The sequence below is a fragment of the Lycium barbarum genome, chromosome 4 (assembly GCF_019175385.1).
Source record: "Lycium barbarum isolate Lr01 chromosome 4, ASM1917538v2, whole genome shotgun sequence".
Taxonomy (NCBI): domain Eukaryota; kingdom Viridiplantae; phylum Streptophyta; class Magnoliopsida; order Solanales; family Solanaceae; genus Lycium; species Lycium barbarum.
In genome coordinates, this window is record NC_083340.1 from 70934278 (window position 1) to 71006366 (window position 72089).

At 38.3% G+C, this 72089-nt stretch overlaps 1 protein-coding gene and 1 non-coding gene across 2 annotated transcripts; one reads left to right on the forward strand and one right to left on the reverse strand.

Annotated features, from left to right (window-relative positions):
* Positions 1-25962: 25962 nt before the first annotated feature.
* On the reverse strand, positions 25963-26069 carry LOC132638880 (small nucleolar RNA R71). Its single transcript, XR_009581941.1, has one exon. It is a non-coding gene; the product is annotated as a small nucleolar RNA R71 (small nucleolar RNA).
* A 1461-nt stretch (positions 26070-27530) lies between these two features.
* Positions 27531-49908, forward strand: LOC132636079 (mitogen-activated protein kinase homolog NTF4-like). The gene is made up of 6 exons (XM_060352751.1): positions 27531-28036; positions 28922-29051; positions 29522-29659; positions 35702-36034; positions 36552-36732; positions 49332-49908. Exons 1-6 carry the CDS (start codon positions 27819-27821, stop codon positions 49505-49507), a joined length of 1176 nt encoding a protein of 391 aa, XP_060208734.1. The 5' UTR covers positions 27531-27818; the 3' UTR covers positions 49508-49908.
* The last annotated feature ends 22181 nt before the right edge of the window (positions 49909-72089 follow it).

The following is a 72089-nucleotide window of genomic DNA, read 5'->3' on the forward strand; positions in this document are numbered from 1 at the left end:
TGAACAGAATTATAGTTCGGACAGACAGACGGAATCATAATACGGACAGACGAGCAGAATCTGAATCCATACGGACATACAGAAGCAGAAGCCATACGGACATACAGAAATAGTTGTGACACAGACGGACAAACAATAGTATGACGGACAGAATTATGCATGCAGAGTAGCACAGAGTCATACAAAATCATACAAAGGCGTGTGCTTTATAAATACAGATGGCACACGCATATATTCATACAGATCCCGGCCCTGTCTGGGGGCGCGGTAACAGAACCCGGCCCTCTTAGTACGGGACGCGGTGGACAGACAGAATCAAATCAGATCATATGCCATCCTGGCCGCCATCCCCATACACAGATCATACAGACATACAGATCCCGGCCCGTACGCCGAGGGACGCGGTGAACAATGCAGAGAAAATATGCACGATAACAGAACCTGGCCCGGGTCGCAGTGAAAGAATGCATTGAGACAGACACGAATCGATAAATGGGAAACCACCTACCTACAGACTCAACATACAGACTCGATCAAATTGAAGGGTGCCAAACGGCGAGCCAAAATCAGAATATCCAGATAGTATGCATAGTACGCGCCTATATCCTAGTTGGGAAGGCACGACAGATTATTATCAGAATGGGATTCTCAACTGTTCAGAAATCGTATTGTATAAATTACACAAAAATAGCCATAATATACATAAAACAATAGTTCAGAAGTTTTTGGAGAACATCGGACCAAAACAGATGTATTTTAAAATCGTACCGGGAGTATCGGGCCTTGTGGGCCCACCTCGGACCCACCCGAGACTACATACGTAAATTATTGATAATTGACCTTATGAGGTCACCCATACTCATTCGGAAGTGTTCCGACTCCGTTTGGGGAAATTTTTGTGCAAAATCTCACTTTAAGGACAATTTGTAAGAAAATAGGTTCAATTGAATTGAAGGAATTGGAGCGGTTTTCCGTCTCGAATTCCGGGGAACGGAGTCGGACTTAAGGCTCACGGCCGATCCTACCACATCTAGAACATGCCTAGGAGCGTATAGAAGTGCTTCACATACCTCGATGGCGCCTTATGCTCTCTTGGCGTCAATCCAAATTTCGCCCAAAATCTGGAAATGGTCAAGTTTACCATTTGGTTAGTTCCATTCTTTCAATATTCTAACTTTACACATAATTGCCTACCGAAATTTCGGCAGCATTTCCTCTGTATATACGACATCCCCAAAAGTTAAAACACAGCCAACAACCAACACAACAACCCATAGAATGATATCAAAACAACAACAAACATCAAGACATACATTAAGGCATCATTAGCCAGCTTCCAACATAACGAAACATTTTTCGTTTCAAACTTACATTTCCAAACCAAACTTATTATTTTCGCATCTATTATCCATCAAGATCATTATAGCATACGTCGGAGGCATATCATACCATTTCCACACACTATACACACGATATACAAACATACAAACTTTCCATTAAAGCCACTACTTATCCAATTTTTCCAACCTTCCACATACAAGTTCATCAACACATTTTTACATTCCAAATTCATTATCCTTAATCATATTTTCAAGAAATCACGATAACGCGACATACTTTCCGACGACAACTTAATCAACAATTTCTTCGTTTTAGCTTAACCATTATCCTTCCGTCTACTTCATAAGGCCATAACAACACAATTAACATGCTAACAAGATTTAACTCACCTTCCAACATCAACACACACACACGGCCACACCCCAAAATTCTCAATTTTCCTTAATTCATTCAACTTTCATTTCTAATACAATCCCCACCATCCTACAACTAACTTACACAAGAATTCAAGCCATTAAAAGCATGCAATACATATATATGCATTCGGCCACCACCCAAGTTGTTCAACACACAAAATTTCCATGTTTTTCCTTCATTCACACATACTACAACATACATACATCATTTTTAACACAACAAAAGCATGAAATCCTTACCTTCCTTCAAGTTCTTCACTTGGGGTTGAAGTTGTTTTCTTGCCACAATCTTTATATCAACTTGAAGAGCACCTTGTGCTTAGTACAAATCTCACAAGAGATGAATTTTTGAACCAAGGAATGGGCTCCAATTTTTTTTCTTTCTTTTCTTCCTTTCTTTCTCTCCCACCCGAAACCTCTCTCTCTTTTTTTTTTCTTGTTCTTTCTTTATGTTTCTTGAATGTTCTTGATAATTATCCCACTATAATATACCACATAATTAAATTGTGGGCTTGGGCTATTTTTAACCCACTATGGCCGGTTGGGCCTTCCCAAATGGGCCTTGTCTTATTATTTTTTTTTTTTGAGTCCAAAATTGTTGGTTACATATTGATCCATAAGGCAAATTTCCAAAATTCCGATTTTTGCCCTTGGCCACCTTTCGTAATTCTATACCATTGACTTCATAACTCACACATTCACACCAAGTAGTGTCCAATTGTGGCCTTATTCATCACAAGTCCATTTATCTTGAATTTTTCGAATAAACGAAAATGTCGGATGTAACATTCTCCCCCCCTTTAGAACATTCGTCCTCGAATGTTAAATTGACCTTATGGGGCGCCATACTACTCCGGGAGGGTTCTCTTTATAGTCGTCCTTTGCTGACTTTCCGACATGGCTTCTTTACCAACATTATGAGGTAATTTTTCACATCACAGATTTAGATGCTTTCATAATATATCTTCTCGTACCCCACGCAATCGTCGAACCATAAGCTATATTCTTGTAACTGACGAACGCTTTCCAGACGTCATAGTCCGTATCATTTCTTGTTACACTCCGGAGATTTCTACCACATCGATATAATCCCACTTCATTCCAGACACTTCTTATCAACAGATTCAGGACTATAACCGGACGCGTAAAAGTATATCGGACAGATTCGTAGTCAAAGTCGGGGGCACGGAAGTATGTCAGACAGACCTGAGATCGGAGTCAGACGTATAAAAAGGTATCGGACGGGTTTCGAAATTGGAATCAGGCTTACAGAAATGTATCATACAGAGCCGCACTTAGAATCAGACATGCGGAGATGTATCAGACAGATGCGTGACCAAAATTAGACGTACGGAGGCACACCAGACGGATTTATATCCAGAGTCAGACATACAGAGGTGTGTCAGACAGATTCGTAATCAGGTTTAATCGTACAGAGACATGTCAGACAGGAACGTATTCAGAATCAATCATACAAATCGTCTTGGGTGTCGCTTATCGACTTTTTCAAAGTTTCTGCTTACTCGCTTTACTTATCTCTCTCCTTCCCTACTATCCATACTCTCTTTCCTTTCACAACCATCGCCATACCAGACTAACTTATGATGTAATTGGGCTTTTTCTATCCCCTGACAACATTCGGGTCGTCGCTGACTGTTATCCGGATTCGCTAAGTTTTCCGAGTGGTATCGCACCTTTCCTTTTTGCCCATTTAACCCGCGTCGGTCTGTGTGGTATCTGTAAAGGCGCTAATTACTCCATACATTCTCCTTTCCTTTAGATTACCCCAAGTTTTCATTTATATCGGTCATACCTACACTTGAGCAAAACTTTGCATTACTTCCCAGGGGGTCACCCATCCCAGAATTGCTATGGCCTGAGCACGCTTAACTCCGAAACTTTCATGCATTTCGACACGTTAGGGCTAATATAATTTCGTCGATTGCCCCTCACGACCTTTGTCACGTAATTTTAGAGTACATCGGGGTCTTCGCAGATTTTCTGAAAAATTTTGGTAGCGGGTCCCACCCCCGGCTAAGTCATACCATTACCATATTGCCTTTCTGAATCTCGGTATCTACCAAATTAACATTTATCTTACTATTTCTAATACCCAGAAGTATGAGATCACGTGATTCAACAAAATACAAAATTATCCATACATACATTTCTCAAAAAGGTTTGGCTGGCGTACCTGGGCGTGCACTCGAAGACGCTCCTGGATCCTGCCGGCCGGTTAAAGCAAACACGCGGTTCGAAGGACCGCTGTAACCAGAAGCTGCACCACGTCCTCTGCCACGACCCGCTGGCGCTGGTGCTGGTGCTGGTGCTCCTCGCCCCGCAGGGCGCATGGCTCCTGAAGGAGAAGATGAGCCTGCAACGGACCCAGCAGGCCGGGCTGAACCCGAACTGCCCTTAAGTGGGCACTCTCTGACTCGATGGTCTGGGCTCCCACAAAAATAACAAGCGCCCGTAGCGCGGTAACACTCCCCCGGGTGGGGCCTCCCACAATAAGAACACGGGGGTATGGGTGGCCTCGACTGACCGGGACCTCTGGAGCTCTGTCCTGCGAACTGTGGGGGCGTACTGTAGGCTGGCTGGGACGAATACCTATTTCTCTGCCGCTGGGAAGGCTCGCTCTGAAATCCCTCTGAATACCCAGCCGATCTGGCTCTCTTAGGCTGGCCCCTGTCGTAACCCATATCAGGCCGACGTTCCCTACGTCGGTCCTCCATGCCCTGGGCGTGTGCCTGTACCCGGGCTACATGCATCCCTGGCTGAGCAGCCACAGCCAAACAACCATCAATCAGATAAGAGTCCAGTCCAATCACATACCTGTGCACCCTGTCGGCCATCTCAGCTACTATGGTGGGTGCATACCTAGCCAGTGAGTCGAACTCTAGGCTGTACTCGCGAACACTTCTACCATTCTGTCTCAAGTTCAAGAACCGATCAACCCTAGCTCTTCGTAGCTCTGGTGGTAGAAAATGGTCAAGAAAGGCCTTAGTAAATTCGGCCCATACCGCTGCGGGCGCGTCGGCACCCCTGGAGAGCTGCCAAGACTCATACCAATTTGTTGCCACCTCATACAGTCGATACGAAGCCAACTCCACAGACTCAGTCGGCGAAGCCTTAATCAATCGCAGTGTGCTCTCCATCTTTCTGATGAACTCCTGGGGGTCCTCCTCAGATTTTGTCCCGGAGAATTCTGGAGGACTACATGTCAAAAACTCGCGAGCCCTGGAGCTCTCATACCTGTCCGCACGACCACCCCCAAATCCATGCCTACGAACCTGCTCCGCCATTAGTGTGGTCAATAACTGAACCGCATCTCGCATGGCCCTACTCTCCGCCCCTGCCGGTGGAGCTGGAGGCTCGGGCGCTGGAACCTCAGGAGCTTGCGGTGGAGCCGTCTCCCGATTAGCAGCCCCTGCTGTTCTGATATCCTCTCGCGAAGGGGGTGTAACAGACCCAGACGACGGGGGCACATCCTCAAGTGCAGGCTGAACACTGGCCCTGGTAACCCTCGGGGCCTGGCTGGTCTCTCCTGCCTCAATCCTGGCCTTGCCCTTCTGGGCAGCTGTTGCCTTCTTCGGAGGCATCACTGAAACATAGCAGATCGTTAGGAGAGGTTCATCCTACTAATACAGTTCTATCGCACGATCTAAAGATCCAAAGAAGGGTAACATCCTAAATGCCCTGTAGCTTCCCGTTTATAGATGTGGTGCACAACACATCGATAAACAAGACTCTACTAGACACGGCCTGTAGACATTCCGAGGACTAACCGCTCTGATACCACTTTTGTCACGACCCAAACCCCGTGGGCCGCGACTGGTACTCTAACTGGATACCCATACGTACCTATCTGATCGAATTCGAATCATACAAATTTTTTTTTTCGTTTCAAAACAGAAGTACGGAAATAGGCCGATACAAATACGGCACGCGCGCAACCATACGTATATATACATATATACCTGAACATACAGACATTTACAAGTAAGCCGATAAGGCTAACATACAGACGAAACTCGTAACCCACATATCCATCTACAGGCCTCTACAGACATACAGCATCATATGACGGGACAGGGCCCCGCCGTACCCAGAATATACACACATACGGAGTACACAGAAGACAGAAAATATATACCAAAAGATATGCTCCGGGTCAAAGGAGCTCTTCAAAAAGCAGAGTCGGAAACCTACGCGGGCGGCGTATCACCTGGTGCGTCTGTACCTGCGGGCATGTAGCGCAGCCCCCGAAGAACGGGGGTCAGTACGGATAATGTACCGAGTATGTAAAGCAGAAACGTAACAGATATAAACATAGTCCGAACTAGAGTCACAGAAATATAACGGGCAAAATCATAAGTCAAACTAACGGACAGAGTTATGATCCAGACAGACATATAGAATCGTGTTACACACAAATGAACAGAATTATAGTTCGGACAGACAGACGGAATCATAATACGGACAGACGAGCAGAATCTGAATCCATACGGACATACAGAAGCAGAAGCCATACGGACATACAGAAATAGTTGTGACACAGACGGACAAACAGTAGTATGACGGACAGAATTATGCATGCAGAGTAGCACAGAGTCATACAAAATCATACAAAGGCGTGTGCTTTATAAATACAGATGGCACACGCATATATTCATACAGATCCCGGCCCTGTCTGGGGGCGCGGTAACAGAACCCGGCCCTCTTAGTACGGGACGCGGTGGACAGACAGAATCAAATCAGATCATATGCCATCCTGGCCGCCATCCCCATACACAGATCATACAGACATACAGATCCCGGCCCGTACGCCGAGGGACGCGGTGAACAATGCAGAGAAAATATGCACGATAACAGAACCTGGCCCGGGTCGCAGTGAAAGAATGCATTGAGACAGACACGAATCGATAAATGGGAAACCACCTACCTACAGACTCAACATACAGACTCGATCAAATTGAAGGGTGCCAAACGGCGAGCCAAAATCAGAATATCCAGATAGTATGCATAGTACGCGCCTATATCCTAGTTGGGAAGGCACGACAGATTATTATCAGAATGGGATTCTCAACTGTTCAGAAATCGTATTGTATAAATTACACAAAAATAGCCATAATATACATAAAACAATAGTTCAGAAGTTTTTGGAGAACATCGGACCAAAACAGATGTATTTTAAAATCGTACCGGGAGTATCGGGCCTTGTGGGCCCACCTCGGACCCACCCGAGACTACATACGTAAATTATTGATAATTGACCTTATGAGGTCACCCATACTCATTCGGAAGTGTTCCGACTCCGTTTGGGGAAATTTTTGTGCAAAATCTCACTTTAAGGACAATTTGTAAGAAAATAGGTTCAATTGAATTGAAGGAATTGGAGCGGTTTTCCGTCTCGAATTCCGGGGAACGGAGTCGGACTTAAGGCTCGCGGCCGAGCCTACCACATCCAGAACATGCCTAGGAGCGTATAGAAGTGCTTCACATACCTCGATGGCGCCTTATGCTCTCTTGGCGTCAATCCAAATTTCGCCCAAAATCTGGAAATGGTCAAGTTTACCATTTGGTTAGTTCCATTCTTTCAATATTCTAACTTTACACATAATTGCCTACCGAAATTTCGGCAGCATTTCCTCTGTATATACGACATCCCCAAAAGTTAAAACACAGCCAACAACCAACACAACAACCCAGAGAATGATATCAAAACAACAACAAACATCAAGACATACATTAAGGCATCATTAGCCAGCTTCCAACATAACGAAACATTTTTCGTTTCAAACTTACATTTCCAAACCAAACTTATTATTTTCGCATCTATTATCCATCAAGATCATTATAGCATACGTCAGAGGCATATCATACCATTTCCACACACTATACACACGATATACAAACATACAAACTTTCCATTAAAGCCACTACTTATCCAATTTTTCCAACCTTCCACATACAAGTTCATCAACACATTTTTACATTCCAAATTCATTATCCTTAATCATATTTTCAAGAAATCACGATAACGCGACATACTTTCCGACGACAACTTAATCAACAATTTCTTCGTTTTAGCTTAACCATTATCCTTCCGTCTACTTCATAAGGCCATAACAACACAATTAACATGCTAACAAGATTTAACTCACCTTCCAACATCAACACACACACACGGCCACACCCCAAAATTCTCAATTTTCCTTAATTCATTCAACTTTCATTTCTAATACAATCCCCACCATCCTACAACTAACTTACACAAGAATTCAAGCCATTAAAAGCATGCAATACATATATATGCATTCGGCCACCACCCAAGTTGTTCAACACACAAAATTTCCATGTTTTTCCTTCATTCACACATACTACAACATACATACATCATTTTTAACACAACAAAAGCATGAAATCCTTACCTTCCTTCAAGTTCTTCACTTGGGGTTGAAGTTGTTTTCTTGCCACAATCTTTATATCAACTTGAAGAGCACCTTGTGCTTAGTACAAATCTCACAAGAGATGAATTTTTGAACCAAGGAATGGGCTCCAATTTTTTTTCTTTCTTTTCTTCCTTTCTTTCTCTCCCACCCGAAACCTCTCTCTTTTTTTTTTTTTCTTGTTCTTTCTTTATGTTTCTTGAATGTTCTTGATAATTATCCCACTATAATATACCACATAATTAAATTGTGGGCTTGGGCTATTTTTAACCCACTATGGCCGGTTGGGCCTTCCCAAATGGGCCTTGTCTTATTATTTTTTTTTTTGAGTCCAAAATTGTTGGTTACATATTGATCCATAAGGCAAATTTCCAAAATTCCGATTTTTGCCCTTGGCCACCTTTCGTAATTCTATACCATTGACTTCATAACTCACACATTCACACCAAGTAGTGTCCAATTGTGGCCTTATTCATCACAAGTCCATTTATCTTGAATTTTTCGAATAAACGAAAATGTCGGATGTAACAACGGGATTCTAAAGGCATACAATGCAAGGAAAGAAAGTTGCTAAGGAAAATGAATCATACATTGTGTATCGGATAAGAATAACAAGCAACGATTTGGTGATGGAATAATGAGGGCTTAGGGATAAGCAATAACGTCCTTTAGATGGGTATTGAAGTGTTAAACAAGTGTTAAGAAGGTTCCATAAGGATCGGAGATCAAACGAGTCGACGAAAACAAGTTCCGGAGAACTGGACAACATATGGCCAGACATACTGGACGTATAATATATACGGACCGTATGTCCAGTCCAGAGATCCAGCCCAGAACACCAAGGTTAACTGGACTAAATATACGGTCCCAACATACGGTCAGTAAATATTAAACGGACCGTATGTTGGTCCGCATAAAGATGGTCGGCCAACTTTTGGTATTTTAATATAAGGGACTCTTTCATTTCATTTTTCATTTCATTCACTCTCCACTCTTCAAGAACCATCTATAAGACTCTCCACTCTTCCACTACAAGAGAAATCCAAGGGGAACTAAGATCAACAATACCAAGTTCATGAAAACAAGAGTGTGAAACCCAAGTAAATTTCATCTTCATCAAAGAAAACCAAAAGAGGTGAGATAGGGTTTTGTTACTAGAGGAGAAACTCCACTCAAGACTTGTTCAACCTTCATCCAAGGTAAGTTTCATGACCATTTCATGTTGTTTAAGGTATTGGAAGGTTAAGATACCCGAATTGTAGAAACGCATAGCAAATGGGTCATCTATGAGTGAATAGTGCCATGAGTGAATGGTAATTGGATTGAATCATGAATGATAGTGTGTTGTGAGTACGAATACGTTATAAATGAAATGTAGACCATGTGATAAGTGTGATACATGGGAAAATACGATAGCGAACCAACAACCATAAATGTGGGAAAAATGAAGAGAAATGGTGGATCATGGTTATTATATATGAATGATGATTATTGATTGCTATATTGTGATTGTTGTTGTAAGTGTTGGGAGTTGATATGGAAAATGGGAGAAGTAGTATAAACAAAGGAAGTGCTGCCCAATTTTCTCTAGAAATAATAGTGCGTTCTTATAGTTGGTTAACTAATGTTAGTACGAATCCTCTTTTTGAAGGTAGAGACGTGACATTGAAGGAGAACAAGCGAACGCTAGATTGCTTAAACGAGAAAGGTATGTGAGGCTTAACTCTTCTTTCTAAAGGCATGAATCCTTCAAGCTTTTCACAAATCCTTCAATAAGATGAAGCTTAAGATCCCTTCCATATATTAAATCCTCTATGAGCATGATAGTGATGACAATGAGCTAGAGTATAGAGATTCAAGAAATTGTGGCATGTTGTTCCTACAATGCTAATGATGTTATTACTGTAAACACTCGCCTTATGTTTTATTCCCTTCAAGGAGAGGCATGATACTCATAAATGTCCATAATACAATCGGGGGTTCACGACCTTACGTCACCCCGACATAGTATGGTTGTCTTAAAGCCTAATTAATGCTCTTAATGCTAATGTATGATATGACAATAAGATGATAAGCAATGCTAACTTGTATCACTATGGGATACATGGAACACTAAGAAATGATAACATGATGCTATGGCTTGAGATGTATAATAATGACGTGTTATGATTGATGTTGTGATTATAAGACTTCCACTGCACCTATATGGCCGGGCATGTCACTGCTAATGCAGGCTGCGTATGATTTCACCGCGCCTATATGGCCGGGCAGTCACCGCTAATGCGAGCTTCTATGTTTACACCGAGCCGAGAGGGCCGGGCATGATCACCACTGGTGGGCGGTGTATGAGGGTTACCCGGACGCAGGTGACGATACAGATTATGATGTGATGATGTATATGATGACGTACGTGATGTTGTATGGGATGTGATAACATGTATACTATGATTATGTAAAATGTGAGATATGAAAGTAATACGATTGCCTATGACATTTGTGTAGGTTATATCTTTGTCCCATGACTCATGATCTTTCTATAATGTTTGTTTGTTTCATTCCTGCCTTACATACTCGGTACAATATTCGTACTGACGTCCTTTTTCTTTGGACGTTGTGTTCATGCCCACAAGTAGACAGGGGGGAGATCTTGCTCCGGATTCTTAGAGGCTGCTAGCTGACTGAAAGCCCTCCATTGTCCCGGAGGTGCCTATGATGATTCTTTTGTATACAGTTGTAGATGTCATCTCTTAGAGGCTCGTAGATACTCAATGTGGGTCGTGTGGTTTCATGGCATGGTCATTATGTGTGTATATATATATATATATATATATATATATATATATATATATATATATATATATATATATATATATATGTATATATATATATATATATGTATATAATATTTTGCTAGCCTAAGGGCTCGTATGTATAAAAGCATTTTGTTTCTAAATGAAAATGGATTTTGTTATAGATTGAGCATGAATCGGATAAATGATTGCTAAATAAGCTTAAGAAGTGATGGCACGAGCGGTGCTCGGTGGTTAGCCCCGGGTACCCGTCACGGCCCCTAGTCGGGTCGTGACAGTAGACACCTCAAAAGGTTTAATAGACTCAGGCTCTATCCCGAACTTACTAGCAACAAATGGAGTGATATAGGATAAAGTAGATCCGGGGTCAATAAATGTGTATACATCATAGGAGGAAACTGATATTATAACTGTAACAATGTCAGGAGACGATTCGTGATCCTTTCTACCTGCTAGTGCATAAATACGATACTGAGGACCGCTCGAACTAGATGTTCCACCTCTTCCTCTACCTCGTCCGGCTGAGGTCTGAGAACTTTTCCCTGGAGGGTGTATAGATGAAGAAGAACCAGCTACGGATCCTGTAGGCTGAACAATACCTACACCATCCCTCATCGGGCACTCCCGCATCTTATGGCCTGGCTGGCCACAAGCATAACAGCCATTTGATCCAAATCGACACGGCCCCATGTATGGACTACCGCACTGAGCGCACTGCGGCAAAGGGGGCCTCATCTAGCCTGACTCTGGTCTATGCTAATAACCTGATGCCCTAAAACTCTAGCCCACTCTAGAATAAGAACACCGATCAAACTTCTGACCTGGAAACTGCGAAGGTGCACTCCCTGCTGAGTGAAAGGGATACCGGGAATGCTGCTGCCTCTGTCCTCCCCTAAACTCACCAGCTATCTCTAAAAATCTGGTCCTCTTACCACTGCACTGCGATGTCACGCAACCTATAAGAAGTCAACTCCACGGACTCGACCTCGTCAGCGTGCATAACCCTCAAGGTCCTCTGCATACCATCAATAAAGTCCTGAGGGTCCATATTTTGCTTCAACATTAAGAACTCCGGAGGGTCTAAACCGAGGAAAGTCTTAACCCTCGCACCGCCAGCTCGATCTTCCCGGTCGAAGCTAACTCCCTGCCACTGAGACTAAGCAGCTACCAATCTGGTCAATAATTGTACAGCATCCCGCACATCCTGGCCCGATGCATTTGGCTGAGGAATTGGGGGCACTGGGACAGGTGCTGGAGGCGGGGTATATGAGGTCTGAGACGAGCTCTATCTCTGAGACTCGCTTCGAGCTCTGGTAGCCCACTGTGTGCGGCTAGTGGCCTCACCAGCCACTCTCTTGCCCTTCTGGAGGGCTATAGCCTTCATGGGAGGCATTGCTGAAATCAGAACAAATCATTAGAAGGGCATTTCTTATCTCGCAGCTCTATTGCATGATCTAGAATGGAAAAAACGGCAACATCCTAATTGTCCTGTAGCCTCCTGCTTATAAGTGTGGTGCACAACACACCCATAAACAAGACTCTACTAGACACGGTCTGTAGACAACCCTAGGACGGAACTGCTCTGATACCACTTCTGTCACGACCCATCCGCTGAGTCATGACGAGTGCCTGGCCATTACTAACTAAACACCCCTACTCTCATACCCGTACCTTACTGGACAAGTGAGTGGTCCATAAGACTCATAGCTGAACCATGCTAACTCATATCAGGAAAACTTTAAGGACTATCAATCATCTGTGCATATAAGCATATGTGTATATATACAGAAAATAACAGTGAAAGCCAATAGGCTGCCACATATGCTGTACCACAAAAGGATGGGAGCCGACATGGCTACATCTGTCTACAGACCTCTACTGGAGTACCAAACTGTGGAAAGGACAGGACAGGGCCTCACCGTACCCGTGTACATGTACATCTAAACATAACATACCAAAACAGACAACAGCTCCGGATCGAGTGGGGTGCACTAACAACAGTTGGGAAGAGGCTCTACTGAGCTGGATCGCCTCTCTATCTATCTGTACCTGCGGGCATTAACGCAGCCCCCCGAATAATAGGGGAGTCAGTACGAATAATGTATCGAGTATGTAAGGAATAAGAGTAACATACACATATGAGTCATGAAGAAAATCTGAAACTCGTAAGCTAAACTAACTTACTGAATCCATCTGTAAGTTTGATTATCTGAACATGTCTGTATATCTCTGCCTACTGAAAATGCCTCTGGGGGCGTATGATATGCATAGGTCATAGTGCTAAGGAACGTACGGCCTGATCCATATCCTATATAACAGTGCCGAGGAATGTACGGTCCGATCCATATATCATATCGGCCCCTTCGGGCATAATAGCATAATGGCCCCTTTGGGCGTAATAGCGTAATGGTCCCTTCGGGCATAATAGCGTAATGGCCCCTTCGGGCATCATAATCATCATCACTGTGCACCAGCTGATCAGGTGGTAATTCGTATATAACGCTTCGCCCTTTCCCCATACCCCATATACATATAATATACGCGTATATAACGTCTTCTGGTCACGGGTTAATATGCATATATGTAAATGAATGCAATGCATAAATGTGAACTAACATAACCATGATACACTACTCAGGACCCATGAACAGAAGGGACAATCATAAGAGGGGTACAGGAACATCAAAGACTGAAGTACTCCTAGTGCTTCTAAGAGTAGAGCAATATGAAAGCTCGTTTACTCGTTGTTCGCTTGTATCATATGATCATGTCAAATAAGAAAGAAAGGGAAAGCCTTAACATACCTTTTGGCCTTCTTAACTACTTACACTTATCCCTCCAAGCTCACAATCTACATTCAAGAATATTTATACCATTGTTAGGCTTATCTTTATATACTTGTCTTAAGCCTTCAAATGAAATCTATTTAGAATCTACTGAAATTCGGGCACCATCTCCCCTGTTTATATCCCTAGCCCGAAATAACAATACCAACAACCACCACCACCACCAACAACAACAACAACACTAATATCACAACATCATCATCGATACTATGATGTTCTTCCGATTTTTCAACCAACTACTTTATTATACGACCATTTCATCGCTCTATCTCCGTAAATAAACCTAAAGTAATATCAATAGGGAGAGATTCATACCTTATTCTTACTAGGACAATAATATCTTCAGTGTTCGCCTAAAATCCAAACTGAATCCACCGCAAAACAATACTACAAATCACAACTACGCGCTATCTGAGCCTAAACTAATATTCCGCCACTTGAAAATCACTCAATTTATGACATCCTCACACCCTCATCTATTTTCTGAGTTTTGTTTTTAGAAAAATCTGGTGAAAATGAAGGGTTTTACCGTTTATATAGGGGGTCAAAGTCGGTGGAACCGACTTAATAATTGTCCTTCGCAAACGTGAGGTCCTCTCGCGAATGCGATGGTCTGGAATTTCTATGGCCACCGCGAACGCGAGGCCATCTGGCGAACGTGAAGGGGAATTCTCCCCAGTTCGCCCAATTTTCATCTTCCGCCCATTTGACCTCCAATCCTTCCAATACTTTTCATACATGATCATAAACCCTTATAACCATAAAATAGGCGCATATCATTCCAGTGTTCACAATTAAGCAGTTGACACCTACGGAACTCAACGTCTAAACTACGAGGTGTAACGGCTAGCTCTAAAACGAGGGCTGAGAGAGGTCTATAGTGAGCTCCTGCCTCTATCTAGAGCGAGCTCCCTCTGTCCTCTAACGATTAGCCAAATTCCGCTCTTCTGATTTCATGGTTCTATACTTTGGTTCTGGAGTACGGAATGTTAAACAATTGGAGAATGACACTAGCTCCTATAAAAGATTTATATGGGGTGATCTAACTACTAGACTGGTGATTTTTGTTATAAGAAAACTCCGCTAAAGTAACATGATCTCAACATGTCCTTAAGGATCTAAATAGTTTGCTCCGACTGACTGAAAGTGTGTAGGTGAAAAGTGTTGCTAAACTCAACTTGTGTACCCATGGCCTTTTACACAGACTGCCAAAAGTGAGTTGTAAACTATGTTCCCTCGTAGGAAACGATATAAAAGGGTGTGCACCCCATGCAACCGTTCTATCTCTCGGATGTAAATATATGAAGTTTCTCAAAAGAGTTATAGTCTGGACTGTATGTGTACAAACCTAGTCAAGCTATGAACAATCACCCAACATGCACCAAACTTTGTAAAACTACACGGTGAGCTTACCACGATGTCCATAATAATCCTTTCCCACTTCCACTTGGGTATAGTCATACTCTGAGTTAAACCTCTGAGTTTCTGGTGCTCATACTTAACTTGTTAACAATTCAGCAACGAGTTAAATGATCTACAATGTCCCTCTTCATCTTACTCAACCAGAAGAATCTCTAAAGTCATGCCACACCTTTGTAGCCCAAGGATGTATTGAATATCGTTATCTTTGTGCCTCCTCAACTATGAGTCTCTACAGGTAACTTGTATCACAAACACAAACTCGAACCTTAAGTTGCATTACATCATTTCCACCAATTACTAGCTAGAAGTCGCACCCTTCGAAACCTTGTCTATCACGACGCAATTTGACAAAGCCGTAATGGCACCTAACCCCAAAAAATTAGGCAAACCTAATTGCATACAACTTCTACTTTTGCTATCTAAAAGACATAATTTAATTTTGCAAATAGCAAATTTTCCTAAAGAAATAATTTAAGCAAAAATATTGCAGAAAGACCCAAAAATACCAAAGACTAGTGCTAGAAGTCATGAGAGACTAATATAGAGTAAATACAATAGTCTCATAAATAGATATGTCTGGAATGTAGAATATTAATGTCACAACCCAAAAATCATAAAGCCGTGATGGCACCTATTTTCAACCGATAGGTAAGCCAACCCAACCAATTCCTATACAATAAAGTAAATAAGAGAAAAGCTGAATATCCATAATACTAAGTCTTTATAATCGAAAATATAGAGAGAAAAAAAAAACGAAAAATCCACTCAAGATTGGTGTCATAAGTACAAGTGCCTCTAAATAAGAAAGTACAAGTTTGAATCAAATATTGCATTGTCTGAACACAGAAAGGAAAGACAGAATGATAAAGGATAGACGAAGAAGGAGTGTTGCGGGACAACCAGGCAACTCACCACGGTCTCCTAGATAGAATCGGCTCATACTCACTCCGCTCTGTGATGTCCACTAGTACTCGGGGTCGAATCTGCGCCACTAAAAGTGTAGCAAGTCTAGTTTGAGTACGGAAAGCTCGTGTACTCAACATATCTCATAGACCGATGACGAAAGAAGTAGTGACGAAATACATAGAAGAGTCCCGTTTTATACCTTACCAGATACTTTATCTCATAACCAAACCAATTACCACGTACAAAATATAAAGTCCAGTTAAGCCACGCACTCAAGGAAACAGATAATCAGATAGTCAGAGAATCAAATAAATAGTCCATCAAGTAATCAATTAAGCAAAGATTAATGAAATGCAATGTAATGCAGTATGCTCTGTAAAAACACAGAGCTTCCGAAAATATAGGGAAGATGTGACCCATGGGGGACCTCTTAAGTCCATATACCACCAGGAATATTAGATCTCCCAGATCACATCGGGTACAGACCTTAAGAGGCCAAATCATGCTCCCGACCTTAAGAGGCCAAATACTAATGCAACATGTTGCAAGCTTGCAATCAGATCCAATCATAATCATATGCATGATACAACACATAAGAGTATGAACATCTCGACACCCAGACTTCATAGCCAACAATTCAAGTAAGTTCGTCAATAGTTCAGACCTGATAGCAATATGTTCAGGTAAGTTCATCAACAAATCAAAATTAATAGCCAACAGTTTTAATATGTTTACCAACGTGTTTATAATGAGTGTACGTGGTTTTTGGAATATCAAACATAGTCAACAATCAAGTATAAGAAAGTAGCACATAACAACCAATGCCCATATGCTTTGGCATTCTCGGGTAACGACCCATATCTACGGAGTACATCACTACATATCATATAACAGCGGTACTCATACAATGCCTGTCACATCATGGGTATAAGACCCCCTGTTACACCCTTACCCCTTTATTAATCAATTTTTAATCATTACTTAGCAAAAATTTCCCCCAAGTGAAGTCAAAAATCTTAACATACCCGAATGTCAAGCAATGTGCCATGAACCTCAAGAGATCGCCTTTCCTTTCCTCAAAGCCTCGGATCGATATCAATCTATCAATTACGTAATCTACATGAGTATACAGTCCGTAGACGCCTATATTGCTAAACTTATATCTCAGGTCCCAAAAGTCACCCAAAAAGTCGAACCCGAGCCCCCAAGGGCAAAATTGGAATTTTATTAGAAAGACAGTTTACCCATGACTTAATTAGTATAAACCATAAAATCATCTAAACCCAACCACTAATTGGATCTCAAATCAAAGAAAAACTTAATTTCAACTTTAGGGCCAAAAACCCTAATTTCCCATCCCAAACCCATGGCTTAAATCACTAATTAAAAAGAGGAATTAAGAGATAACATCAAATTTAGGATTAGAATCTTATCCCCAGCTAAAACGAGCCAAATTCCTTTGAAATCACCTTAAACCAAGCTCTAGAATTTGAAATATGAAAATGGAGAAATGTTATCAAAATCGGAGATTTATTTCACTATTCTGCCCGACCCTTCATGGCGATCACGGGCAAACTATTGCAATTGCCATGAGTCTCTCGTGACCAGGCCTAATTTTCCCCTCCGCGATCTGAGTCGAAGCCCGTGAATGCGAAGACCAGCGACCCCGACTGGCCCAACCCTACGTGACCGTAAAGACCACCACGTGATTGCCATAGCCAGCCTCGCCAAGCTACACGATCCCGAAGAAGGATGCCTAGCACTAGAAACGAGCAACTCAAAAATACCCCCCTCGATTTAACACCCGAAACTCATTCGGAACCTCTCGGACACAAACCAAATATGGGTCATAAAACACGTTATGAACCTGCTTGCGCGCTCAAAACATCGAAATGGGGTCTTCTTAACCCGATGTTGACCATGGTCAACTCTAAACCTTAAACTTAACTAGTTTCCAACCAAGGTCCAAAATGCGCCAGAGCCTCTCAGGATCTGAACCAACTACTCGACTAAGTCCTAACTCTCATTCCAAACTTAATGAAATCGAGGAAACTTCGATACAGACCCATTTACCCCCGATGTTGACTATGGTCAAACTTTCTCATTTTCTTAACTTAAGAACTTCCAGATTTGCTAAATCTAATTTGATACTCACTCGATTGCCTCGAGAATTGTGTCACCCATTCCCGCAAGTCATAAAATACCATGATAAAGCTACAGGAATGGTATTTTGGGGAAAAAGAGTCAAAAGCTCAAAATTACCAAACTGGTTGTTACAATTAATAAAGATAGATGAGAGTCCATAGTAGTGCGAACTAGTCTAAGCAGCTCACCACAAAGTATCTATTCAACTCCTACACCCGTTCCTGAGCTTCATAATATAAGGATCAAAATCTACATAGAAAGTATAGAAAGTGTAGCATGAGTACAACAACTTGTATCGAGTAAGTATCCTCATTCCCCCCCCCCCCCCCAACAAGCTAGTGGAAAGGTTTAGTCAGAAAATAATTACTTAAACAACATGTGCAGTTATAATATTATCTTAATTGAAATTAAGCACAAAATAGCGTAATGATTTGTGAAGAGGTAATCATAAACGATATGTAAAAATGCACGAGTAATCAACCTTTACTCAATCCAGGGCTCCAGTGCACACAGTATCTTTTACTAGCACTCCCAATGCTAAATAACATGCGGGCAAACAATCCGAGAGACTTAGGTTATACAATGACTCATGAGGGATGGTTCTTATCTGCACACCATAACTAGAGTACTAAACTATATAATCTTGATACATATATGGTCCCATCTGACTTATTAGATCAAACCACATGTCAAGATATGAATAATATATGCAAATAAGTAGACATGTCTACAATGCATGATTATGTAGTTAAACATGTAATTAAACATGTACATAGCTCATAATGTTAGACTAGCATGATCATGTTGCCTATAACATTATGCCAGCATAATAGAATGCTCAAAGTAATCACAACAAAAGCACGTAAAGCATGTATATCAATATCCACCTAGACCCAACATTCCTATACTTGATATCCGCATATGTTCTCATCACTTCACATATATGGTACCCTCATATACATAGTATTTGACAAACAATATCAATTTGGGAAAATTCTCTCATTGAGGCCAAATCCATAACTTACCTCGGCTTGAAGTTTCCATAACCTTCACGAACTACCTTTCCTCGTTCCAAAGCAACCACACGAGCTCGATCCGTTCAAAATGATATTGTATGAATTAGACGAATCCATCAATACCAATTTCATATTTTTAAGCCAGGACAAAGTCAAAGTCACCACTAAAAAGTTAACGCCAATTCGCATGGTTAAACCCAAAAACAAACTATGAATATATGGTACCCATAACCTATGAGTCCATATATGATACAATACGAGTTCAAATTGATGTTTGAAACCCCAAATTTCACTCTCTTAAACCTAGGGCAAAATCCCAAATTTCTACTCTTTGATTCCATGCTTTAGGTGTTAAATTCAAGGGTACTCACAATATATAATCCAAACGAAGTTAAAATCACTTACCCAAACTTTAAGGTGAAAATCCACCTTTGGATTGTACTAGTTTGAGATCCCAATACCCAAAATAGGGAAATAGATCAAAATCCTGAATATGGAATTTGTGCTTCAGTTGCGCTTCTTTGCGATAGCGATAGCAGCCCTCACTATTGCAAAGATCAACCCAACTAGGCCTCTATTGTGAATGAGACCCCCTCTCACACGACCACGATGCCCAGTGACCCAAACCTGCACAATCACGAAGCATTGCAGCTACACCAAAAACAAGTTACACTATCCAAATGTGATTTCCTTACCCAAAACTCACCCGAGCCACCCAAGTCTGAAACCGAACCATCTCTAAAATTTCCAAAACCCTATATAGACTTATGAGAAGTCTCTAATATGGGAATAGGATTTAAATACTCAAAAGGGGTCGGGATGTTACATCCCCCCTCTTAAACAAATACGCATCCTCAAACGAGTTTAAAATTGTGCCTGAGCCATTAAATAGTAGTGGATATCTACTGTGCATGTATGACTCAGTCTCTTAATCCATTTCCTCTATTGAAATTACCTCTAATGCTCACAGAAGCTATTTTTTTTACCTTAGCTTTTGAATCTGGCTATCTAAAATAACCAACGACTCTTCCTCATAGATCAAGTTCTGATCAAGTTGAACCATATCTAACTTCAACACATGAGACTTGTCCCCAATGTACCTTCACAACGTAGATACATGAAATATAGGGTGAACTAGTGTCATGTCCGATTTCTAATGCTCATATATAACCTTTTGGTACTTCAAACACCATGAAACATGGCCAGCTATGTTCTTCTCATCTACGCCACCAATAATATTGTTTCAGCTCACTGTACATCTTTCTAGCCTCTAGATGGACAGAATACCATGAACAGTGAGCTTCATAAAGTATCAATTTTCTCAAATCACCAACATTAGACACACATATCCGACCCTGGAGCCAAAAAACCCCTATTATCATCAATAGTGACCTTAGTAGCACCATACAATGTCTTTAAGCTCACACAAATGTTGACCCGCATACTAGTAAGCCTTATTCTACTCAATCAAGGACGATTGATGACAACATAAGTTAGAACCTTGCTAGGTAAAAAACATCCAATCTTACAAATTTGTTGGTCAAAGCCTGAATATCCATGACTTTTAGATACATTATGCCTCTTATTTGATACCCTTTTCTTGTGTTTTAAGTTCATTTTGACCACTTTACGCTTAATATGTGTGTTTCCTTTGTAGGATATGATTTTATAGAAAGACGACAATTTGATACAAAAAGAGATGGAAAAATGACTATGAATTCTAATTAGAAGTCATTCACAAGTATTTAGATCAAGGTAAGCACTTGAGGGCCAAGAACTCATGAAAATAAGCTGAAAAAACAATGACGTATCGTGAGATTTGGCAGGGTACGAAAGAACATAGGGTAGGTACACTGAGTGTCGTACCAATGTAAGTATTTACAAAACCTGTAGAATTTCACTCTATGAAGTTTATGCTTAGTACGGTGCATGGGTATGATACCCTGTGCAGTGCACCAGGCATATTTTACTACAATGCGAGTTAGATTTGGACTATACGAAGTAATTCGATCAAAGATCAAATCCTAACACTATAAATACACCTTCTACACATTTTTATGGGAGATTCAAACTCTTGAGAGGAGAACAATGTAAGGATAGCTACAGCAACGTGGAGCAGAGATTCACACAATTTATCTTTTCTTTCTTCTATTTATATAGTTGAACAATTATGAATTGTGTAGTGGCCACAAGCATAAGTAGCTAGTTTCGTATTATTCTAGGGTTACGGGATTATCCACGAATGTTGTTTGTTGAAGCTTTATGTTCGAATACGTTTGATTATCCCTGATTTATATTGGATTAATTAGTTTACTTATGTTATCCTACGCTTAATTATTTGATTTATTGATCACCAATTGAATACTATCTACGAAGAAAGATGTTGCTAACTTTGTTTCTAGTTGTTTGACTTGTCAGCAGGTTAAAGCCGAGCATCAGCAACCCACGGGATTACTACAACAGATTGATATTCCAGAGTGGAAATGGGAAAGAGTTACTATGGATTTTGTGATCGGGCTACCGCGAACCCTTAGAGGTTTTGACTCTGTATGGGTAATTGTAGACCGACTAACAAAATCAGCACACTTCTTGCTAGTAAAGACTACATATGGTGGAGTGAAATATGCACAAATATTTATGAATGAAATTGTCCGACTTCACGGAGTTCCAGTATCCATCATCTCTGATAGAGGATCACAATTTACCTCCCGCTTATGGAAATCTTTTCAAGAAGCATTGGGTACACGAGTAGATCTTAGTACGGCATTTCATCCGCAGACAAATGGGCAGTCTGAACGTACTATACAGATCTTGGAGGATATGTTGAGAGCCTGCGTTCTTGATTTTGGAGGTAGTTGGGATTCTTACCTACCCTTAGCTGAATTTGCCTACAATAACAACTTTCAGTCAAGCATTGAGATGGCTCCATATGAAGCCTTATATGGAAAGCGGTGTCGTTCTCCTATCGGATGGTTTGAAGTGGGAGAGGCTAATGTATTGGGACCAGACTTGGTACAAGAAGCTATCGACAAGGTCCAGTTAATTAGACAGAGGTTGCTCACGGCTCAAAGCAAACAAAAGTCTTATGCGGATAAGAGAAGAAGAGATTTAGTGTTCATAGTTGGGGACAAAGTTTTCTTGCGAGTCTCTCCTATGAAAGGTGTGATGCGATTCGGAAAAAGAGTTAAATTGAGTCCGAGATTTATAGGACCATATGAGATACTTGACCGCGTAGGAGAGGTGGCTTATCGTTTGGCACTTCCTCGTGAGATGTCTTTTATTCATCCAGTGTTTCATGTTTCTATGCTAAGAAAATGCATATCAGACCCTTCTCGTGTGCTGGAAGCACCGACTATAACGCTTGATGAGAACTTGACGTATGAGGAGGAGCCAGTGGCTATTGTTGACAGACAAGTAAGGAAGTTACGATCAAAAGAAATTGTGTCCGTGAAAGTTTTATGGAGAAATCATACTATTGAAGAAGCTACTTGGGAGTCCGAGAACGATATGCGAGCCAAGTATCCCCACTTGTTTCAGTCTATAGGTATGCTCTTATTTTAAATTTCGGGGACCGAATTTCTTAAGGTGAAGAGAATGTAATATCCCATATTTAAGTGTAGGTATTTAATTAATTAAACTTAAAAAAATAATAATAAAGGGCATGTTGGGCGGCAACCCTTAATGAATACAAAAAAAAAGGGGCATCAGAATTAAGGGATTAGGGGTGGGGAAACGTAGCACTATTACCCCTAACAATATTAGAAAAAAAACAAAACCTACACCATTGAAAAAAAAACCCTGGAGGCAAAGTTAGAAATAGAAGCAGAAGCTTCATCTGGTTCAACATTCCCTTCCGCCTTTCTTCAACTTCAGTTATCAATTCAAGGTAAACATATATTTTTGCTCCTATCTCAATTAGTATTTTTATATATACAAGGATTTAGAGATTTGGGTTAAGTTAAATTATGATATTGAGATTGGGAGTATTGTTTAAGTGTATAACCTTAATTATGCATTCTCATGATGAAGCAAATTAGCACGAATGATTGGGAATAAAGAAGTATGGAGGAATAAAATTTACTAGGTCCATCAATAGCTTAAAAGTGATCTTTTGAGCGAAATTGAGATATGGGTAATTGGGATCGTGATGGGTTACCACTAGAATTTATTGGATTTTGGAGTTAGCGGATGATAACAGAGAAACTTATATTGATTTATAGATTCACACACGAATTGAGCAGTTTGGATCGATAAAGAGTCGAGCTTTGGTTAGTTGGCATCGAGATGTGAGTAGTAATCTTACCACAATTTGTATTTTCATAACCTTCATGGTTTATACATGATTTTGAAAATAAAATGTGTTACTGATGCTTTGAAATTGCATGTGGGACAAGTCCTTTACTTGATATAGTACCGAACAGTTTACTTGAGATGGTTACCGGTTATTCTAATTGTTTTCACCGTTACTAGATATGTTTTACCGTTACTTGAGATATGTTACCATTTCTGAAATGAAATTACATGATTTGATAAAAATTGAAATGCCCTGTATTGTTTGAAAATGCTTTCATATGAATATTTATTATTTACAAAGAAAAGTATTAATGGGAGGAGACTTTGAAGGATCCCGTAGCTAACGGCGGGTTCATTAGACCTGGTGCACCTTGTATTTACAGATTACAGTTACAGTCCTCGCTAGTGGGAAGGTAGAACTAGCATACATGCACAGTTTTCCCTCGAGTAGGGACCTACAGTTATATTTGACTCCTTTTACGAAGGGGTCCACATGATATAGATTACATGATCCTTTCTTGGAAACCTCCCAGATATAAGAGTTGATATGACCGTGTTTACCGAGTTTATTATTGAATTGTTAAATGATTTCTGCTTACATGAAAATAGAGAAGATTGGTTATTGCTACCGTTTTTGCAAAAAGGGCATTTATTTCGTAATATTCTATGAATATTATATAAGCATGTTTTCTGACTTGTCCCCAATAAAAACGGTTGTGTTTAAGTGTTATTACTCACTGAGCAAGCGTCTCACTCCTCGCTATTCTTTTTTACAGAGACCGCAGGTGACGTTGGTGAGGATTACGGTAACTAGGGAGCACGAGTTGAAAGTTCCTGGTGAGCCCCGCACTTGTTCGCGTGGGCGAAGAGTTTATTATTTATTATAGTCTTTCTTTTGAACTCTTAGAGTTGCTCCACAGTCATTTGATTTATTCCATGAGTATTCTTTAATCATTATAGACTGGTGACTAGTATTAGACGTTTTTCCCGTATTTCAGAGATGTTTTAGTATCATTACGTTGAAAACGGGTTGATTGCATTTAGTTTGGTTGAGATCGAATGTTTCTGTTGTTGATTTTGAGACAGGAAAATTTTGGATAGTCATAAAAATAGGGGAAACTCTGTCCGATTTTCTGTAAATTCTCGTTAAGGCTTGCTTTGGGAATCCTACCCCATAGCGCCGGTCATGGTCCTAAATTGGGTCGTGACAGCTTAATTAATTGATTTATTGATCACCAATTGAATACTATCTACGAATTTATTCTGTTCACCCGAAATGGGAGGTCTATTTTTCATTATAGGATAAGGTAGGGCTTGTTCAGTGAACCAACGATTGATCTGGCACTAATTAGGGGTTCTGATTAACTTATAGCTAGCAAGTGACTAGCTAGTTGTAGACCTCTACTTAATTTGTCTTTCTTAGTCAAATACCAGAGATGCAACTGTGTTCTTATTACTTGAGATAACCATGAGAACACATGCGTTTTAGTAGTTTGAATAGGCTCGGTTTATAAGGAATGAACTCCGGAGTAAAATCAACCTTATGGCTAGTAAACTAGATTTTCAATGAATAACTAAAGTGATACACAACTGGTTTGGATAAATTACCCGTAGCTCTAGGATATATCTCTCTTCTGAATTCGCAATCATCATATTTATGTTTGCTTGCATTTACGTTTTTACTTTAACAGATAATAATTTGATAAACTTGGTCTTGGTACTTAATCTGATTTGAAATTTAATGATTAAGTCCTCATTGAGGGTGATAATATAATTATCTACATATTACTTGTCGACCATGTGCGCTTGCGTGTCTATTGTGAATCGGTCGGACTTCTAGACTTACTTTTTTTTGTAGATTAAATAGTTTTATTTTTACTTTTCTTTTTCCATTTTATCATTTGTTTGTTTAGTGTGTTATCTCAGGAACTTCCCAAGACGACACAAAAGACAAACAAGATGGTGATAGAGGCGGCTATGCCAAGGGTAGAAAACATGAGCCAAGCCATTGCTAAACCTATTATCACCGAACACTTTGAGCTGAAACTAAACATGGTGCGACTAGTCCAATCTCAGAGCCAGTTTCTGGATAACCTACATGAAGACCACAACAACACATAAATTAATTTTTAGAGGTCACAAACTCTTAGAATTCCACAGGAGTGACTCTAGACTAATCAGGCTGACTTTGTTTCCATTTTCCTTGTTGGGAGAAGCAAAATCATGGTTGAAGAACGAGCCTGCGAATTCCATCTGTACATGAGACGGTCTTGCTCAGAAATTCTTGATAAAGTCCTTTCCATTAGAAGATTAAGTCTCTCAGGAGTAAAATTTTGGGATTTGAGCAAGAGCAAGGGGAGACATTTCATGAAGCCTGGGAGTGATTCAAGAGATTAGTCAAAGAGTGCCCTTATCATAGGCAGTGTAATTAGATCTTAGCACACTTTGTGAAGAGCTTACACAATGAGATTAAGATGCTTCTCGACTTTGCTTGTGGAGGGTAGTGCATGTAGAAATTTTTTATGAGCTTAAGACACTGCTCGACAATGTCACATCAAATAACCAGAAATAGCAAGGTGAGGTAAGTAGAGCTACTATTCCCAAAAAAACAAGTGTCATCGAGGTGGACGCTACTCAGTCCTCCTGCTAAATTTTGTGATACATTTTAAATGCAAGGGTATCTAGAGAGATGGTGAACAAGTGAAAAAACTCTATGTCACACTCGAGTGTTAAAAGTGTGTTGTAAATGAGATGATCACATTCAACAGGCTACAATATCAGGTTCAACACGCTTTGTACCAGCTATGTAGGACCAGATTTCCTTGCTTATACAACTTACATGTAGAATGTCATAATATGTTACAATATTTGTCATCGTATAAGGCTAAGTTGTTATATGCTAAGGTTTTGTGGAAACTACCATCAGTAGCAACAGTGAAACGTAATACAGATGGAGCTAGAAAAGGGAGTCTAGGTAGAAGCTCATATGCTTATTGTATCATAAATCAGCAGGGAGATCTCAATATGCATAGGTAGAGGAAATCCAGATGACAACAAACATGGAGGCAGAAGTTGTTGCAATCAAAAGAGCTCTTCAATATTGCAGAACTAATCAACTCTTTGGAGTATAGAAACTCTTTCTAAAGTATTGCAACAAATTATTCAGAGGCATAAGAAACCACCTTTGGAATTGATTGACATGGTTGAAGACATACAAAAGGATTTGATTGCTTGTCAAGCTCAGATTCAACATATTTTCAGAGAAGGAAACCAATTAGTAGACTGTTTGGCTAACATGGCTTAGGAAATCACGGCTATTATACAGGCAAGGACTTTTGGAGAGTTACCAGCAGCAGGAAGGAGATTGATCAACACTGACAAATTTCAAATTCCATATTTGAGAATCAGGACACAAAAATCACACTGAATGAAGACTTTGTGGATGCTTTGCAAATCTGTTGTAGTTTTTAATTTTTATGTCATATTTTAGCAATTTATATTGGATCGACGTCTAAGAATTTTGTAATAGCTTTTAGTTTGTTGTTTTGCTTTAAATCAATAAAAGAATTTTGTTAGATAATACTAAAAAAAAAAACATTTTTATGGGGCGAAAAAAAAAGGAGGCTCACAGACTCTTAAAGTTACTTGTTTCCTCCCTTTGATAGTTTGACAATAGATGCTCGAGTTTATTGTCGTTAAAAAGGATTTTGTTTGCCGTTCTGTTATGTGTATTGCCTTGAATTTGCCATTAGAAATTTGGTTTCTCGTTAGCATAATATTAGCAATGCTGGTGAATCTTTTGAAGCTGGCAGATGATTCATGCTTTGGACCACTAGGACGTGGCTACTTGAAACTATTTAAGAAATGAAAGGATGAATATTTTAGGTTCTTTAACAGCAGAAAAATAGCTCAGTATATCGAAGAAAATAAAAAAGAAAACAAATTAAACATGTGGGAGTTAGAGAAAAGATAAAATAGGTGTAATTCCATTTCCATCTCATGGTCATCTTTGATTGAGATCTGTTTTGACTTCCATCAACTCCACTTTCCCAACACACACACACACAAAAATTCACATATACATACATACATACATACAAAACAAATAACAAAAGTACTAATAACCCTTCTTTCCAAATTATTGATTCTTGAATTTTCTGACAAAAGAGATATGGATGGTTCAGGGCAGCAACGAGATACGATGATGTCTGATGCAACACCACCACCTGCGCCGCCGCATGCGGTGGGGGGAATAGAGAATATTCCGGCGACGTTGAGTCACGGTGGGAGGTTTATTCAATATAATATATTTGGTAACGTATTTGAAGTAACTGCTAAGTATAAACCTCCTATTATGCCTATTGGTAAAGGTGCTTATGGTATTGTTTGGTGAGTTCTTTTCTTTGCTTACCTAATTTTTTTCTTTTTTTTTATAATCATTTTTTTGGTTGCTTTGATGCTTTTACATTAAAGATTTTGACTTTTGTTTGTTTAGTGAGTTTTTTCATATGCCCTTTTGGTTATTTTTTGCATATACCCTTTTGTTTCTTTTTTCCCAATACTAATTGTTTTGGATCCCTTTGATGCTTTTTTGATTAAAGATTTTGACTTTTGTTTGTTTGGTGAGGTCGTTGTTATGCTGGTTATTTTCTGCATATATGATACCTTTTTTTGTTTTTTCTAATCTTTTTTTTTTGTTGATTAGAGATTTTGATTTTTTGTTGGCTTGATGAGTTTTTTCTTGGGAAAATTACGATCTATGTCTATTTTTGAAAATATTTACGCTATGTAGCCCATACTTTGTGTATAAACACCCGATGTAGCCCATATTTATGTATAAACACCTTTTATACACTATTATACAGTTTATACCAGGTTGATACATTATGTATAACACTTTCCCCCCAGGTATAATGCTGTATAATATTGTATAATGGTGTATATTAGGCTGCGTGGTGTAAATATTTTCAAAAACTGTATATTTTTGAAAATATCCAAGTTTTCTTTATACCCTTTTGGTTAATTTTTGCATATACCCCCTTTTTTTTTCTAGTCATCTTTTTGGTTGCTTTGTTGATTAAAGTTTTTAACTTTTGTTTGTTTGGTGATTTTTTTTCCATTATACCCTTTTGGTTACTTTCTACTAATTTGAAATACCCTTTCCTTTCTCGGCTATTTCTTAATTTTGTACTTGTAAGGTACTTTTTTGGGTTTTCTTGGATATTTTTGTTGATTAAGAATTTTGACTTTTTTTGAATGATTGAATGTGTCTAGTTCTGCTTTGAACTCGGAGACAAATGAGCATGTAGCAATAAAGAAAATTGCTAATGCTTTTGATAACAAGATTGATGCCAAGAGGACTTTGAGAGAGATCAAGCTTCTTCGGCATATGGATCATGAAAACGTCAGTGAGTCATTTCTGTCATTTCGAAAATTCTTTTGAACTGAGTAAGTTTAACTGTTCTAGCTTATTTTTCAGATGAATCTGGAAATTAGAAAGATTAGGTCTTGAATGTAATCACTTGCTCGAATTTAGTTAACTCAATGTATTAACTTAATTAATAATAACAGAATATTACATTGACCTATTGCGGAGAGAATGGGCATATATAATTTGTTTCTTCTCTGAAATGGTAAGATATATAATTTTGTTCTTTGCTTAATGCCATGGTACCTTAACATGTCTGACGGTGTTCATGTATGTAAGTATGGAATTGATTTCATCTAATATATTCAGGACGAATTGTATTTCTCTCTCTTTAAATTGCATCTATTTGGATATAGATGTGTTCAAGATATTTGAGGAGGCTATTTAGAAAGGAAAATGAGTATACCAGTTTTTGCTGTTGGCTAATGTGATATCTGTCATTGCAGATTGTTGCGATTAGAGATATAATTCCACCACCACAGAGAGAAGCCTTTAATGATGTTTATAATGCGTATGAGCTTATGGATACTGATCTCCATCAAATTATTCGCTCGAATCAGGGTTTATCTGAGGAGCACTGCCAGGTTCTAGTTAGAACATTTATTTTCTTCAGACAGCTATTTAGAAACACTAAAGTCTGAGTACCCAATATGTTTCTCAAAGCTTGTTTCTTTTCTTCTTTTTTCCTCCTTTTTCTGGTTAAAAAAAGAGTGGATGAAAAATATAATTCTCATGTTTCGGATCATTTTCGCCATTTTTGTTATTTAAACCACACATCTTGTTTTGTCTCCTTGGAAGAATTGTTTTGACTGGCGTGCAACTAACATCATGTTTGAGCTAGTGAAGCTTGACAATTTTTTTTTTCCTGAGAAGGTAACATATTTGTATATTTATATATATAGAGACTACACAAAACTGTGTAGTCCCCCTAATTACAGATTACAAAAGGGTAAGCATCTGATCCTGTGTCATCTCACAAGGATTCTAATACATCAGAGATTGATTCATTATCTTCTAAACCTATGCCTTTACACCAAAAGTAGAACAGCCCTAAACACTTCATTTTAATCTTCTGGAAATGGTTGGCTTTGTCTTCAAAACATCTTTGGTTTCTCTCTTCCCAAATTGTCCACCAAATGCAAGCTGGAATAATCTTCCATCTCATTTCCTGAATTGCATTACTGCCTTCTCTGTTCGAGCATGCTAGCACATCAACTATCTTACTTGGCATGGTCCAGAGAATCCCCCTATAATTGAGGAACATCCTCCATAGTTGTTCAGTCAGTTTACAGTGCAACAATAGATGATTAATTGTCTCAGGTTCCTCACCACATAGAAAACAACTGGAACAACTGGAACATAGATGATGACCTCTCTTACAAAGATTGTCCAGTGTGAGTGCTTTTCCTCTAGCTAGTAGCCATGTAAAACAAGATACTTTATAGGGAACTTTGACTTTCCATGGCATCTTCCAAGACAAACACCTGATCTGATTGTTGAAAAGGTTGAATTCTTTGTAGGCTGATCTGACTGAGAATTTTCCTTGATTATTTCCTTGCCACTTGATGCTATCCTCGGAAGTTGTGGTTCCTGTGAATAGCTCTAGAGTTTTGAGGAATTCTGTCAGCCTATCTATTTCCCAATCACTCAAGCATCTTCTAAAGATCAATTTTCATCCTTGGCTGCTCCATATCTCCCCAATTGTTGCATGTTGCTGCTGAGATAAAATATGCAGATCTGGAAAGAGTTGTTTCAGAGCTCCTTGACCTAGCCATTTATGCTCCCAAAAAGATATCTTCATGCCATTTCCAACTTTAAAGCTTACCTTGTTCATGAGTTTAGGCCACAGGTTCCTGATTGACTTACACAGACTGACCCCATAAGGACCCTCCACAGTCTTGGTTGTCCATTTACCTTCTATGTCATACTTTTCTTTGATCACCTCTTTCCATAAAGATTCTTCATCACTAGCAAATCTCCATAACCATTTCACCATCAAACTTTGATTCTGGGATTTCACATTTTTTATGCCCAATCCCCCTTCCTTTTAAATGATCTAAAAGGAATTTAAATGATCTAATTTTGGTCAGAGCAACGTGTGGCCACAAATTTGGTTCCTAGCTTTTAAGAACGGGGAAGGAAAATCTCTTGTTGAGAAATGGAGATTCTTTTATGCTGTACACGTTGCACTTCTGTGAAGTAATATGAGATATGGAATCTCGTTTGGCTTCTATTCTCACGAAATAATGCTCATGGAAGGATAGAACTTAAAGTAGCTTTCAGTTGGCTTGAGATAACTTTTAGATTGAGAATTCTGTCTAGCCTGAGATGTTATGCACTTTCTACGAGAAGTGTATGTTTTGTTGTAAGATTTACTTTCCGTGTAGGTTTACCTCAGTGGAATAATGTAGTCAACTTACTGAAAACAACTAAAGAATAAGGCTACTGTTCCATGGATTCTTCCTTTATGTTGATATGCTCATGTTGGACGAGTATATTATTGGTGTATTAACTTAGTAAAATCCTCCAAAGTCCCTTAGAGACCTATTAACGATTCAGTAGACAAGTTTAAGTTACATACTCATGTTAAGTTCTATACAAAGAACTGAACCATTGTAGAATACATGCAACAAAGAATTCTCAAGGTTTAAGATAACCGAATCACGTTAGATTTATTGGACTTCAAGATATAACATTAAATTCCTAGGAGAGGAGCTAGAGGAAACCATCCACAATGAGGTCCATGATGAAAATTTTAGAGACAAGTAGATTTACTGGAAGAGTGCTAAGGCTAGCAATGAGGGTACAAGTCATCACATATCTAAGCTCTCTCCTAAATTAGAGAAGACGAGACAAATTGCAGGAAGAGTCCTCCAAGAATGCACGTTTTTATATTTAGTGAGTGGAAAGCTGAATTAGTGTATGTAAGGTCGAAACATTCCGATTATGCAGTCTGCGGTAGCAGTTGTCCAACATTTAGATATTAGAATGGTTAATTCAGTTTTTTGGTCGAAGTGTTGCATTCTATCCAATCTATCGGAAGTCCCTAGTGCAAGCCCCTTCAGTCTAGTTTGACTCTTTCCAACTAAGTTTGCTCTGTGGTTTTGTCGTACCCAAATTTTGGCAATTACAAATTATGCGTTGGAATAAAACGCTCGTCTACCTCAGACATGTGGCATTTTGGTAAATGGGCTTATGTTAACATTCCATTCCTACGGTATGCCATAGTGCCGGCTTACTAGATTAAACTTGCCAGTCTCATAACAAATGAGAATTAATTTTCTAGACCTAATAATTTCAATTAGCCTATTAGATGTGAACCGCTTATTTCTTTGTTATCAAATGGCTTATTGGGTATGGAGTAATCTGTTTGATTTGAATGGACAATGTCCGGTAGTGTCCAATTCAAGAGGAAAAGGAGGAGTAGAGCTTGGGAAGTGGCCACAGTGGCACTCTTGTGGACCATATGAAAGAAAGAAGCTAAGAGTGTTTGAAGAGATTGCAGATGCATCCATATGAATTTGTGGAGCTTTTGGGTTTTTTTTTTTTTTTTTTTTTTTGTAAAATTCTATAAGGCTCTTGAGAATCTCCTCATAGATTACTGGCTGCTCAATTTAGATAATTATATTTTTATCTGAAACTTTCTAGTCTTTGTTTATACCTTTATATGAGGGTTTCCTTTTTGGTATCAAAAAACATATTAAATAATCAATAAAATAAAAAAATGAGTTAGAAGTATTCATTCAAAGCTTCAAGTTCTAGGGTAGACATATCTACTAATGGAGCTAAAATACAAAAACATTACAGGAATTCCTAACTTTTTGCAGTCATTTCCAAGACCATTTTTACTTTACTGCTGATGACAGTATGTTGGATACTCTTATATTAATTTTTTCCTATGAAGTAAGGGAATTTCACTGTTACCATTCTCAAAAGAAAAGTAAGGGAATTTCATTTAAGACATTAAGAAGATGCAAGTAGTACAAAGAGGAAGTACATAAAGACAGAGACAACCCTACATACAAAAGAAGATGGTCTAAAGATAAGGAGCTGATAAAGTCCAAAAAGTTAATAGGGCAATTTACAGGTTCCAAAATATGCCAACTATACAGCCATAAAGGACATCAGGAGTTGATACTTCACCAAACCTCTGTGTTTCCTTTCTGTCAGAACACACCACAAAAACATGCAGAGATCATTTGTCGAACTTTCTTGATGGATTTATCAACTTTCCATGAAGACCAGCTTTCATAGGCATCCTTGATGTTCTGTGGCATCGCCCAACTTAAACCAAAGATGGAAAGGAACATTCACCATATATCTGTTGTAATTGGGCAGTGAAGAAAGAGATGTTTGTTGGTTTCTGACTGCTGTAGGCACATGAAACGTCTATTGACCACCTGAATGCTTCTTCTGCTGAGATTATCTTGGTTAGACATACTTCATTCAGGACTATTCAATTGAAACAGGTAATTAGTCTTCCAAAAATATTTCAAGCCCATCTATCAGTGATATCATTGATGGATCACATATGAGAGTAGCCTTCTTTCACAGTGTAAAGGCCATCCCTAGACTTAAATTATCATCTGAATTTTTCGCAGACTAAGAAACGTTCAAATTTGGCAAGCAAATTAAGAAGTTGTTGTAGTTCCCAGTCTTGCATGTTCCTCCTGAAATGAATGTTCCGACAACTGTCTTGCCGATTCTGAGAGTTGGTGGAGTCCTCATCATGAGCTTCTAATAGAGGCCTGGAAAATCAACAGTAGGATGGAACTTTTTACCCGTTGTCTTTCCAGAACTTTATGTGGGTGCCATTGCCCTATTTGAAATAGGAATTCTGGAAAATTCACTCTTGAATTTTCTTATCTTGTGGACCAACTCTATGTGGATTCCTGGACAACTTGGTACATTAGCGGTTTGGGAGGCCATGTTGAGTCCTGTCCACCTCTTTCCGTAACGAATTCTCCTCCTAGTTGTATCTCCACATCCATTTCATCAGCATGTATTTGTTTTGAATGGAAAGATCCCTATTGCCGTGACTTTTCTAGCTTTTTTGGCATCATGACCTTTGACCATTTTGTTAGATTATATTTATGTTCTTTGCTGCCTCCTTCCAATAGTAGGTTCTCCTGATCTTGTCCAACTGCTTAGCTATTTTGTTGGCGATTGGAGTAAGGGACATCAGGTATGTAGGGATGTGCTATCCAACAAACTATTGATGAGTTTCAGCTTTCCCCTCATAGAGAGATATTGTCTTTACCATGCGGATATTTCACTGCGAAATAATAAGAAATTGTTTTTCCCAGGTATCAAAAATCTAGTAAATAAAAGAAATAGTGGGTTCGTTCGTTTCTATGGTTACTTCTTAAACGATGCTTCTTTTCAAATTTCTGTGCACTTGTATTCCTGAGGAGATAGGAATGACCTGTTGTAAGCTATTGATACTACAATAGATCCAAATGTTAAGCTCCTACCAGGCCGGGGGAGCCTCTTAGTGATCCTGGAAGATATAGGAGGCTGGTAGGAAAATGGTATTATCTCACTGTGACTCGACCCGACATTACCTTCCCAGTTAGTTTAGTAAGTCAGTTCATGGATTCTGCTTGTGACGGTCATTCGATTGTAGCTATACTCATTCTTCGATAGATAAAGCCTGCTCCTTGTAAAGGACTTGTTTACGAAGACCGTGGACATGAGAAAATTATTGGATACGGATGCAGATTGGGCATGGTCACCCTTTGACAGACGATCCACTTCTGGATATTGTGTTCTAGCTGGGGGAAATTTAGTGTCTTGGAAAAGTAAGAAACAAAATGTGGTTGCTAGATAGAGTGCAGAAGCATAATATCGAGCTATGGCATGGCGACATGTGAACTCATATAGATCAATCACCTACTGAGGAGTTGAGATTTGGAATGATTCAAGAAATGGAACTTTTGAAAGATAATGAGGTTGGACTTCACATTTTATTGAATCCAGTGTTCCACTCTGAGGAGACATCATCACAGAGTTCATGCGATCAAATGATCAGCTCGCAGACATATTCACCAAGTCCCTAGCCAGTTCTCAAACACGTTGTATATGTAGCAAGCTTGGTACATATAATTGTATACACCAGCTAGTGGGGTAGTGTTGCAATCTTTGTGAATATTCTAGAGTATATGTAAATATAGTTTGTAGCCCTAATTTACTCCTATTGTAATTAGGTGTTGTTTTCCTTTCCTTGTAGAACATGTAAAAATAGTTATTTAAACCCCATTAGCTTGAGGGAATGATCAAGCAGAGTTCTCTCTTATTTTCTCTTCCACTTCACAACTTTAATATAGAAGAATAGAAAACTTAAACAAACACCACGAATATGTCTATACAACTTATACAAAAGAAATTTGGTTCGGATTTTTTTAAAACTACAGAACCAAACCTAATATTATCGGTTGGAAATCAAACCAACCAAGTAAAATAATATGTCGGCTTGGTTTGATTTTCGATTTGATTTGATTTGATTTTTTGGTTTTTCATGAACACCCCTAATGTTAATAAGCGTATATTGTGCTAGTTAGATTATAATGCATTATCGTGTCAAAATTTGTCTGACTAAAACTAAATACTTCTACATTTGGGTGCAGCATTTCTTGTATCAGATCCTCCGTGGGTTGAAATACATACATTCTGCAAATGTTTTGCACAGAGACTTAAAGCCTAGCAATCTTCTCTTGAATGCCAACTGTGATTTAAAGATATGTGATTTTGGGCTAGCTCGTGTCACTTCTGAAACTGACTTTATGACCGAATATGTTGTGACAAGATGGTATCGTCCACCTGAGCTGTTGTTAAATTCATCTGACTATACCGCAGCAATTGATGTATGGTCAGTGGGTTGCATCTTCATGGAACTGATGGACAGAAAACCCCTATTCCCTGGCAGAGATCATGTACACCAGCTGCGTCTTATTATGGAGGTATCTATTGTTCACTATCTACCCCTTCCCCCCTTACACTAAAGAAACGAGTTTACTAAGTTTTTGTTCGTTTATCTCGTTTTTCCTGTTTCACCTTTTTGGCACTAGCTGTTTTGTCGAAATCCATCTAAAAGCGAAAAGAAACATAAAATTGTAGATCTAGGAAACCAGAAGGAGAAGGCATAGACAGAATGTAGTTTTATTTTTGAACAGCTGCGTCTCTAGACATCAAGAATTACATGTAATCGACTATGTTTTCTTCTCAGCGAGTGTTATGCACATATGTATTATTTTATCTTAAAAAGGAGAACATATTAACCTGCCACTCTCTTTCCTCTCCAGTTATTAACAAAGTGATCAATGCATGATTGTTTTTTTTTTTTGTTTTTTTGTAATATAAATATATAGTTTTTCATAGTAATGACCCCAAATCTCTCTTAGTATCTTACTTCATGCTCAAATTCATAAATATGATTACTTTTACTTAAATTATTCTGGTGCCCGAAACTTCTTGCAGTTGATTGGTACTCCTTCAGAGGCTGAAATGGAGTTTTTAAATGAGAATGCAAAACGATACATCCGACAACTTCCTCTTTACCGTCGACAATCATTTACTGAAAAGTTCCCACATGTAAACCCAGCTGCTATTGATCTTGTCGAGAAAATGTTGACATTTGATCCGAGAACGAGAATAACAGGTGCGAAGTTTGAGACAAGTTTCTCTCCTAGCTGCATTAATCATTTGTCTATCTGCATCTTGCACTATTTCCTTAATGTGTACAAGATCCACATGTTTTCTTGCAAGAGATCGTACATAGTAAGAAAAAGGGCATTCACTTGCCAGTATCTCTCACTAACACACGTTGCTTTGACATGCACATCATCCTCGTAGTTAGTATTTGCCATGTTAGTGAATAGGGTATGTGCTCCATTCTCTTGATATATTATCTGCATCGTGGCAAAGGAGTTACTGTATCCATTCCTTGATGGACTTAGTTTGGATGCTACTCCCTTTATCCCAAATTGTTCGATATAGTTTGAGTGGACGTGGATTTTAAGAAAGAAAGGATTTTGACACATACGTTAAATACACATAAAATATAAAAAATATTCATTGTACCAAGGATCTGTGGGATCTCCAAATATTCATGTCATGTTCTCAAAGGTAAAAGGAGAATATATAGATTATGTAGTTTCTAAATATAGAAATCATGGATGCTAATTTGATAGCAAATGAATGTGTGGATGTGAGAAAGATCTCCAAGGTTCCTGGGATTCTATGCAAGCTAGACGTAGAAAAGGCTTATGATCCTCTTAATTGGGATTATCTGTGGAAAACTTTGGAGAACATGGGCTTTGGTCGCAGGTGGATCAAGTGGATAAAGTTTTGTGCCAGTACAGTCAAGTTCTCTGTCTTGATCAATGGTTCACCTTCTGGTTTTTTCTCTTCTGAGAGAGGATTGAGACAAGGGGATCCTTTATCCCCTTTTCTCTTTATTTTGGCAATGGGAGGACTCTGTGACATGTTGAAAACAGCTCAAATAAACAACAAGATCAGGGATTTCAAGGTCAATGCTGGTGACATTCAAGGTCCCTGAATTTCCCACCTTTTATACGCTGATGATACACTAGTTTTTTGTGATGCAGAGAGTGATCAACTGAAGCAGCTAAGAGTTATCTTTATCCTTTTTGAAGCTATTTCTGGGCTCCACATCAATTGGGAGAGTAGTTTTGTGTATCCAGTCAATGAAGTTCCAGGTATCAATAGGCTGGCCAACATTCTGGGAGGAAAAGTAGGAGTTTTACCCACTACATACCTTGGCATGCCACTGGGGGCAAAGAGTAAATCCATGAATATTTGGAATGCAGTGTTGGAGAAATGTGAGAAGAAATTGGTAAGAGTCAGTATCTCTCACTCGGAGGTAGAGTAACTTTGATCAACAGTGTACTAGTTGCCTTGCCAACCTACATGATGCCTTTATTCCCCATGCCAGTTGAGGTCATAAAGAAGCTGGACACCTTGAGAAGGAATTTCTTATGGCAAGGAAACTGCGAGACAAAGAAGCATCACCTCGTAAATTGGTGTACAGTTATCACTAGCAAGCAGCGGGGTGGATTGGGAATTAAGAACTTGAGGTTACAGAATCAGAGCCTTCTGCAGAAATGGTTATGGAGATTTGCTTCAGAGGAACAATCCTTATGGAAAGAAACGATTATGACCAGATATAGGATGGAAACTCAGTGGATAACAAAGGAAGTAAAGAATCCATATGGTGTTGGGCTGGGGAGAACTATCAGGAACCAGTGGCCTAGACTATGGCACAATTCAAAGATAAAAGTAGGCAATGGTGGGAAGACATCTTTCTGGAATGATGTCTGGGTAGGTGTTCTCCCAAACGCACACGCAAGTATAGTAGTATACGCGATCGTACAATTAATATAGGATTTTTAAGTCCAGATATCGTACCCACAGAGACTTATGATTAACTGTTTACTAAATTAAACGATACTAATTATCTACGCAAGAAGTAAAATCTCAAGATATAATTGTTAACTAACTAAAAATAAAATAAAACAAATAATGAACTTCAACCAAGAAAGAGCGGATTTTTATCGGAGAAGAGATAGATATAGGGCTATGACCACTAACAATCCAGTTGAGTCTTCAAATCGTTCTACCTATGGGTTACTAGTTGACGGGTTGATGTTAACTTTATGAGTATCTTCCGAGTTGCTCACAAGCCTGTAGATGCTACTATAACGCCTATATACCTATGGTCGTCAGAGGTAACAAGAACGCATTTACTTCTCCATATTCAACTAAACAAGGCTAAAGGGTATATCCCTATCCTTATTAGCGAAACGATTAATCGAACAAGCTCTATTTATTCTTATTACGCATGCAAATTCCCTATCTCTAGTTCAATTCACACGCCACAGATAATGTTTAATTAGTGATCAAGTAATTAACAATTAAGCACAAGAATAAATAAGCAACCCAAAAATATGGAAATTTAATAGATAGAAACGATAATCAAACGTCAACTTTCATGGTTGTGTCAAAACCCTAGAACTAAAGAGTTTAGCTCCACATAGACATGGAAGAAAAACAACAAATCATCCGAATAAAATCGTCAAAATAAGTATTACAGAGAAGAGAAGATAAAACCCTGTAACTACAGCCTCCACGACAGCTCCAAGCTCTCTCTAGGTCAAAAGTTCTGAACTAAGGGTTTCAAGTTTTTTCAAAGTTGTGTAAAAACGTTGTCTAATGAATTATTTATAGGTGTAGAAAAAAACCCATATAAAATAACTGAGTCCAAAACAAATTGGGAAGACTTTTAATTCCGAAAATCCCTTTCCTTCACACTGTGTAATGCAGTAAAACACCGCCTCACGTCCAATTTCTTTGTCTCCAGTTGTTGGTCTTCATTTCTGGCTGCCAGTACTACTACAAAATTCAATTGCACATTTGCACTAATCATTACGTAATAATTATGTTTCCCACTTGTCTCCTCTTTTTTTTTTTTTTTTCCTTTATTTTTCTCACATTTTATTCAATTTTGCTCCAACTCTCTTCATCTTCACACCGCTTTATTCCTACACAGTTAAATATAATATTAAGCACAAAATAATATAATTAATACTCAAAAGATGATTTAAAGTATTAAAATGTGAGACAATAATGGGTAAATATATGCATTTTTGGCCAAACATCACCAGGTCAATAATCCCTGAAGAGTTTGTTCCCTGATATTTACATTCTGAATCAACAGCAGAAGGCAAAAATCCTGGAAGTTAGAGATATTCGAGGATGGAACCTCAGCTTTAGGAGAATGCTCAATGATTGGTAAGTGGAAAGGTTGATAGGATTTTACAACACCCTTGAACAGTTCAAGGATTACTCCAATGAGGTGGACAGTTTAGTTTGGTTGAAGGATAAGCAAGGTAGATTCTCAGTCAAATCTGCCTATAAATGCATCAGTAACATCAGTCCTCAACTTGGTTTCTGGCCATGGAAGATGATTCGGAAAGTTAAAATTCCATACAAAGTGGCATGTTTTACATGGTTAGTGGCCAAACAAGCTGTTTTAACACAAGATAATGTGATGAAAAGGGGTTTACAACTTTGCTCCAGGTGGTTTTTTTTTTAATTTTGGGAAACTGAAGCTGAAACAAGAAATCATCTTTTCCTTCATTGTAAAGTGACTGAACAACTTTGGCAGTTCTTCATCAATTTGAGAGGGCTTAATTGGACTATGCCAAGGAATACAGTTGAAGTTGTGGCATGCTGGAACAGAGATGGTAATTTGTCAGGCCATAGAGAGAGATGGAAGATTGTTCCAGCTTGCATCTGGTGGACAATATGGAAGGAGAGGCATCAAAGATGCTTTAAAGATAAAAGTATCACCTTCCAGAAATGGAAGATGAATTGTCTAGTGTTTTTGTATTTTTGGTGTATTCATGAATTCCCCTAAGAGTCAGAGGATATAACTAGTATTCTAGATAGTGTATAGGGCTATAGGTGGTAGGTTTTGCTTTCTGTAACTACTACTTGTAATTACTACTGAAAGTACACCTTTGGTGTATCTTAAAAAAAAAAAAAAGAAAAAAGAAAAAAAAGGGAAGATTACCAAACAAATTAGGGAAGACAAAAAGGAAAGAATGTGATAACTTTCGACCTCAAGAACATAGAATTGAAAATAAAGAAAGTAAGTAAAGATAGAAGCTAAACACAAGTTAAACAAAATAGACAACAATGAGATGGATAAAATCTAATCACCTTCGATTAAACGATCAAGAACAAGCACCTATTCTATTTGGATCCTCAAGAGGATTGATTCCTCTTGCAAACCAGGGCAAGGTCAGGGTAGGCAACACAGGGTTTCTACCCATTCTACTAACTACAAGATAACCTAAGGCTCACAAGCATTCATCAATTCATCATTTGTCAAAGTCTAAGGAACTAAACTCTACTATTTATAGTAGCTAGCTATTTATCATAAAAATAGCCCTTACGTAAGAAGACTATCGCTACAATGCAACTAATGCCGGCTAGACATGCAATTTGGTCGTTTCTTACAAACCTTTCATTTGAAATCCACTTTAGCCTATTGTGGACCTTCAAGTCTTCTTGGCTTGATCTTCAAAATCCCCGTGAGCTTCCATATCCAAGATGAAAATCTTGGAAGTTGTCATTCTCCCTCCTCGAATTTGTAGCTCCTTTAATTATTATTATCTTATAGGTTATCAAAAAAAAAAAAAAATAATTCACGAATTCGAACCTTGCAATACTTGGACGGGAATAAGTACATCACGAAACCATCAAAAGTAAAAAATGTACATGGTAAAAATGAAACAATGAAATGACCATGCATTCTTTTAATCCTAGACTTTCCCACATTTTCTCCAAAAGCACTCTTGTGATAAAGACAAGCATCAAAATAATCAATAAAGATCTTTCATCCAAGTAATACTCTTTCACGTGTCATAAGAGAATAAAATATATACAAGATGCTGTAACCAATATGCCTATGAAATGAAACTAATATGCCCAAATTGGTATTATCAACAAAGTAGATCAATCCAACTCATAAATCAAGAACCCAAATTGTGCAAGATAAAGAATCCACATAAAATGGTTCATGTACCATCTTAATCCCAATATCATTTGAAGATGTATCAAAGAGGACACCCTTGAAATGTAGCTAATATCTACAAGAATCAACCATTCAACTAAGATATCAAGTACTTCGCTCAAATGAAGAAAACAATCTTGGCTCAAATGAAGAAAACAATCATAAAATGAATCAAAGAAACTAACAAATCTAAATATTAAAGCTCGTAGATCAATGTTAGTTTCCTTAACAAGGTGGACCAATTTATCTCTCAAACCACAATTCAAATGTACCTTCATAAATTTAAGGTAAGAGAATCAACCAAGTTAAATTTCAAAAAAAGAATCAACCAAGTTGCTTACAACTCTTACGCACAAGTTCGTATCCCCGGGATAAAAACAGATGTCAATCTAAAAACATCCTTGGGTTTCAAACTTAACATCGCAATATAAGAATGGCATCAAATAACAACATTAAAGAACTTTTTTTATCGTTTAAGTTTTTTTTTTGATATATAGCAAAACACCAACATTAAGGAAGTGCTGATGAAAAATACATCCAAAAGAGAACTTTACAATGTGTATAAAAATCTAAGAAAGTCAACAATCGCCTCTTTATCAAAAAAAGAAAGTCAACAATCGCCTTTGGCTCTAAAACATAAGTCAGAGCTTTTCTGAACCAAAAACTAAGCAAGGATATACATTTAAGCTTAAGATTAATAATGTTGTCCTTCTTGTATTCAAAAGCTCTAGCATTCCTCTCTCGCTATATGACCCACCAAATAACCGCAGGAATTGTGAGTCCACGCGGTTTTTTGGCACACACCATTTCAAGCCCAAAATGATTAAAAAGAGATGTCAAATCTGTTGGGTAAACTTGCAATCTAAGAAGAGGCGATTGAGTTATTCCGCCTCCTCTTCACAAAGATAGCATCAATGTTGTCAAAAGCGAAAAGTGCTAAAGCCCTGTTGGAGCTTAAAGTGCAAAGCACAATTAAAGCAGGGGCTTCACTGAAAAAAGCGCACTATGAAGATATGTGTGTGTGTATATAATATTTAGAGGACATAATAGACACATAAATGGTAAATCTATATTGCTTATAATGAAGTATAATTTCATCAAATCATCATCTTAAGTCTTAACCACTGAAATCAAAAGTGCGCCTAAGAGCAAAAGCGAGGCACACAAGCACTTCACCGCTCCGCGTGACCTCAAGCGAGGCACACGTATCAGAGGGCCCTTTAAGTTCCTTTTTTAAATTATAGGTTAGTCTGTCACAATTTCCTAGACCATATTTATGGCAAATAGCCAGGGAAATATGGAAAAATTAATTAAGGGAGCAAATCAGAGTTCCCAAAAGAATAAAAAAGAGAAGATCGACGGAATTATAAGAAGGCAAGAGGAGCTGAAGCAATGCAACAGAAAAAGACAAATTCAAATAAACCTGGGACAACTGCAGCGGAATAAGCCTTTATCACAGGTCTTCTTCTCTGTTTCTTTTTCTGTTATCCTTTTTGTATGCCTCTCTCTCCTATAGTCATTTTTTTATTCGATCTTTTTAATAAGATATATGGAAAAAAAAAGTTCTCCATTAAAAAATGTGTATTTGACTGAGTTAATTTTTTTTCCCCTGATTTGGTTTTTTGCTATTTTTCCTTTCGGGTAAGGTGGATACATTGGTAAAGTTGAAAATAAATGGGTTTGGTATATATAGTCCTGTTTGTATAAATTTTGTAGAAGTATTTCATGATTCATGGTGCCAACTTTTATAACTATCACTATATATGTAACACTTGTAAAGAGAATAAGAGAGGATAATAACAAAGATACAAATGGTGAACTAAACAATTTCTTAGAAGTCATGACCATAGTGGTGGACCCCAGTGGTGTTCACCTTTATATTCTTGCTGTATATCATTATTCAACAATTACAATTGCATGCAAAATGCCTTATATTATTTTTTGTTTTATTTCAGAATTAAAATGGCTGAGGCCATGTTTACTGTATATTCTTGTTGTATGTATTACTACATGGGACTCTTGTAGTGTCATTACGATCCTTCAAATTGTTATATTTTTGGTGTCAGGATCCCTTTGATTGCCTATGGACAAGTCCTCGGCCATTTCTAATTCTGCAAATTAAAAAAAATATGTAATGCATCTTGCAAGCAATTATAACTTTAAATAATACGCCAGTGTTATCAAAGGCGCGCTCTAAGCTCGCTTAAGCCCTAAAGCGAGGCTCAAACCATGTTGAGCGCTTTGGCTCGCTTTATGTGCGCTTCAGTGTCATCATCAAGGCTCTAAGACATACTTTTCCTTGCCAATGAGCCTCTCTTGATGAGGCTAGTGATTAAGATATTTCACTTTATCGCAATATTTTTACAATTTCTTTGTCCATATATTTGCTATTCATGCTTATTATTATTAATCTTGGACTAAACATATGTATATATTTGTATTATTGTACCATTGCACTTTTTTTCATTAAAGCGCACGCTTTATTTGCGCTTTTCGCTTAAAGGCCCAGCTGACCTTAGAACTTTTTTGCGCTTTTCGCTTTTGATAACACTGTAAATACGCCAGGATCCCTTCGATTGCTTTTGCACCAGTCCTCTTCCATTTCTAATTCTGATTATATATATATATATATATAATGCATCTTTCAAGCAATTGGAGTATAATTTTTAAATACTAATACACAATAAGAACATAAAGCTGGACAGTCCTCTGTCATTTTTAATTCTGAAATAAAATTAAAAAATGATTTTATATAATGCATTTTGCATGCAAATAATTTTTAAATAATAATATACAACAAGAATATAAGGTAGACAGGTCCTTGCCATTTTAATTCTGAAATAAAACAAAACATAATATGTAAGGCATTTTACATGCACTTATAATTATTACAAATGATATACAACAAGAACATAAAGGTGAACACCGCTAGGCTCCATCGCTATGGCCATGACTTCTAGGAAATTGTTTAGTCCACCATTTGTATCTTTATTATTATCCTCTCTTAGTCTCTTTATAGGTCCCCAGACCCCAAGATGTGGGATTTCACTGGGTTGTTGTTGTTGTAGTCTCTTTATAGGTGTTACATATATAGTGATAGTTATAAAAGTTGACACCGTGAATCATGAAATAAGGACAAGTGTCCCGTTTACTTCTACAAAGAGGGCTAAATATAGAATTTCAGCACCAAACCCGTTTATTTTCAACTTTACCAGTTTATCCACTTTAGCCGAAAGGAAAAATAGAAAAACGTCAACTCAGTCAAATACACTTTTCTTAATGGAGATCTTTGTTGTCTATATCTCTTATTAAAATGATCGAATACAAAAAGGATAAGAGAGAAAGAAGAAGACCTGTAATAAAGGATTGTTCCGCTGCAGTTGTCCCAGGTTTGGTTGATTGTATCTTTTTCTGTTGCAGTGCTTCAACTCCTTTGGCCTTCTTATACTTCCATCGATCTTCTCTTTTTTAATGTTTTGGGTCTGATTCGCTTCCTCAATTAATCTTAAAATATTTCCCTGACAATTTGCAATAAATATGGTCTGGGAAACTGTGACAGACTAACTTATAATATAAAAAAGGAATTGTAAAGGACCCTCCTACACGTACGCCTCGCTTGAGGTCACGCGGAGCGGCAAAGTGCTTAGGCGTGCTTTTGATTTCACTGGATAGCATATGTTACAAAGAATGCTGCGTCTCATTTGAAGATCAACAATGGTGAGGCATCTTTCATGAGCTACGATCCAAGATAAACATTTGATTTTGTATGGAGCAAGATTCTTCCATAAAATCTTCCAAGGAGACATGGTCAGGGAGGGGTTAGTCAAGGCTGCATAACAGCTTTTCACAGAGATGATTCCATTATGAGACTTTTTCCTGATGATGGAATCAGCTTGAGAGATCAGTGGGAGGGAGGAGAGGGTTGGGCTTATTCATCAATTTCCCAATCACTGAGGTTTCTCCTAAATGGAATGAACTAACCCTGATGTGACTGAAGTTCAGAATCTGTTCATGACAGGGGTGTAGCCAAGCCACTAGTCGTGCCAAAATCTAATCTTTGTACCATCACCTACTTCTAAGAACATTGTTCCCAAAATAGCTCCAAAGAGCAACATTATAGTTGAAGGTAAGCGATTTACCTCCGTGGCTTTGGAAATCCCATAAATTTCAAACAAGCCAATCTTAGCTTGAAAAAAGTATGGTAACATTTAACCCACTTGTATGCCAAGTTGGTGACTTTACTCTTCCTTCCTTGCAGTTCCTTTAGGGCCTGTTTGGAAAGCCACCTGGTAATTGGAATTGGTGTAATTACTAGGGTAGTAATTGCACAGCCTAGTAATTACACAGTAGTGTAATTACGACGACATGTTTGTTTATCATAACATAATTACAGTGTAATTACAAGCTTGTTGTTTGGTTGCACAAATGTAATTACACAGTTAGTTTAATTTAAAAATAAAATTAATTATAAAAAATTTAAAATTAATATTTAAAAAATATTTGCCTTTATAAATGATATTTAATAGGTTATTTAATAACACATTGTTTCTTGAAATTATATTAATTAATAATCATATATTTGTAACTAATATTGTAAAAAATAATTGATATATATTTTTCAAATTAATAATATTTAGTTTTAATTAATTATAAAACTTAAAAGAACACCTTTTTTGTGAGAACATCATGGATTGGATGTTTGACAAAAAAAAAAAAAATTATAAATATAATGCCATAACATTACTCAAATGTTTGACACAAAAAATCCAAACAACATGCAATGTGAAAGAAAATAATAAAAAGAAAAATATATTTTAAAAAATAAAAATAATTAAAAAGTGTAAATAAAAAAGAAACTAAAATAATATAAATAAATAAAATAATTAAAAATCAAAAGAAATTAAAATGATAGAAATAAAAAATAAGCAAACTAAAAAGTAACTCTGTAATTACAGGGTGTAATCACAACCCCCCCCCCCCCAAACGAAAAAAAAAAACCCAAGAAATTGGAGAGTGTAATTACACCCAATTCCCACCTAACAGTGTAATTACTTGGTCAAACAAACAAGCTAAACTGTTTAATTACACCCAATTCCAATTACCTGGGTGACTTTCCAAACAGGCCCTTAATGATGAACCTTCACAAAGAATCCAAGAAAGTAAGTTAGTTCACCAAAATAAGAACTATCACATTTAAGCTTATAAAATTCGCGTCAAGCTTCAAATTGATCATTCTTAATCATTTTTCTAGAAGCATTAACAAATCCTAGCCAAAATGCATCCTCAAACCTAGAAATATGGTAAGTAAAAAAATTAATACCAAAGAGGGAATAGCATTTACTTCCCTTCTCATTTATAGCCAAATCGTCCTTGGGAATAGCATTAGGACCCTCAATTCCATCTAAACAAGGCAGTTCCTCATTAGAGACCTTCACATCAACCAAAGAGGGAGTTATTTCATTTAATCCCAGACAAATAGTATCTATGTCAAAAATCAAATAACTCTCTTCTTTGGATTTGCACTTCTCGAATTCCAACCCACTAATACCATCAAGAGCAAAAAAGTTCATAAGGAAGATATCTTCCAAAGTAAACCCATCAATGATGTCCAAACAAGTATATTTTTTTTTGACAATGATAACATTCTATATATCCACAGGTATACTATACCATAAAAGTATAGTCCCCCAACCAAACTATTACAGATTATAGCAAAAAAGCGCCTTCCTATATTACTAGTTACATATTGTCCAAAACATCAAAGATATCTGCTGTTTCAACTAGACATTCCTGCTTACACCACAAATAGTAAAGAGCTAAACCATTCATCTTTAGCTTCTGTATGTCACTATGTTTATCTTCAAGGCATCTCTGATTTCTTTCTTTCCAAACAAGTATATTCACCTTCAAGTTCAATATTTGGACAACTCAAAGAATGGTTCCCACATGGCTTGGAAGGGGAAAAATGAAATTAAGATGATCCCTGAAACAACAACATACCCAGTGTAATCCCACAAGTGGGGTCTGGGGAAGGGTAGAGTGTACGCAGACCTTACCCCTACCATGGGAGGTAGAGTGGCTATTTTTGGTAGACCCTCGGCTCAAAGAAAGAAAGGCAAACCCAATCAGTCCGGAAAAAGAAATAATAGAAGTAAAGAAGCCGATGCAATATACTAAATGAAGCACGACAAAGCAGAAGTATGTACAAGTGGAAAGAAAGCAGAACTTCGAAGGAATGAACTCTTTCTATTACAAAGTGAATGTAAAAAGGCCCTTTGGTACCTATCACGACCAAACGAATGAAAGAAATATTTTTGTGGAAGGCTATCTGCCACAATTCATGGCCATCCTTTTCTCCTATACGTTTTCGTTAGGAAACTCACTCTGTAAATCTTTTTACTGTTTATGGAGAAAAGGGAGCTCCCGCTTTGAATATTGTGTATTTACATGAAAGTGGTGCACAGTGTTTTCTGTTTGTGAGGAAATTGTGCACAGTGTTTCTGTTTGTCCTAGTTAGGCTATTGGAAAACATGCTTCTTGGTGGTATCAGCTATGTGTGTTGTTGCGTCTTTTGTTGTTTATTAAGTGCACCTATTTATTATCATGAAGAACTTGGATGCAAAGAGTGACACCCCTGCTACTCACTTAAAGGGAAACTAAAGAACTATTAAAGCGCAGATGGTGAATTGAACCGGTGGACCTTATTTGTGCTATTAAATAAAAGAAAAATCTAAAGCGTGGAATCTGCATTCCAGTCATTAAAGCTCTGTGCTAATGAAAGTTGCAAAGGCTTACTTACGGCCCCGTGCTAAACGATTTACAAGTAATTACTTTTTGTTATTGCTATTGAACAGAAGATGGTAGATATCATGATGTGTTAATAATTAGCTAGAAAATTTGTCCTGTTGAACAGAAGAAAGAAGAAACTGAGCTTCTAAACTAGTGATTTAATTGGGCAGCAATAACCTTTAAAAAGCCAAAGGTTCAGTGTTGCAAGCCAAACAAGCTAACCTTTGTTTAGCATTTATTAGTCTTGTTCCGAAATCATGTGGCAAATGCTAGAATCGCACCAAGATACGTCCTGTTGTTGCACCTACTAGACTACATCCTCTGAGGTTCCATTCTGTTATATTAAGTGGAAGAATGTGTTGGATGATCGTAATAGACTTCATATAATTGAGGCGCTGATAAATATCTTGCCAAAGATGGAGAGAGCATCGCCACAAATGAAGAGAAAATTAAAATATGCGGATCAGGACAAGAAAGGGAAAGATGTTATTATAAAGAAAGGGAAAGATGTTATTATACTTTTTCATTTTGGAATTTGGGCTATATATAGGGTGTAAATGCTACAGGTTCTTAGGAAAAGTGCTACTACCACTTCTTTAGCGGATACTGAGTCGATTCCTCGGCCTGATATGAATTGTAGTTTATGTACCGGTATTGCTTTCAAGTGCTATGCAGGAGTTTGAGTATGGCATTTTGCTAGTATTCAATGTTTAGTTCTTTTCATTGGTTAATAGTAATTCTCTTCTTTCCATGCTTACAAAATGCTACCCTGCTTCAATTAGATCGCCCTTTTGCATCCGACAGGTTGAATACTTATATAACTAATTGGTCCACATACTGATCCTTTTTCTGTACTTCGTTCTTTTCAGTTGAAGACGCACTTGCACATCCTTACCTAACATCGCTCCATGATATCAGTGACGAGCCCATTTGTGTGACTCCTTTTAGCTTCGACTTTGAACAGCATGCCCTTACGGAGGAACAGATGAAGGAGCTGATTTACAGGGAGTCCATTGCGTTTAATCCTGAATACCAGCACATGTGAATAATCGCTGGTAGATTGTTGTCGGTCTCATCTCCGTGTTACATGTTCGTGTATATATGTGTGCATTTTGTCCGGGAACATGGATGAGTTTCTTATGCAAACACTTAGTTATGAAGCTGATTTATGTATGAAGAATTGTTTGATAAGGTGGATCGATTGTATCGTTTCTGTTTTTTTTTTTTTTTTTTTTTTTTTACTGAAAATGAAATTCTGGTGGACGATGTCTGTATCAAATTCAGGTAGGGTTAAGGTCTGCGTTCATTCTACCCTCCCTGCACCCCATTTTGTGGGATTTCACTAGGTATGTTGTTGATGTCTGTATCAGATGCAATTCTGTTGTCATTGACATTCTTACTTGTTTGCCAACACGCCCATCAATTTCATGCTTTGCTTTTATTCTATTCTATTTTATTTTATTTTATACTTTATGCAAACAGCCTAATACGTGCATCTACTTTTAAAAGTCGGTCCCTCAATCGGCTCGGTTTTTTTCCAGTTGAGCACCTCTACTCGATTAAAAAAAAAACAAAAACAAAAAAAAAACAATGCTTTTATGAACCTCAATTCTACTGCCAAAGGATGTGGTGTAGCAGAGCTGTTTCTTCCTTAATCAGATGTCTCGATTTTGAGTTCTAGATATAGAAATTTTCTCGGTAGAGTGCTTACTCCGAATGGGCCCTACGTGACGTGAATGTGGATTAGTCGGGTTCTATTATGGATATCGAACACTAGATGGAAAATTAAAAAAAGAAGAATTAACCTAAATAGTCGCCCACCAATCATTTAAAGTAAAAATAGCTGGTGGAGGTATAATATGTGTATAATTGTGTGTAGTTAACGTATAATCTATGTATATCGCCTAATAAAAGTAAACAGTAAATCTGACTAGCTATTTGTGTAAGGATACCTTAAAAAAATCCTCAATGCTTAATTGCAATGACACCGATGACACTTGTCACGACCCAATCCCGTGGGCCGCGACCAGTGCCCGAGCTGGGCACCTATACGTACCCGATACCCCAAATTAGCATATTAACAGAATAATAATATAATAATAATATTAGTGGTCGCTACAGAATTTAGCAGAAAAGCAGACTTGGCACACATAGGCCGATAAGGCCATCACAGAACAGAATATCCCAAACATATGTACAGAACCCACACAGATGTATCCACAGACCTCTACAGAACATATCATAATCATAAGACGGGACAGGGCCCCGTCATACCCTGAACAAAGTACATATCCAGATAGCAGTGACAGACTGTACCAAAAGATGGGCTCTGTAGAAGAGAGCGCCCCAAATAGCAGAAATAGGATCCTAAACGTGTGGATCAGCGAACCTGTCGTCAGTAGCTGCGCGGCATGAAAACGCAGCCCCCGAAGGAAGGGGGTCAGTACGAAATATGTACTGAATATGTAAAGCGGAATCACAGAAGTCAAATCATAATGGTTACAGAAAATGAGTACAGAATCCAGAGTGTCAAATGCATATTTCCAAAACAGACAGAATGCGTACAGAAACATATGTCATATCATATCATATCCGGTCCCTGACACGGGACTCGGCAGACAGAATGTGGCCACCCTCCCGACGCTGGTGCCACTATACAGAGGAATCAGGAAAAGGGGCGTGGCCCCGTATCATATAATGTCATATCAAAATGGCCATACAAATCAGATCAGAATAGGCGGACATGGCACATCATACTCCACAGACCCATGTACGCGTATACCTGCCCCCTCACATCGGGACGCGGCGAACAATGCAGAGAATTACGCTTGACAACATATCCTGGCCCGGGCTCAGTGTGGGAAACATTGGGACATCCACGAATGGAGTAGTGAGAGACTAATGCAATTTAAAAATATAATAAATATTTTCAAAGACTCGATGAAGCGTATCAAAGACAAACAAATCCAATGGGGTCGGACGGAATCATAATAAATGTATTTCGGATATCATAATAAATTACAGAAGTATAACTTTCCCGAAGTCATTCCGAGTGTCAAAATAATTTATAATATTTAACAGAATATTTAAAATAATATTCGTTAAGCGATTAGTAGGGTAATTAAAACATTTCTTTCAAAAATCGCTTAAAAAGGAAGCTTTAACACATTAGGGGCAAAACCGTAAATAGCGGGCCCGCCTTGGGACAAACAAGGCGGCGGGCTCAAATTGTGCCCTCTAAGCATATAGTATCACCTAAAAAGGTTATACAAACATTCTATGACTTTCTGAATAATTTAGAGCAAAATTGCATAATTTCAGAAAAAGCGTATCAAAATGGTTCAATTCTACTGAAGGAAAAACTGAAATTTTGTCTTGCGGATTCCGAGGGCCAAGAGGTCCTTCGAGGCCCGGATCCGACCCTAACACACTAGGGGCATGCCAAGGGAAGAATTGGGGTTGCTTTACATACCTTTCGCGCTCCTTAAGCCTTTCCAAACTCACTTCCCGTTTCGTCGAAAAACTGCAATTGGTCAAGTTTACCAATTGTGAATTATTAATGCCATTATTTCAACTTTAAGCATATTTGGCTACCGAAATTTCGGCAGCACTTCCCCTATACATATGACACCCCGAGAATTCAACTCGGCTATAAATCATCAACAACAACCCAAACGACAACAACAATATCAACAATGAACATTAAAAACACAAATATCCTTCAACTAGTCATTTTTCTCACAAGTTGACATAATCTTCAATTCAACCCAACTTTCAACTAAGATCAATAATTTCATATTCAACAACCATCATGATCATCACCATATAGTTCTAGAAACATTTCATATCGTTTTCCTTAAGATATACACTCGATATACATGATATACAATCTTCCGCCAAAATCATAACTTATGCAAAACATCAAATCTTTGGCATACAACTTCATAACAAATTTCCAACTTCCAAATTCATCAACCATAATCATAATTCACATCTTAACAACTTCATTTCCATAATATCACAAAATTATTCTAAAGTGACATAATCATCTATATTCCAACTTCAACCAAAATTCATTCAACTTTCATTCCCAATATAATTTCCATCATAACCACAACTAGAATGCAACATAAAATTCAACTCATATATGTATACAACATATATACACCCATGGCTACATATATATATACATACCCACTTTGCAAACTTCCTTATTTCCATAATTTCTACTCATTTCCACATACCACAACATAAACAAACCTTCATAACATAAGAAAAAGGAATTGATTCTTACCTTTTTCTACAAACTTCTTCACTTGAACAAGTTGTCAACTTGAAGAAATAAGTGCTCCTTCTTCCAAAACAATTACACCAAGTTGTAGAGGACACTTAATTTAGTAGGAATTCAACAAGAAAATAATTTTAGAGGCAAGATTTTGAGGGGTGATTTTTCTATGGCCAAACCCGAAATGCCCTCTTTTTGTTCTTGTTTTTCTCTTGTTTTTCCTCCTATTCTTTCTCTTGAAAGTTCTATGGAATTTGGATGATTAAGTGGTCTTTTATTCATTGACCACATGACTTAATTCCATGGGCTTGGATCCTTTTTATGGACCATGGCCGAATGGCTCCTCACTTGGGCCTGAATTTTTTTCATTTTTTTGGGCCAACTCGGTTGGTCCCGAGTTGGGCCTAGCCCACTGACCTTTCGACCTTAAAACGTTCATATCTCCTTGTACCGACGTCACCTGGGAACCCACGACCTATGGATGGAAAACTAATTCAATTATCTACAACTTCTATTTCAAGGTATTTTCGAAATTCCAAACTTACAATACAGTTTTTGCCCCCCAAAGTCAGGTCACCCGAAAACGTTTTCTTAAAAATATTCGTTTGGAGGGTTTCCACTTTGATTTGGTCCAAAGGTACTTCATGAGTTGTGTTTAACTTTACATATGTGATTCATATGACTTTTCAGATGTTCCAAAAAAAATCTCGGTATGTGGGCCCCACCCCAGCAGATGCTCCGAGGTTCAAAAATACGGGATATAACAACACTTCACATGCTTAGACTTTTTATGGTTTGACACATATTATTCACATGTTCCACTCTTCTCTATCTATTTGCTAAATACTGTTTATCCCGGTTTTGGATAATTAATTAAATTTGTTGGTGGGGTATAGGATATGTGAATATGCTTTGAATCTTATTGATTCATCCACTTCCCGTTACTCCGATAAATCTACGGTCCGGGAAGTGTGGGGACTATCTGTATATGGTAAAAATCGGATATGCGTTGAACCGGTGAGATCCGGAACCGAGGGAAGAAGGGGACAAGAACGTGCATAAGGATTTTCGTTCTGAACCGGAGGAACGCCCGAACCGGGGCCAAGGTCGGGGCATCATTTGGTCCGGTTTCCTTCATGGCCGAGTTGGTCGTCGTCGTTAGTCCGTTTATTCGTGGCCGTTGGTTCGGGAGATTCGTTAGGCGATTGCCATGCGTCGATAACGTCCTGCCACGCTCAACCGCCAATCGTACGGGTGTCAGACCGTACGGCCAGCCTAACCCAACCTAATCCAACTCAGAGCTTTTTCATTATTATTTTATTGTTCATGTTGTATGAAGCCCATGGGGCACTACTATAAATAAGGGGCATTGTCCTCCTCTTAAGGGGTTGACTCCTCATATCAAAAACTCTTTGTAATAGCAAACTTTATATAAAAATCTCTCTCATATCAGATTTCGATCCATAGTGGTTGTGCTTACTTCTGCATTTCTTCAATGAAGTAACATTCATATATTTGTAAACATACGAGTGTACAACAAATCATCGATTATCAGCTGATTCTTCATAGTGCATTCATCATATTTCTTTTCTCCATCAAATAGGTTCAAAGCATATCCACATATCCTATACCCCACCCACAAATTTAATTGATTATCCAAAACCGGGGTAAACAAATACCACTCAAAATTACCGTACCCAACGAATTCCACCACTGATTAGCTACAATCTATGCCCTAATCAGTCAGCTCACATTTGACATCTACAGCTACCGTCGGGCCTTGATGCTGCACTCGCAGAACATGATTTTTTTTTTCTCTTGTTTTTATTTGAATAATATCATAACATCGCTCCCATTTGTGGTTCTTGTCACGATCCAAATGTTACCAGGCTGTGATAGCATTTAACCTTGCTCGTTAGGCGAACCATACTACACGAATACACCAAAATGGAAGACAATAATATAAGCAAAAGTAACCAAGTATTGTGGAAGCTAATATAATCACTCCCAAGAATCAGTCTCCCTGTGAACACCTAATTTTTGACCGAACACAAGTTTTTACACCATTTTTAGTGTTTAAATATTTCTTTTAGGTTTAGTTAGATATTTTAATTTTTATCTCATTTTTTAGTAAGTTTTGCATTTAAAGATCGAAAGCTACAAAAAATAGTCACATTTTAGGGTAAGTTTTGCCCTCATTTCCAAAGAATAGAAAATTTACAAAAAATATATTTTTCTTCTAATTTAGGTTTTAATAAATAAGCTAGTGATTTTCCATTTTTCTTAGCTTAATTTTATCTTAGTTTAGTGATTTAAAGTTCTTTTTTATATATATTACGAAAAAAAAAGGAAAGAAAAATTACTAACCTAATACTAACCTGCAAGCCCAAAAACCAATTCCCCGAACCCCTACAAATTCTCAGAAAAACAAAATACTCCCTCTTCCTCACGTCCTCTCTCCCCACTATTTTTCTGACTACCCTCAAATCCCATCCCTTATCCCCTCACGTTTTTTTTTTCTTTCTCTTAACAAAACCTTATTCTAAACAAAACCAAACTCCTTTAAACCTCTTCTAAATAAAATCAACTTCTTTAACCCTTGAAACTCTCAAACAAAACTTTCTCTCTCAAAGTCCTACTTCCTCACATCTTCCCTTTAATACGGCAACACACAACACACATATATACCTATATAAACACACACCTACACGTACAAAAGAGGAGAACATAGAGAAAAGAAGAACACACGCCCAAAAACAGAGAGCATAAAAACTCTCACAAATCCATGTTCATCTTCGTTTTGAATAGCCAATAAAATAGCCACTAGAATACCACCATAACATCTCGCTTTCTGTCCAAAATTCGAATTCTGTTAGTGGTTCGTGATTCGAGCTCCTGTACTTATTTTGTTCTTCGGTCAGATCTAGTTCGCCGGAGTTCGTTGTAATAAAGCTCTTATTAATCGAAAGGAAAACTTTCTGAAGGTTCGATCTCTCCTCTCTCTTTGTCTATTATTTACTTTGAATTTTGGTGGTAAAGCATGATAATATATTAGTCCGTCGTCCATGAGTTAGTTATCTTCTTCAGAATTTAAATCATAATATCATATTGGGTTGTCATTTTGGTTGTATATATAACTCTATTAGTGACATTAAACATGATGGTCTGCCAATAATAATTTGAGCCTGTGCAAATGATTGTTGAGTATTAGTTCTTACTAGAAATAGGATGTTAATATCAATATGGTGTTGGTTTGGATTCTACATGTAGTCTAGTTTTTAAGAATAAATTGCATTAGTTTTATTTTGTGTCTTCATATTCATATTTAGTTCTCCAAGTTTTGTGATTAATAAAGTTAGTGATTCCAGTGAATTTTAGCATGACTAGAGGTCTAAAAGTTAATGGTAAAACATTCGTATAAGGTTTGAATATATTTGAAAATTTTGGAGGCTAACGTGAGAGTTTAAAGCAAGATATGGTATCTACTATTTATCTTCATGCTTCCAATTGCAATATTTGGACGTTTGTATTAAATTGTTTGGATATAATTTTATATGAGACCTTATGCCATTGTTATGAAGTTTTCTCAGATTTCGCACGTGTCTAACCGGTTATTATTTCTTCGACGTCATACTATAAATTATGTTCAGATTCGTGTAACATTAAATTTAGAGTAAAAGTTAGAAAAACGTGTGATTATTTCTTGCATGTTTAAACGCTGTTTAAGTAAGCAAGTTTGAATTTGATTTAATTCGGTGGTGTTTATGTATGAACAATTATATAAATTGAATGGTATAATCTTTTGAGTTGAAATATGTTCAATTAATATTTTATAGAACAATATTATTATAGGATACTGTTAGGATAAAAACACGATATGCTCATGAAATAACAAGTTTAAGAAACCGACATAATAAACATACTGCATTTGGATTATATATGTTAAAAGTTTCAAAAAACAAATTATCCAATATATCTATATTTACCGATAACAAAAGCGTCAATCTTTAATAGTGCTTTTGACACTGTATATATATCTCTTGTATGTATAGCCAGACACGTTTTGCATGTTAGCTACAGAAAGGTATTTTATTGTCACCAATTAAATCCTTCGAATCGTTCTTACATTGCCTTGGTCATTTAAAAAAAAAAAAAAAACGGCTACTATTCTTTGAAGTATGTTGAGTTCCTTTTTTATAATGTAGTTTGTCTGATTTGATCTTAGTTCAAATGTTCATTTAGATGGGTTTATGCTATGTTCTTGAAATTTTGTCTAAATGGATGTAGGTTAAATGTTTATTGATTAGTATTGTTTACGTTAGATTGATTTGCATATGTCGTTTGGTTTGCCTGCTTTAATAACGAGGACAAATTGATACATTGCTTTTAAGCATTACTATTTAAATTTTTCAAAAGTGAGTGGAGAACTTTAAATGCTACTGCATTTTTTTTTAAATTATTAAATTAGGAAAAGAATTTCATATTTGATAAAATAAGTGATACAGAAAATGGCTAAATGGATTTGATCGCTGGAGGTCTTATTTTTATTACTAAAGTGTTAAAAGAGATGAAGATTTTACGTTAAATGCTTTGTTGTGGTGGTTTGTATCAATACTGGAAAAATCTAATTTTTCATGTATTTAATCCATAATATGGACATACCCTTTATTGCTTGGGAGTTAATATTCTACTCAAAGCTTTAGTTGTATGAAATCTTTTTAATATCTTTGGTACCTATGGAGGTTGGCAAAATTTATTACTTGATACCATGTTTCAGTAATTACACGAAAACTAATAAAGGTGATTTCGTAGGCCCATAATTAAGGTCCGATTAATTAATCAATTGATTAGTGGAGAAATACTTTAGCTATAAATTTTCTATGTATCGAGATTGAGGTCGCAACTATGCGTTTTAGTAAAGACTAGTAAAAGGTAAACAATAGTAAGCAAATCACAGACATAGCTAATAAATACATTTTATCCAAGAATTAATTTTAGCCAGCTATAAGTCCATAAAGCGACCGTGCTAGAATCACGGGACTTGGGGAATGCCTAATACCTTCTCCCCGGTCAACAAAATTTCTTACCCGATCTTTTGTTTCGCAGACTTATAAATAGAGTCATTTCCTTTTGATTAGGGATTCAATAAGGTGACTTGGAACACCAAAACTCAATTCCAAGTGGCGACTCTGTAATAAATAGATAATCCCTTTTCAAAATGTCACTTTAATTGAAAAAACCCTTCTAATAAATATAAACGATGAATTTAATATAATATATTTATTTTTCATAAAAAAGGGGTGTGACACTCCCAAGTCACGAGCTACTAGGAATAAGAGATACAACTCTAGTATGAATAATAGATCATCTATTTGGAATACAAAACAGAAACAAACGACTACTATCTTACTTAAAAAAAAAAAAGAACTTCTGAGTTAAGAGAAAGTATAAGCTATCATGACCTAGCTGACAACTCAACACTTGAACGCCGGTAGATCTTCAAATCTTTCTCACGAACTTTGCAGTAGCTCAAACTCATACTTGCACACATGGGAACAACAATTATAGTATGAGTAGACAACACATCCTCAGTAAGTATTATCAACCGTCCTCAACAAAGTAGTGTGAAGATTTACCAAAAATACTCACTTTTAAACCTGTGTAGTTTTTATATCCAATAATAATAATAATAATAATAATAATAATAATATTCAAAGAATTTTCTTTTATTATTGAAATTAATCAAAAGGGGCAGGAAAACCCTTTTTGATAATTGTTTGTCTCATTAATCAAATCAAGGAAAATTAGATTAATAGGTGATTTTATTCCATATTACTTTGAGAAATTAAAAGAATTGACCATTTTTACCCTTTAAGTCTTAATTCTGTGTGCATTTGCGTAGTTGATTAATTTTTCTTTTATCTGGTTAATTAATTTAAAGCAGTATCTGCAAAATGATTTCTATTTTATTTATGAGTCATGTTTTAAATTATTTAAGTCCTAATGGACTATTAATTAGTTTTCTTTATTTATTTATTAGTTTATTTTTCCCGACCTTTTATGCATATATATATGTATATACACTATGTATATACCAATATACATGGTGCATATACAATATATGTGTATATAAATAACAGGCCCAACGTTTTAAGCAATAAAGGACCAGGCCCAGTCCAATAAGGATGGCATGAAGAGAGAAGGCAAAGCCATTAATGCTTCGTCCTTCTCTCCACAAAATCGGGCCAAACGAGCCCTTAAAGGTACAATCCCCTTCATCGTATATTTTATGTCATTATTGTTGGTGTAGAGGCTTGTAAGCCATTGATTTCATTGTTATACCATAGATTTGGACCGTATGTTTGGGTTTGTGAGTAATACTTGCATAAATTTGCAAGTCCCACATCGGTAGTGGTAGGTTTCAAAGCCATTCTAGGGTTTGTATAAATAGAAACCCCCATTCATTCGAGAAGAGGAGTTGGAAACCACATATAGACTGAAAATTGCCATTTTTAGTTTTAAGAGTTCCAAAGTTAAAAATTTCGTTTTAAGCTTAAGTTTTTTCTTTAAATTTCCTAGTTCTAAAATTCGTATTTCTATTGTTGTTGGTGTTCGTGTGGTCTGAGTTTGGTGTTGGAGCATAAGGGCTTCCCAATCCATCGTTTGTGCCCCGGTTGCACTCACAAAAGGTAAACACTTTTAGTTTAATGCTTTTGTTTTTCATTTATGTCGTACTTAGTTCATAAGATTCTAGTTAGGGTAGTTTATTGTTTTCTCATTTATGTGGTGTTTAGTTAATGCGATTCTATTTAAGGTAGCATTTTAGTTCATTGTTTTTTCTTGCTTGAATTCTGCTTATGTGGTGCTTAGTTAATAGGAATAAGTGAGATTTTATGATGAAGATTAAGTAGTTATTGTTCTTTATGCTCAGTTCCTGTTTGGTGTGATGTTTAGGTAGCATAATTGTATGGTCTATGATAGGGTGTGAGTTAGCGTATTAGCTTGTCATCCTTTGTATCTTGGTTCTGCTTGCACTATACCTAGTTAAGGTATGTGTGTATGGTTCAGGATAGATGTCTAAGTCAATATGCTTGGCCCATTCCTTTTCTTTTCAGTCTGTGTCCATAGTGTGTTTGGTTCATGTAATTGCTTGTGGTAAAAAAAGAAAGCTCAAACCTGATGTACTTATTGTGGCTCCCTTTTGATCTTGTTAGCCTTTTTATTCACTTAGGGAGTCTCATGTGTGTTATAGAATAGTTTTCAAACTGATTAGATTGTTTGGACTCAACTTCTTAGTCTGGATTTTTGTTCATGCTTTGTATGACTAGTTTGTTCCTTTTCCTAGCACCTAACCTAGGCTATAACATTAAGCTAATGAATCTGCCTCACTCAGATTCCCATGTGGCTTCCCTACCTATACCTTTGGCTGCTCAGTTGTGATTAAAGACCTTTGAGTGTGGCTTGGGACCATAGTCTCAGTTGAGAGAGTTTATCTAATATGGATTTCCTTCTAGACTTTCCTGTCTTGTCATGACTTTCTAACTAGTTTTAAGTGTTCTATGTAAGGGTCTGGGTTGTGGTTCATACTAGTGTATTGCTTAGTATAACTCCTGTGTTAGGAATTAAGGTCAAGAGGGGTTTGTTGAAGTCATGAATGGTCTAATCCTGTGTACCTCATGTAATGAAATTATGTTCATGAGGTTAGTTTGAAGCCACTAGCTCTTTTGAGTGACTTGATTTGCCTTGTGTCTTGTTATTTGTCAATGGGAGTTTTGGTCCTGGTCTGGGGATTAATAAAGGGAAGGGTCAAGAGGTTTGTCTGAGTTAGGTTACCTAATCTAGTCATTGTTTGTTCTATGTGGTGGTATGTTGGTTGGGAGTCTGATGTCTTGAATATAGTTGATCATAGTTTGTCTTGCTTGATCACATGTGTCATGGGAAGAGTGAGGTCCTGTTATGTTGAAAGCTTGTTGGGCTGAATCAAGTCTGGTCATAGTTTGTCCTATGTGGTTGTATGTTGGTTGGGAGTCTAATGTCTTGAACCAGTTGATCATGGTCTGTCCTGTTTGATCACAAGTGTCACTGGAAAGTTAAGCTTATCTATGTGTGAGCCCAACCTGATTATTGCTTGTTTGATGTGGTTATGTGTCAAGAAATAATAAAGGCTAATCATGTTGAACCTCAGCCCGGTTGTTGGTGTCTTACATGATCATATACCTGTTGGAAAGATTGAAAGTCTAAGAAGAAGTGGACCCAGTCTAGGTAACACATTGTCTTCTCTTAATAATTTGGTTTGTTTGAAAGTTGAAGTTGTCATGTGTTGGACCTGGCCAGACCATGTCTGTTCTCTAATGGCATTTTGTTTCCAAAATTGGTACATGTCCCGTGTGCTCTTTGTGGATTCCCACTTGTTTCACTTGGCAACTTGTTTGGCCTGATTCTTATTGTCTCACCTAGACTCTTACCTATTTGATAAAACTTGGAAATTTGGGGCTACAATAAGGTATATTGAAACAAAGGTTTTTTAAAAGGGGGGGGGGGGGGGGGGTGATTCTGGGGGAAAGGTTTTAACTTGACGAAGGTACTTCACTTAGCTCTGCTTTTTGTTTGGCTGTCCTGTTTGTGGTAAAAATGGGAACTTGTTAAATTATCTCTGATTGGAACATGGGGAGTGTGTAGTTGATCAAGAGGTAATTGTTATGTCTTCTCTCACCTAGCAAATGAAATGTGAGTCCTCTGGTCCCTCATGGGTAGAAGTTGCCTATGAGTCCTATTTGGAGGAAAACCTTGTTTCTTCTTTTAAGGACCTACCACCCAGTTATGCCAACAGGTAAGGAAAGTATAAATGAAGAATGATGGGATCTTTAGTTACAAGTCTTGCTTAATTGGTCCTTGTGTGATCTCTTTTCTTTTTGCTCTGGATATGGTTGAGTTTCCCTTTGATGTTAAGAAATGAGTTTTCTTTAAAGAAAGTGGAAATAAGGCTAAAATGATCGTGTTGAAATCTGTTGATTGTTTCTTTGTGTGGTTTGATCTTGATGAAAAGAAAATGTGTACTCTTTCCTTTGAACTATAATGTGGTCAAAAACAAAGATTTTTCCATGATCTTGGGTTTAGTTTGAAGTTGTCAGGGAAAACTAGTTTGTTCCCATCTATTATGTGTCTATGAAGTGCTTGTTCCCAATACATCATATCTTAACTTGATAACTAAGGTTTATTTTTTTTATATAATCTGGACATAGTCTTATGATTTAATCAACATGTTATTGTGTGCTATATGTTTATAAGGGGGTCTTTTCCAGTATTTACATTTGAATTTGGTAACAAAGATCTCTAAAACCTGAACATAGTCCTCATGAATCAGTTAGTTTGCTATTGGTTGGTGTGTATTTATGAGAAGCTTTTTCCCAGTACTTACAACTAACTTTGGTCATAAAAAGTCTTTAGACTTGGACCATAGCTTCATGAGTTTTTCAAGGGAAGTTATGACAGGGTTGGATGGTTGTGAATCTGCTTAGGACCTCTAGTGTTGTCACTGGATGATTAGAGTAAGGACATTAGGATGGAAGGAAAGGGTTTTAAGAGAAGAAAAAGTGATCCTGGTCATGAACTGGAGGTAGTGACTAGTGGGGCCCAGGATCCCTTTTTGCTAAAAGGAGACTCAGAAAAAAGAGATGGGGAGGTGATGACCCCACTCTATCCTGTTTCCCTTTCAGGGGCTGAAATTTTTACCTCCATCTCTTGGACCTTCTCTCATGATCCTGGGACTCACAAAGGCCTCAGGTAGGGGAGAACAGTTTAATCATGTCTAACAGGGAGGGAAAGATACACCTAGAACCAAATAAGCTACTGCAAATACTTGCCAAGTCTGAGTGTTATGTGATCCTTACCTTGTTTTTTTTTTCTTCTGAAAATCCTTTTTGTCTGAAAGGTTTGTTGGTTTTCTGAGTCTTGTTTGTTTAAAATTAGTTGTATGCATAAAGAGAAAATGGGAGGAGGCTGATGGTTGTGTTATGTGGAGCTGAGCTTACCTATGAAAGATTGAGTGTCCACTTAGATTTACCATTTACTTTGTTGTTGGCCATCTGTTTCTGTCCACTTTAGTCTAACTTGTTCATCCAACTGATGTCTGAGACTTGCCATTGGGTCTATTGGTTTAGGCTTGTCCTTTATGTGGTGTTTGGTCTCTTTATTTTGCCAAAACTGTGATCATGCTGTCAATTTATTTCTTTCTTTTCTCTTCTTCCTTTTCTTTTGTTTGGGAAAAACCTTGGATTAGGCTAAAATATGTTGAAGGAACACTTTTTTCAAGAATCAAAGCGGTTGACAGACTGTTTAGTTGGCTTGTCCATTGAGATTTCCCTCCCTTTGGTAGTTTTTCTTTCTAGGTTCACCTGTCTATTAATTCAGAGTCTTGCTTTAAGGGATGCCAGTTCTGAATATGTACTCTAAAAAGTTTTAAATTTGTCATGAGCCTTGGCTATCTATGAGGTCCCCCTAGGTTTTCTTTTCTTTCTTTCCTCTGAAAATACTGTGCTTGTTCTGGACCTGTTTGTGAGTAAATCTTGAAGTTGACTGGGATAAGATGAATGCCCCCGATTGAACTAGTATAATCAGCTTTGTTTCCTCTGGGCAGTTTGTTATATCCCGTGATTTCGCACATTTGGATAAATCGAATTAATTGTGACTTGTAAGAGATAAGGCAATATTTTGATTTTAGTTAATATATATGTTATTCATGAAAAATATTGATGCGGAAATATTGAGGAAGGCTAAGGGCAAAATTGGAATTTCAGAAATTAGTTTCGTGAATTACAAAATATGAACCAAAAGAAATTGGGCTTGGAAAAATGAAAAAAAAAGAAAGGAGAGGCCCAATACATAAGGTGGCCGGCCATATAGCTATGGCCCAATCCCATGGAAAATTAAATCCAAGACAAATAAAAAGGAAAGGGGCCACTAGACTTCAACACATATTAGTACCTTCAAGAGAGATTGAGAGCACAAAACAAAGAAGAGAAAAAAAGAAGGCCTTTCGGCCGAAAAAAAAGAAAGGAAAAAAAAATTGGAGGCCTTCCATCTTTGATCCAAAATTTTTAATCTTCTTGTATTCCTACTATTCAAAGACCCTCTTCAACGTGGTATAATTTTTGAGGCAAGAAAATACCTTTTGTGGCAAGTGGAAAATTGAAGAAAAGGTAAGAATTCTATCCTTTTTTATGTCATGGAAGGTTTATATATATGTTGTAGTGAGAAGAATTGAATGAAAATCATGGAAATAGTGTGTTGTGGGTGTAGCCGTGTGGGTGTGTGTGAGTGTGTGTGGCCGTGTGGTGTGGTGTAGTGGAGGAGGATGAATTAATTTTTATTTAGTATGTTAGTTGTGTTGTTGTGGCCTTTATGATGTAAATAAAAGACTAATGGTTTAAGTTGGCATGGAAATTGGTTGTAGGTTGTTGTAGGAAATTATGTGATTTTATTATAGTTTTTATGTAAATATGGAAGTGGAGTTGCTAAAGTGTGAGTTGTTGTTGTTGTCGATGAATTTGGAAGAAGAAAATGCGTCGTCGTAGTTTCGTTGCATTTGTAGAAGTTTCGGGTGGAATATGGTGTTAGTGGGATTGTTTGAATATTGCACAAATTGTTTAAAGCGTTCTTGAATTGTGTTTGAATAATCTTGGATAGGTAATGAATATGTGAGCGTTGATATTGGCTTGAAAATACGTAGTTAAATTGAATGTGATAAGCTACGTAGAGATAGAAGGCTACTAATATTAGAATGCGCTTTAAATTGATTCTTGATGTTATTGGTATGGTTGTTGGTATTGTTGATATGGTTGTTGATGAATTTGGCCGAGTTAAATTCTCAGGGATGTTGAATTTACAGGGGAGATGCTGCCGAAATTTCTGTAGACAAGTACTAGTTAGAATTGGATTTCTGAGTACTTGTAGCTAATGTTTGGTAATTGATAACGTTATTGTAGATATTGGAGAGCCCGAGACTTGAGTCGGGATTTGGTTAGCGAGCGATCGAGGTATGTAAGGCCTACCTTTCCTTCTTTTGGCATGATCCTTTTGAAATGAACAAAAATGTATATGCATGCTTATAAAGAAAATCCTACTCTTAGAGCCACTAGGATGGCTAACATCTTTGACTTCCATAAGCTATTTCATATGACTTGATACATATTTGTGATATTCGAAGACTCTAGTGGTTATGTATCTGAATGTTTTTCGAAAGAAAAATCGAGAGGACTAAATCTTTGATGAATATTTTGGTACGTAAATATGGTCCAAAAGTCTCCATTTGATTTGATCCATAATGTTATTCGAAAGTTTCCTAATATGAATATTTGATCCATAATGATGTTCGAAAGTTTTCTAATATGAATGATACTTGAATTTCCAAGTATGGCTTATGAAATATTTTTAGAAGGTTCTGTACTTCAAAAGCTCGTAACTTTCTTATACTAATTCCGATTGACCCGAATCTTATTTTTGAGCCTTTAGATGTCGGTAAATATGTTTGTCCATCGAGTTTTGAAATTTATTTATGTACTTATATGCATATGGTTTCCTCACTACTCCGCTCGTGCGTACTACTATGATATCGTTCGCCGGATCCTGGGCTGGTTTTGTGATCGTACGCACTATGTTATATTCGGCAGTATGATGTGTTACGGTTCCCGAGACCTCGCCATAGGGCCGGGTACCGCATATATACGGCGTTATGATGTGATATGGCATATGATATGTTCTGATGTTGTGATATGTTATGATGATACGATATGTTCGGGGATTGTACGGAGATTTGAAATCTTCTGGAGTATGATGTGTTGTGGCGCCAGCGTCGGAGTGGCGACCACGTTCCTGAGCCCTATGCATGATTTTTATTTGCATTATTTATATTTTCAGCACAGGTTTTGATATACTAATTCTGTATCCATTTTCTGTACCCCTCACTTCAGTTATGATTCGGATTACTGTGCTTCATGCTTTACATACTCAGTACATATTTCGTACTGACCCCCTTTCTTCGGGGGCTGCGTTTCATGCCCGCAGGTACAGACGTTCGTTCTGGTGACCCGCCAGTATAGGACACTTATTCTGCTATTCGGAGTGCTCCCTTTGATTCGGAGCCCATATTTTTGGTACATATCTTCCATTGTACATATTTCTGTATGTATATATGTACATGACCATTTGGGGTACGGCGGGGCCCTGTCCCGTCATATGTTTCTGCTATGGTTTGTAGAGGCCTGTAGATATATGTGTGGGTCATGGGTCATGTTTGTTCGATTATGTTTGTGATTTGTGCCTTAAGCGGTCCCGTTTGCTATTATGGCCAAAACGACCCATATGTTTGTATATGTATGTATATTCGGGCGATGTGTATTCCGCTAGCCTGCCAGCTTTTGGTATTGTCACGACCCAACCCCGTGGGCCGCGACTGGTGCCCTACTTAGGCACCCCAAACAGACTCACAAACCAGATCATCATATTAAGACTCATTCAGACTTAACATACGTTGTTCGAACTGAAAACTAACAGCAGACGTCACACAAACATTGATCGAACACTTATCTTAAGCGGTCGCCCGTGCAGAACAGTCATATCAAAATCAGAAAGGTGGCGGAATATACATCGCCCAAATGCACACACACACGTACGAACTCATGGGCCGTCTTGGCCATAGTAGCATACGGGCCGCTTAAGAACGCAAAACAGATCCACATACAAACACACCGGGCCCACGACCCACAAATATGACTACAGGCCTCTAAAACAAAACGGAACATACGAACATATGACGGGACAGGGCCCCGCCGTACCCACACAGCCACAAATGTACAGAAACACACACAACAAAAGGTATGTACCAAAAGTTAAGCTCCGGATCAAGGGGAGCTCTCCAAAATAGCAGAATAGGTAGCCTAAACCGGAGGATCACCCAAACGAGCTTCTGTACCTGCGGGCATGAAACGCAGCCCCCGAAGAACAGGGGGTCAGTACGGGAGAAGTACTGAGTATGTAAAGCAGAAGGTACATAAATCACAATCCTAACTGGAGTCAGAAGGAACAAACACAAACGTCAAAGTAGCAAATCAAACCTGTACGGAAGATAAATGTACAAATGCAAATAAAAAAAATCATGTATAGGGCTTAGGAACGTGGTCACCCCCGACGCTAGTGCCACAACACATCATACTCCAGAAGTTTTTCAAATCTCCATACAGTCTCCAGACAAATCGTATCACACACATGTCACATCATCAAAACATATCAAATGCCATATCACATCATAACTCCATAGACGGTAACCGGCCCTATGGCGAGGCCTCGGAAACCGTAACACATCATACTTCCGAATATGGTATAGCGCGCACGATCACAAAGCCGGCCTGGGTACCGACGAACGAAATCATAGCGAATGGCACGAACGGAGTAGTGCAGAGACCATATGCATATTAAAATTAAATTACAGGACTCGACATATAATTACATATCGGCATATACCGACGCCAAAAGGCTCGGAGTAGGAGTCAGGTCGATCAAAATTAATGTATAGAAGTTACGAAGTTCCAAACTGCAAAACCTTTGAAAAGCAACTCCCAGATCATTTTCCGAAAATCTAGTATCATTCATAGTGCAAAACGTTCCATAATGGTGTAGGAGATTTCAAACGGACCTTTGAGTCATAGGCAAACAATTACTTTTCATATCGGACGGAAGTGAGTCAAACAAATCAAATAAGGGAAGCCTCGGGGCTTACGGGCCCACCTTGAGTCAAATCGAGGCGGCGGACACAAATCACGGACTTTAGGCTCCATAAAGCCATCTACGAAAGTTTCGGAGAGATTCGGACACAATAGCAAAAGTTATGAAGGTTTGAACATTCTTTCAACCAAATGTAAGGAATAGGTTTCAATTGCGCTGAATGAATAGTGCCCAAACTTGAACTCGGATTTCCAAGAGCAGAATTATCCCCGAGGGTCCGATCTTGACCTAGTGTAACTAGGACATGCCAAAAGAAGGAAAGGTAAGCTTTACATACCTGGATTGCGCCTTACGCTCGTCAAATCTCAATTCCCGTTTCGTCCAAAAACTGCAAATGGTCACTTTTACCAGTTACTATTCATGAAAGTTAACATCTTAATCTTTGGGCTATACTTGGCTACCGAAATTTCGGCAGCATTTCCCCTATAAATCTAACACCCCCGAGACTTAGCTCGGCTCAAAATACATCAACAACAACAACCCAAACATCATCAAACAACATAAACCACAATCAACGCATTCTAACTTCATAGTTCTACCTTACTACACAAGTTGACAACTTTCATTCAAACTTCACAATTCCAAACTTATGCCCACATTATTGTATTCATTCACCCATTCAAGATTATTCAAACCCATCCCAATTACACTCCAAACAATATACAAAATTTCCCGAAGTTCATTACTTTCCATATTTCATCCAAAACATCAAAACTTACGACGAACATTCTAACTCGCATTGTTTCATTCCAAATTCATTAACATCAACCATAAGTCACATTTAAAGTCTTTAACATCATATATATACAACAATATACACAATTATACAAAAGGTATACACTTTCCCATAATGTTCCGAAATCATTTTCTAACGCCAATTCAATTCACTAAACAATAATTTAAGTTATAAAGGCCACAACGACGCAACTAACAAACTTAAACGAAATCAAATTCATCTTGTCCTCCACAATTCACGGCTCACGGCCACATACCAACACATGCACACACACGGCTTTCTACACACACATCCAAGTTACGGGATTCTCGTCTATTCTCAATCCTTAACACATTCATGCCAATTTCATAACATTTGAGGGGCAAAATTCTTACCTTTTCTTGAATTTCCGACTTGCCGCAAACGCGCACCTTTCGCCAAACTAATTATACCCCGTTGAAGAGGGTCTTGAGTACTTTACAAATATGGGAAAACTAAGATTTTTGAGCCACAAACACAAGCTAGGAATTTTTTTTTTCTCTTGTATGGTTCTCGGCCGAGAGCCTTTTTTTGGTGTTCTTCATTTTTTTTTTTTGTTTTGATTTGGTTTCTTGATAATTCAAAGGGGCATATGGATATATATCAACTTAAGGGTCATGTGAAACTCACATGACCACTTAATAAGAGGCTTGGGCCTAGCCAAGTGGCCGGCCACCTCCATACTTTGGGCCTCAATTTTTGTGTTCTAATTTCTTGGCCCAATTCATTAAACGTCCCGTTTTGTAATTTTCGAAACTAATTTCCGAAATTCCAAATTTACCCTCGGCCTTCCCCAATCTCTTAACATCAATGATTTCATAACCAACATAGTCACATCAACTAGAATCAAAATATTCCCTTATAACACACAAGTCTTAATTATTTCTCGATTTCCAATTATACGAAAACACGGGACATAACATTCTCCCCCCCTTAAGAACATTCGTCCTCGAATGTTAAGTTGACCTCATGGGGCGTCATACTACTTCGGAAGGGTTCTCTTTGTAGTTGTCCTTTGATAATTTTCCGACGTGGCTTCTTCACCAACATTATGGCGTAAATTTTTCCCACATCACTGATTCAAATGCCTCCATAATACATTTTCTCATACCCCACGTAAGCACCGAACCATACGCTATATTCTTGTAATGGACGAACGCTTTCCAGACATTATAATCAATATCATTTTTCGTTACACTTCTGAGTTTCTTACCACATCGTCGTAATACTTCATACCAGGCACTTTATGCCAAACTGATTCAGAGCTAGGGCCGGACGCGTATAAGCATATCGGACGGATTCGTAGTCAACATCAGAGGTACGAAAGTATGTCAGACAAATCTGACATCGGAGTCAGACGTACAGAGGTGTGTCAGACAGAAACGTATTCAGAATCAGACGCACAAAAATTCATCAGATGGGAACATAATCGAGCTCAGAAATACAGAGGCGTACTAGGCAGAGCCTTATCGGAATCGGGAGTGTAGAAGTACAACAGATAGAATATCGAATTAGAATCAAATTGCTCCTATTAAGGCTCCAATGATTCATGAGAATTTCCCTTTATTTGTAAACTTGTTTGCCAAGTGATCATACAAATTGTCTTGCGTGTCGCTCATCGGCTCCTTCAGAGGTTCCGCTTATTCACACTTCTTATTCTTCATCCCTCACAATATTAGTCGCCTGGACTCGGCTCTTGTTCCATATGGACACCAAACGAAAATCATACACACACACATACACACATTTACTAATACCTTACTGGCGAACGTCTCAGACTGTTGTTCAAATTCGTTCAATTTCCCAAGCGGTAGTGTACCTCTGCACGACTCCTGTAAGGGCACTAATTACTCCACACATTTTATTTTCCTTTTGGTCACTCCAAATTTCCATTCATATTTATCATACTCTCACTTGTGAAAAACTTTGCATTACTTCCCAGGGGGTCACCCATCCCAGAATTGCTCTGGCTTGAGCACGCTTAACCCCGAAACTTTCATGCATTTTGACGCGTTAGGGCTGATATAATTTCGTCAATTGCCCCGCACGACCTTTGTCACGTAATTTTGGGGCCAATCGGAGTCTTAGCAAATTTTTCGGGAAGTTTTCGTAGCGGGTCCCACTCCGACCCAAAGAGGTCGTTTGCTCTTCTGGCTATATGGTTTATCTCTTTAGCCTGTCAAATTCCCTATATTCGCCTCCCACATGAATAGATGACTGCCTCAAGTATTTTCATTAATTCAGATTCTTACCCTACTTTTACGGACACGCAGAAAGAGAATATCGCGTAATATACTGGAATACAGACCTATCATTCCACATATTCATTCAGGAAAAGGTTAGTAATATACCTGGGTCTGCGTCTGGTGATGCCTCTGGGTCCCGCCGACCAGTCAAAGCGTATATGCGGTTCGAGGGACCGCTAGAATCTGAACCCCCACCACGGCCTCTACCGCGGCCCGCTGGTGCTGGCATACCTCGCCCCGTAGAGCGCGTGGCCGAAGGGGTAGATGGCGAACCAGCAACGGATCTCGTCGGCTGTGCTGCGCTACCAGAACCGCCTGCCCACGGACAATCTCGCATGATATGGCCCTGGCGGCCGCAAGCAAAACAGGCCCCCGTGGCCCTGAAGCACTCACCTGGGTGCGATCTTCCACAATACGAACACGGGGGCATAGGTGGCCTAGTCTGACCGGGACCCCTGCTCGCCTGAGAACTTGGGGCTCTGGAACTCTGGTTTGCCCTGGACGGTCCTGCGCCATCAAATCGCTTACTAGCAGACTGTGTGTCCCGGCCTAACGAAGGAAAGTATCCACTGGACTGATACTGAGGGTGCCCGCCCCGAGAATCTCCAGAATACCCCGCTGATCTGGCCCTCTTGGGCCGTCTCCCATCATACTCTCTGCTGGGCCGATCTGCTCGGTGCCGGTTCTCCATCCCCTGGGCGTAGGCCTGTAGACGGGCAATGTCCATATCTGTCTGCAATGACACCGCCATACAGCCGTCGACCAAGTAACGATCCAACCCCATAACATATCTGTGCATCCGATTAGACATATCTGCTACCACGGCAGGTGCATACCGGGCCAGGGAATCAAACTCCAGATTATATTCACGAACGCTTCGACCCCTCTGCTGCAGATGTAAAAACTGATCAGCTCGCTCCCGTCGTAACTCTGGGGGCAGAAAGTGGCGGGTGAAAGCAGTCACAAACTGATCCCACGTAGTTGGAGGAGCACCCTCACCCCTGGATAACTCCCAGGTCTCATACCAGTGAGCGGCAACATCCCGAAGTCTATGCGAGGCCAGCTCAACCGACTCGGTCTCTGAAGCCCTGACCAAGTCTAATGCACGCCGCATCCCCCGAATAAAGTCATGGGGGTCCTCGTCGGGCTTAGACCCGAAAAACTCTGGAGGGCCGCATAATAAGAACTCCCGAACTCTCAGGCTGTCCCGCCTGTCATCATCATCATCGTCCTTCCGCCCGCGTCTGCGAGCCTGTCCCGCTATTATTGTAGTCAACAACTGTACAGCCTCCCTCAGGGTCCTATTCTCCGCCCCTGGCTGAGGAGCTGGAGTCTCAGGAGCGGGTACACGGACCTCTGGAGCTGCTGAAGGTCCTGCTCGAGGCTGTACTAGTGGGGGTGTAGCAGACCCCTCAGAATGAGGCACAACCTCAGGCAAATCATAAACACGAGCCCGGGTAGCTCGCTGTGCCTGACTAGTCTCTCCCATTCTCGCCTTGCCCTTCTGGGCCGCCGTTGCCTTCTTCGGAGGCATCACTGCAAACACAATAACGGGTCACATCAG

What these genes read in the sequence shown, in the direction of transcription:
- LOC132636079 (XM_060352751.1), top strand. Translation starts at nt 27,819, where the DNA reads ATGGATGGTTCAGGGCAGCAACGAGATACGATGATGTCTGATGCAACA. An exon ending in GGTGCTTATGGTATTGTTTG is followed by an intron (nt 28,037 to 28,921) that starts GTGAGTTCTTTT and finishes GAATGTGTCTAG; the next exon opens with TTCTGCTTTGAACTCGGAGA. An exon ending in AGCTGCGTCTTATTATGGAG is followed by an intron (nt 36,035 to 36,551) that starts GTATCTATTGTT and finishes AACTTCTTGCAG; the next exon opens with TTGATTGGTACTCCTTCAGA.